The sequence below is a fragment of the Lycorma delicatula genome, chromosome 3, assembly GCF_047948215.1.
Source record: "Lycorma delicatula isolate Av1 chromosome 3, ASM4794821v1, whole genome shotgun sequence".
NCBI classification, from domain to species: Eukaryota; Metazoa; Arthropoda; class Insecta; order Hemiptera; family Fulgoridae; genus Lycorma; species Lycorma delicatula.
This window is the reverse complement of record NC_134457.1, coordinates 170,309,724-170,379,153: the sequence shown is the minus strand read 5'-3', so window position 1 is coordinate 170,379,153 and position 69,430 is coordinate 170,309,724. Positions and strand designations below refer to the sequence as shown.

Here is a 69,430-nt window from a genome sequence, read left to right as displayed (position 1 = left end):
AATTTGTAAAAGTTGCTGATACATTTTGACGTAAATATAAGCAGAGAGCAAAATTATATATGTCATTCCAGACAATTGTATAAACTAAGCTGTCATCATTTATTGTGCAAGTAGAAATTACAATAAATTTATAAATAAGAGAAATCGCTCTTCTGTTTTTTTTTTTCAAATTCTGTACTAATAGTATACTTTATACTTGCAGCAAAGCTGTGAATGCGATTGAAAACTGTGATAGCTGTTCAACTAACATGATCACATGATAGTCACGATTATCTGTATGAATTTTAAATTCTGATCATCACCTTTTTATTTGTAGACTAAACAATACTAATTGTATTGTTTTCCTAAATTCGTATAATGTGTGTATACTCGTATTTATCATGAAAAGTTCTTAACATGTGAATAAATTGTATTAATCTAGTAACAGTGTTTATCAAACACATACACTTAAGTTAATCGGTTATTATGATTAATGTAAAATATCAATAATAATGATGAGCTTTTAAATACAAATCTTATCCGAAAAGTACCTTTTTTTTATTAAAAAAAGTACACATAACTTTCAACCACATACTTTTATTATTACATTGAAGAGCATACCTAATAAACAAACTACTCTTTTACATAATTTCCACCATTATTAAGCCAGTTTTCATATCTTGTTTTCAGTTTTTCATTCTTTTTTCAAAGAACGGCGCCACCAGTGAATATAATCAGTTATTCAACATTTTAGCGTCGGCCCCGTCGCAGTGTTGACCAGATCGCTTGAGATGGGGGAACAACTGGTAGTCTGTCGGCACCATGTCAAGTCTACAAGGTTGATGCTTCAATTACTCTGGTCGAAACAGATTTTGAGTTTCACCGGCAAAATGCGAATGAGCATTTTTGTGAAACAACAAAGTCTCACTCACGACTGAGCTTGTTTTGGATTACAGGGTACAGTTCTCTAAGAGTAGTACCACGATAAAAAGGAAGCAATTATAAATTTTTTTCATCTACTCGCATAATGAAATCGTTATTCATGACGGAAAGGCGCCCACTCCTTTGCTCATTATGCACATTACTGCATTCCTCACTGAACTGCCTCACCGACTTTTTCACCATTAAGTTCTTTTATTTGCCGATGAAAACCAGCTGGTTTGTCATGTCTCGCTTTTAAATATCAGAAATAATTTCATAATCCTTAATTTCATAATCGGTGGGATTCTCGTTTGACTTGGAACATTTTAAATGATGTTTAATCAGCTGTAAACGAACATTACTGCAGTCGTCATGGCGCGTATCAAAAACCAACGAATGAGAGAATGTAGCGCGCATGCTCAGAGTTCCGATCGTAACTATTTACGCTCTTATCTATATTTCTTCTCCACATTCATATTTTTTATTCCTCCACCGATCTTAGTTCCTTTTCTTTTAAACATTTACCAGCAAAACACTCATAAAAAAGAAAAAGGATTCACATATATTGAGATTTCTGGAGAACTTGATGGTCAATTATGTTTCCATTCCAAGAGGTTACGTTTCCATTAAGGAATTTGTTATTAAAAATGCAGTTATTCTCGGAGTTGTGATGGAGCATCATTTTAATGACTTTTTTTTTTGTTAAGTGTCGTATTCAATGTTTAAACAATTTTTAGTAGATTAACTGAAAAAATCTCTTGAGTTACATCTGTTAGTTTCATTGCTGAGTTCGAAGTAATCAAAAACAATCTTCAAACATTGTGACTTCATAAATGTTTACAATGAAGTGTAAAGTGATTGATCAGTATCTACAGTTTTATTTGATAATATTAAAATGATAATATTATAGTCTCCGTAAAAAATGATAATATTCTCTTAAAATGGGGGAAAAACGTCATATGGTATAATTAAATTATATAACTTTCGAGGGTTTCGTCTAACACTACAAAGATTTACCTACAAAAGTCAAGGGTGTTTGACAGGAATCGGGAATTCGGTACCTAAAATGGCAGTGAATACCATTCTTACTGAGATTCGAAGGGTCTTTTAGAAGGGCTTGTCTTACCAGTTCAGCATTTTCAGACGTCTGAAAATTCAGATACATATCGGTCGTTAGAAATATTTTGTGCAGCTTAAAATAATACATTGGCACCAAATTCATACTAAGTCACATTAAATGGTGTACAAAATCTTAGTTGAAGATGTAGGATTGATCTGCACTCTATGAACGCTGCAGTATCGAATACACGAGATTGCAAAGGCAGTTTTCCATAGCCAGTCACAAGTAAACTGCAAGCAATGTAGATGACAGCGTGCTGTATCATATTTTCTCTATATAAACTAATTTAAAAATTGACATATTCTTGTAAGGGGGCTATTTGAAAAAACTATCATTCGGCTATAAATTAAAATGTGAAAAACTGTAAATATGAATTCCACAACAAACGGTCCATATTACATAAATTAAAAAAATCACACACCAGAATATTTAATTTAATTGACGGAAAATACTAATTTAACAATGATTAAAAAAATTATAGCAAAGATGAAGCGGTTACCTAGTAAAATTTATTCCTAAAGTCATTCTCGAATTTCATTAAATGTGCAAAGTGGGAAATGAATCGTTATAACGAATAAAATCGACATTCAGATATTCTAAATCTTGTAAAAATGAGACAATGATATCATCTTGACGAAGTTTTGAATCAATTTTGAACTCTGTTAAAGAATTGCTTCTGGGAACGGACATCGATGGATTCTTGTAGTAATCCTCGTTCTCATTGTAGTGACAATCCTAAATTTAGAAATAAAATAATATTTTTTTTTTAACATATCTTGGTGTGATCGTAATGTCTTATTTTTCTGTTTTTATTTTTAGCTGGAGTGTTATTTTAATTTCAATTACTCCTAACTCCAAAAAAAAACTATTTTTTTTTCTTAATTTTAGGCATATGTGGATCAGTTTAGTTACTCTGATCATTAAACAGGTAATTCCTATTCATCTTTATATTTGACCTCTTAATTCATTTCCATTTACTTTATATTTACTTCGATGGTTTCTTAATTTAGATAGAATAGAATTTAAATAGATAGTTCAACCATCATATATAAAATAACATTATTATTTAGTACTATATATCGAAATAAAGGATGCACAAAAAAGAATAGGGGTTTTCAAGCTATTTAATTGGTTAACTATTAACTTCTTAGTTTTCCCTACAAGTATTCAAGCGAACATCCTGACTCTCATAGGGAAAGACAATCGCCTTGTGACAATCCTGGTTATCAGCTCTATTCGTAGCATTGATGGGCTTTACCGGAAGGAGTCTTTTAGATAGTGTAAAACTGATACACCACATTCATCGGTATCACCTTGTCAGGATGTCACTGATTTAAATAACTCAGCAGACATTTCCAGTGTATTTACACAACCTACTCATACCAACAAAAGAAGTGTTGATCACAACGACAGTGTTGATCAAGAAACATACCGTATCTCTCTGGTCTGCTTTCAGGAGCAAAGTCAATGCCTATACCCTCCCACACCACACTCCATCACAGAGTTTTCCACACAGTCTACACATATATAACAGCATCAGACTTCCTTGGCCATCCTCTGCAAAGCTAAAAAACTGAGGAAGCCAACAGCTATGTTCCATTCCCTTTGGATTTTCCAATTAACTTGCTGATTAAAACCAGAATTGATCTTCACAAGCTCTCCAGCTACTTTGGTACTTTTAGCTTTATACCTGGGACAGACATATAAGACATGGTGCACATCTCAATGGCTCTACACTCCGGATACAAGTGTGAATTTAATCAAATCTGGGCAACCTATCTCAAAAAGCACCATGTCCAGAAAGAAACTGTAATATTCCTATTTCAGGAAATTCACCTAACTATCTGCATAATTCTCACATTGGGAAAAATACCATACATGTAATGGATATAGGACAATTTAGTCCACCTGACCTGCAATAAATGGAAACCTTGGTCATTTATTTCTTTTATGTGCTTAGAGGTAAGTGACATCATATTGTAATTGGTCCTCAGTCGCAAGGACATGAATGGGCTTAATACCAGAAATAACAAGGACCACCTCACAACAAGGACCAAAGGTTCTCATGCAGAACACATCCAATCGTGAGGATGCTTTGTCCCATATTTTACCCAGTATATATGGAGTAATAAAAGCAATAGCTGCTTCAATCCTGTGCCTCAAATTGGATAGATCAGTAAGTAGTGAAGGCTCATACACATGATTCTTATCCCAAGAAAAAGATTTCTAGCATCAGATCAGCTGACCTTGAAGACCACCATAAACAAGCTCTGTCATTGGGTCCATGCTGACCAATCCATGGTTGGGAAAACATCATTTAACCAATCCCATACAGAAATGACAATGAGGAGGCACCACTATCTTGTTGCCAAATTGAATTCTCTGGTTAATCTTATACTTGAGGAAAGAGATATGTATGCAACATATACAAATATGGAACTCTTATTACGCTTGCTTCTCCAAAAAAAGGAATGGCTCAAATTCTTCCGTTTACACAGATATCTGGTCGTTTTAAAGTGATTATGCCATCATTAAATGTTATTGTCACTTGAAACATCTAAATTAAACTTTCTTTGGAATGCTTGTTGAACTGTAACTACAGATTCACATTTAACAAAGTGAAAAACAGAAAGTTTTTGTTCTAAGTGATTTTTTTTCTGTAACTGATAAATAAAACTGGGTGTATGTATGTGTAAATATCTGTGGTGAGAAATAGGTTGGCAACTTCACCAACTTAATTCTTGATTGGCAGATTAAAAGTAATTAAATATATTAACAAAAAAATTGCACAAGATGAATTAACTTAAAATATGCATATATAATTAAGTGAAGAAACATGTGTCTACTTATAGTTAGAAAAACGATTTGGGTAACTAGAATGAAAAATTTCATTCCACACTATTTATTTTTGTTTGCTGTCATATTTGTGAAATATAAGACTGTAATGAAATGAAATGATTGGATATATTTTTAGAGTGTCACTAACTAAGGCTATTGCATCACAGTAAGCTTGTTTAAGTACTGATAATTCTAAAATCATCATAACTGCAAAGGCAAAGGAGATGACAATTTCCTGCAAAGACAATTTCCTAATTGGGCATTATGTATTCAGCGGAATCAAAAATCTAAGAGTCTTTTTCATTAAAACCCAGCGAGTAGATTACAACAACAATCCAATGAGACTGTAGGCATTTCCTTCCAAAAAAAAAAGACTGGATTATGCAAACTAAAGAGGAACAATCTAACTATTAATATATTAATAATAATTAATAATTAATAATTAATAATTAATATTAATATATTAATAATATTAATATATTTTATATTATCTATCAAAACCAGATAAGTGCTGCCTACATACCGCCTTAGTATGTTTACTGCAAGCCTCTACTTCAAAATGAGCTCTCTATTTTCTTTTCTTTTTTTTTTTGTCTTCAGTCATTTGACTGGTTTGATGCAGCTCTCCAATATTCCCTATCTAGTGCTAGTCGTTTCATTTCAGTATACCCTCTACATCCTACATCCCTAACAATTTGTTTTACATATTCCAAACATGGCCTGCCTACACAATTTTTCCCTTCTACCTGTCCTTCCAATATTAAAGCGACTATTCCAGGATGCCTTAGTATGTGGCCTATAAGTCTGTCTCTTCTTTTAACTATATTTTTCCAAATGCGTCTTTCTTCATCTATTTGCCACAATACCTCTTCATTTGTCACTTTATCCACCCATCTGATTTTTAACATTCTCCTATAGCACCAAATTTCAAAAGCTTCTAATCTTTTCTTCTCAGATACTACGATTGTCCAAGTTTCACTTCCATATAAAGCGACACTCCAAACATACACTTTCAAAAATCTTTTCCTGACATTTAAATTAATTTTTGATGTAAACAAATTATATTTCTTACTGAAGGCTCGTTTAGCTTGTGCTATTCAGCATTTTATATCGCTCCTGCTTCGTCCATCTTTAGTAATTCTACTTCCCAAATAACAAAATTCTTCTACCTCCATAATCTTTTCTCCTCCTATTTTCACATTCAGTGGTCCATCTTTGTTATTTCTACTACATTTCATTACTTTTGTTTTGTTCTTGTTTATTTTCATTCGATAGTTCTTGCGTAGGACTTCATCTATGCCATTCATTGTTTCTTCTAAATCCTTTTTACTCTCGGCTAGAATTACTATATCATCAGCAAATCGTAGCATCTTTATCTTTTCACCTTGTACTGTTACTCCGAATCTAAATTGTTCTTTAACATCATTAACTGCTAGTTCCATGAAAAGATTAAAAAGTAACGGAGATAGGGAACATCCTTGTCGAACTCCCTTTCTTATTACAGCTTCTTTCTTATGTTCTTCAATTGTTACTGTTGCTGTTTGGTTCCTGTACATGTTAGCAATTGTTCTTCTATCTCTGTATTTGAACCCTAATTTTTTTTAAATGCTGAACATTTTATTCCTCTACGTTATCGAATGCCTTTTCTAGGTCTATAAACGCCAAGTATGTTGGTTTGTTTTTCTTTAATCTTCCTTCTACTATTAATCTGAGGCCTAAAATTGCTTCCCTTGTCCCTATACTTTTCCTGAAACCAAATTGGTCTTCTCCTAACACTTCCTCCACTCTCCTCTCAATTCTTCTGTAAAGAATTCTATTTTCTTCATTCATTACAAATTCCTTAAGTTCATCAACTTGATTTAATTCTGTGTAATAGTTAAGCCAAATGTAGTGTGGTCTGCAGTAGTCAACATCCTTTTTATAAAATGGCTGGAAAAATATCAGTTAAACCTTCTGTTTATATTTTTTTTAAATATTTATTAAAAATAGATATTTTATGTATACAATAAGATTATCTCATTGTAAAAAATTGTGTTTTCCCATATATTTAGCGCACGAAATACTTCATTCCTTTTTGTATTGTTATTGAGGTAGTCATGTACAAAGACAAATCTTTTGTTAAATAAAAAACTGGCGTAATTATCATTTATGCATCAGCCCAAGGCGAAGGTTCAAGAATTTTCCGAGAGATGAATGTATCCGAGGTGCAGTAAAATTAGAGACATTTTAAAAAAAAGCACATTTACCAGTAGTGCGTATTCCATATGGAAAATTGTAAGATAATTAGGGTTCTGCTTTCATAAGTGTAATGACCGCAGAAAAGTTTTGATGGAGAGGTCTGACAATGTTATTGCTCGAGTAAACTTTTTGTCGAGTTGGACAAAATAATTCTCTTGGTCGAGAATTATTAAACCAGACCATGGTTAACCCTGAACCATTCCAGGAAATACATCTGGCAGAATTCGTCAAGTAGTGGTAGCCTTAAGATTCTGGTTTGGGAAAGGATCCCGTTTAATTATGTGCCAGGCTGGTTGCCATGAACTTGGTTTTATAAAAGACCGTACTCTCGTTTATCAGTCCAAGCATACGAGGGACTTTCACCAATAAATGAACAGTGCTCTATTCCATGAATGGTTCATGAATTTGTTGTGATCTTTGGAAGAAGGCTGTGTTATCGTGATGTATAACTCCAGCTATCAGCCCTTAAAGAGAAAGTGCCACAGACAAAAAAGTGCCTACACAAAAAAGGCGGTAATTGTTTCATGGTTACAAGAGAAGAAAATACCATACAGACTATATGAGCTTGACGACATTGCAAGCAGAAATGGGACATGAAGTCGTTGGACTACAGCCGTATCATTTCCAATATAACCCAATCGAGGTAAATTGGGGGCAGATAAAAGATGAGATGGCAGACAAAAATAGTATATTTTAAATAAATGATGTAAAACCAATTTTAAATTGGAAGATGTCATAAACCGCGTAACAATAGGTGACTGGAAAAAATGCGTTAGACACGCAGTAAACCTTCAAGTTGTAGAATTTCATAAGTGGGGTATGTACTATATAATCGAAAGCATAACTCACTTGTGCGATTTTTCTTTTATCTACTAAATAATTTGAAACAAAAAACAAAGCCAAGAGCATGTTATAATTCTACTACAATTAAAGTATTAGAGAAACGGCAAGTAGTCTTTACTAAATGTATTATTCCTTAATAAACACATATCAGCTGCGTAGGATCTAAATCAATAAAATATATTTCATCTAATCTGAAGCTACATATTTCATTAGCGAGAGGTAATAAAAATTGGATTCATGACTCGTTTTATCTCTTGTTTTTTTCTTAATCAATATATGATGTCATATCAGTAATAAAAACTATCAGGCTCCTTTCCATCTATTCTTTATTAAACTCGATTTTTATTAGTTTTGATATCACGTATTCATATTACGACGAAAAAATGTTACTTCAAATGGGTATTCATGCATAAATTTTAGTGGGTTAGCAAAGTTATAGCCCTACGTATAAGAAGTTCAAAATTTCTTTAAATTTTTAAAAACTTTGTTATCTTTAGTTAATGAATATTTTCGTTCACTAGACACATAAGAAATGATTCGACACTGCTATCGTTATATTAATAAGAAAATAAAGTTAAGCTTTTTAAAGTGAAGGTTGCTTTTTTAACAATTTCTGTTTTCAGGATTTGTAATTTGAGCTTATAAAGTAGTCCATAATCTTTTGCTATTGCATAAGTCTAGTCCAAACTACTCATTTGAACTAATTATATTCATTGCTTGAACTGCTTATGCATGAAGTATGTATAGGTCTTATAACCAATTACCTGGAAACAGAAAATAATATTACTAAATCTGAAAAACCTATATTTAAATTAAAATTTAAAGTTGAAGCTTTGTATGTAACGCATTTTTTCACAAAAGAAAAGGATGTGTCAGTTTTTTCTTATTTTGTCCGTTTCAGCTTTTCATATGACTCAACAACAATTAGGGCTCAAGAATATAAAATGCAACTATATCTATTTGAGATAAACTCTCCAACGGAGAGTCTTACTCTTTAAGACTTTGGAGGTTGGTATCCCCACGGCCCTAGCCTCTGCAGCTTTTCTTCCCATTACACACCAAGCTGCTTGTTTAAATCACACATATACACCACACCACAAACACTATACACAACATATACCGTTTTATTTTCGTGAGGAAGTGGAATACCAGTGACGTACGCCCCATAAGGCGCAGTGTTGGACTCGCCACTGGTTCCGCAAGGTGATAATTAAAGTGCGTATGTGTTCCTGCCTTTCTACGCCCTACCTAAACCTAAACCCCCTCACCAACTCCCCCACCAGCATTGAAGCATTACCATGGCCCCGGCGGGAGCCTTCGGACTCAAGGGATTCAGCGTCATCACCGTCGCCGATCCAGGCAAACGCGGAACTTTTCCCAGAAACTATCATTCTGTTGGCGGCACTGTAGAAATCCTACCAAGTACCCAGCTCAGTCAGCTAGCATTCCAGTTCACTTTTCTATTTCCGTTGTACTGAGAATATTTGCTATCATACTTGATACCAGTTCCGATTGTCTAGTTTCTTTCAACATAAATTCTATCACATTTTCCAGTGTCAAGCTGACTAGTTCAGGTGAGACCCTAAAAGCATTCCATCTGTCACAAACAAAGAACACATGTTCCGGAGTATCTTCCGCTCCACAATATATACAGTCAGATGTGGATCTTCTTTTAAACCTGTTTAAGTATGTCCCAAATCCCCGGTGGCCCGAGAGGAACTGCATGAGGAAGTATGATACTCCCCCAAAAATATATGCCCTTACACAACATCTACCCAGTTTCTTCTTACACTTAAACTTGGTGATGTTGCGGCACCTTATGATATACAACCGTAACCGAAGGTGGAAAATATCGTGCCGATGAGTGGATGGTTGTACATAGCGAATCTCAAACAACGTCCTCTGGGTACTAGGATGAACCCAGTTGTACGCAGCTCTAGCTCCAATACAAACGCACTCTGCTGGAGTGGTCCATTACATGGCCAGTACTCAAGTGAACCAGATGTCAGTACCACCTTAATTCTTCGATGGTTGTTGATCCACCTGAAAAAACCAACAAACCGGGGAGTTTGAAAAGACTTCAACAAACGTTGTCAGCTGAAGATATGTCAGAAGTTACTAAATGTAACAGAGAGTGCAAAATTTCTTAGTGTATGCTTTCTTATAGTGAATATAACGAAGAAGGTAGATACTTCTCTAAAGTTTCTCCATTCCTAATAAGTAAGTGCATTGTAATGATTTACAGCTACCTGAAATTTATTAAAAAACTATGAAAGCCCCCTGCTGATTGAGGTAATTGATGATGAATAGAGAAAGAAGTTTCTAGACTTACGTATCTAAGGAAGGACGAGGTGGCAGTGGAGCTGCACTGTACACTAAATTTCAGCAATGGAATTTTTTTTTTGGCGTGGTTGGTATTAAATTATCAGAAATCAATCACTTCTGTGCAGAGGAATAAGAAAGGAGAATGGTGTTAATGTGCCAGCATTCTAATATTTCTACTCTGATTGTCCCTGAGCAAATAAAAATTGGCTACCTCTGTATGTGATCATATATACCAAACCCAAGACGCTGCTTCCAGTGTCAGGGTTTTGGTCACAACAAAATTGGTTGCACAAAGGAACAAGTTTGTGTGAGTTGCAGTCGTATGGGACATGATGATAGCACATGCGCTAGAGTAGAAAAATGTATAAATTGTAACGGTTAACACTCAGCAGGGTCTCGGGAATGCTCCTTTTATAAGGAAGAAAAGGCTATATTGAAGATCCATACTGACCAGAAAGTGTCCTTCCCTGTGGCACGTCGGAAATACAGAAAATCCTTCATGATGTGGAATCCTATAACTTGGTGTTAGTTCTGCCCAGACTTTCTCAAAAAATATAAAAAAAGAGAACGAATTCGCATTGTGCAAAGATCTTATCAAAGTGGTAAAAGCTTTATCAGACCAAGTAAATCCTTCACATTTGCTATTGCAGCATATATAACTGGCAATAGCTTCTTCTAGAAAGACCAATGGTGAGTTACCTAAAACCACATTAGTCAATACATCTACATAAAAGTTACCGCTGCACCGATTACTCAACTACCAAGATCCCCGTGAAAGGATCTTTTAAAATAACATCGCCTGATACAGCATCTCCGATTTCCCAGGTTTTCAAGTCTCCACCAACATCTCGAGGTCTCTACAAGGATATGGTGGCGGATGAAGTGCCCAAAGACGCAAAGCACTTCCTAAAATTTAAAAAAAAAGAAGAAAAACCGGATAGTATTTGATAAATAAACTGCACGCAGAGTTTTATATATTTCACAAAATATACTTTATGGACACAGATATTATTTAGTGGAATGTTTGCGGTCTCTGTTCTAGCAGTCAGGATGTCGAAGTTTTGCTAAAGGAGGAAAATCCATTGATGTTGTGTTTTCGGGAAACTCATCTCCGTCCCCTTGAGTATAGAGGACTTGAAGGTGTGGCTGTTTTCCTGAAGGAAATCACTCTGATTCCGCTAGCTAAAAACATCCTGCAATAGCAGTGAAGGTATTTTTGCACCATTTAAAATGAATATCTGCAACTTGTACCTTCCCCGAAAACCATCACTAATCGTAGAGCTCATTATCATGTTCTTCTCAAGGTACTGTGGTTCGTACATGTTTATGTCATCATCATGAAGTACATTTTTGTGCATCGATCTGTCCTAGTGTTCAGCATCCCTACTTCCATTTTCTTACCTGGCGCGTCTCCAAAAACTTCTTTGGAAGCTATCACAGACCAATTATTATATCAGTCAATAATAGTGTTTTGCCTCAGATTCGCCCACGCAGATGAGTGGTGGAACGGATTGGATCGGATACAAATTCCTTTGGCCAGTACAACGGGAGTGGTAGCATGATTCATCAATTAGCCATGTTTACAAACCTGATACTCGATATGCAAGTGAATTTATCCTTCTCCAGGAATGCCAAGGCGGCCTGTTGTCCCTTGGTGAGACAAAGACTACAGGCGTGCACTAAGGGATCGTCGTAGAGTTTTACGTTATTTAAATCGAAGACCTACGACAGAATTTCTCTGCGCCTTGCGTAATACGAGAACTGTATGCCGTCGAGTATTTCATTGTGCTAAACGGAAATTGTCGCTGAATTGTATCGATACCATTTCTCCGATAACTCCAGCATCGGTTGCATAGAGAAAATTTCGGGTCATGTGTGGATCAGGACAGTCTTGTCTATCGATTGAACTGGAAAACAACGGCATCCTCGTCATATTGTCATGAGTTTTAAGTTGCAGGTAGAAAATATCTTGTTTATTATTGGAAACTTGCAAAATGAATTAAACGTTCGTTTTTCTTTGGATGAGCTGTGGTACGCCTTGAACATTTCTCATGACACTTCCCCTAGAAATATCAGACTTAAAATGTAAGCTCACCTCCCGGATACTGCCTTACGACATCTTTTTTCTATTTACAATAAAATATTTTCTGACCAGATTTTTCAAGTTTCTTGGTCAGAATCATTGGTGTTTCCCATACCGAAACCTGGTAAGGATAAATCGTGACCTTCAAGTTATTGTCCAGTACAAGTTGATGGAACGAATGGTAAAATATCCAAAAATGCTATAAATGCTGAGAGTTCTATCTAACTCTTTGGGGAGCTGATCGAGTATGCATGTTGCGCTTCTACCGAACTCTGGTCCGTTCCCACTTGGATTAGGCTCTTGGATTAGGCTGTGTGGATTTTTTGTTCGCATGGGCCACCGTTCTTAGAATGCTCAATGTAGTCCATTATTTATTTGTCCATCTTGCGCAGGTGCATTTTGTTCAAGCCCGAACGAAACAGGAATTCGTACGAATTGTAACAAGTATACTTTAGTATAGACAAAAGCAAATGATCTGCTCCTACGTATCTCGCATTAAAGAGCAACTAAATCATCCAACCTTTGATGCAGAGTTCTACAAACATCTTACTCGATATCAGGGAAGTTCAAAGATCTTCTGTCCCGCTAGGCATCAGAGCTATTTGCCTTATCTTAAATCTAAATGTACAATTAACAGTTTCTACTGTTACTCCAACGTTATTACCCCCCTTGGCAGCCTTCTCTCGTAAATTACTGCTTTACTTTTTGTTGATAACAAAAAATACACGAATCCTGTTATCTTAAAAGAAAAATTTTATAATATTGTAAATAGCGTTCCTGATGCTAGAGTTTACGCAGACTGCTCTAAACATGATAATTCTGTTGATTATGCTTTTGTGGTTGGCAATAGTACACACGTATTTTTCTCCTTCCCAGCATTGTCACTGTTTTTGTTGCGCAAATAATATTATTAAAAAGGTCTTAAATACAGTTAGCCTTGCATTTTGACATGTACTTGTCTACTCAGATTCCATGAATTCCTTGCAGGTGATTAGTGACATGTACTCCAGAAGTGGAGTACATGTTAAATAATAATAAACTGTGATATACAGTTTATTATTTCTGAAATGACTCAGCATAACGTAACTGCGAGCTTCTGCTGGATCCACAGATATATTGGAATTTCAGGCAATGAGCATACTGGTAGTGTGGCAAAAGCGGCTTGTTTGCAGCCTCCTTTCACTAATCACATTGTTTTGAACAATTTTGTCGGTTTTCTGAAGAGAATGGTTCATGATGAGTTGCAAAGTGAATGGAATGCTACCATCAACAATAAACTTATTTATAAACTTAATTAAAAACACTACCATCATGGAGCTCTTTATGCAGGAATAACCATCTACAGAAGGTTATTACTTGCATTTTGTGAATAGTGAACAGTAGGCTCACTCATGGGCATCTCATGACTCAGATCAATGCACCAGTTTGTGTTCACTGTGACTATTAACGATACACTATATCCTTTTGGAATGTGTTATATGGCGTTGCTTCAGAAATTTAAATTTTGTTATTCAGGCTAACATCCAAAATATTTTAGGGAGCAGTATGACTGTTACCAAATGTTTTGTTATTTCTAAAGGCCATGCAACTTGTATTCTGATATTTTGATTATTGCTATAAAGTGTTTCATATATTTATGCCATTTTGCATATTCCAGATAGTAATTTTGTTGTTTTAATCTAAATTTTTAATATTCTATTTCACTGTGTTTTCTTTGCCTTGCATAGAGCACTGACACTGTACATCTGTCTTGTAGATGCTATTACGTGGCAGCTTATTTTGAATATTTCTTAAATCACTTATCTCATTAATGTTAAAAAATAATTCAGTATTTGGTGAACAAAAGTTGGTGTTCTAAATGGTCTTCAGTGTATTTTCCTATGACTGGCAAAAAGATTTGGTTTTGTGACCAGTTGGGATATAGGTAAGCACATTTCAGCATAGCAATTGGTAACAGTTATCTACTGTATTGGATTAGTATTGGTTGATTCTTTTGGTCCAATATATTCTTCTTATGAAATTAGATATGAAATTAGGTTATATATTATAGCTCACGGCTCTTGATAACTGTACAATGCTTGTACACAGGTGTCCATGGCTATAATGTTATCCTCACTAATGTGAAGATAGTTAATTTATCTGTCAAAGTGTTCGATCTATATAGCAGATCTGTAACAACCTGTAACAACAAAAGTATCATTCAGTTTCCAATAAGTTGGCTGACAATGTTTCTGTTAAAAAATTGGCAAATTGGCACATATTGTTAAATTAATGCTTTTCACTACACCTAGTTTTGTTTATTAGCAGATCTTAAAAAGAGTGCATCATTTATAATATCGTATTATTTTAAAGGCACTGGCATTTTAAAAAATAATGGTATCAACTTCGCATGGTGTTGGTGTGAATGGTATACCAGATTTCAATGAAACAAACGTAATTTAATAATAAATATGAGCCCAGTGGCTCTACTGGAAATGATAGAACTACTACTATTTTTTTTATTTTTAAGTTATAGAACCTTTCATACTATATACATATTATGTATATTAGTAGATATACTACATATATCAGTATAAATCAAATAAATTGATTATGTTTTTACAATCAAGTACAAATGATTCATATGTTTATTTTGGTGTTGATTTTTTATATGCTCTCTTATTTTATGTTCTTTTTTTTTTACTTTATAACAATTGAAATGTTAACTAGCATGAAGTAATAAAATTTTCAGGATTTAAAAATTAAAAATGAAGCTGTTACTAGCAAATCAGATCAGATGCTTCAACGTCAGTTAGAAGTTGAAAAAATTGTACTCTTATCCACATAGTAAATCTGTGTTAATAAAACAGGATTATCATTCCTGTGTATTAATAATATATATTATTCTGTGTATAGTAATGTATAACAAGATTGAACAAGATAGAAGTAGTATCTTACAAAGTGTAGAAACGTTTTCAGTTTTGTTACACATGAATAAAGGATTTATATTTAGAAATTTACTATTGCACTTTTATCTTCCTGCGATGTGTTTGTTAAGACTAGCTGTGATAGGATTCTGTTTTTTCAGAAACCAATCAAAGAATATTGTGATGTACTCGTTTTACTTCAGTTACAACAAAACTTAAAACCCACTTTTACAGATTAATATTAATTTACAGAATCATTTTCATATGTTCCAAAATCAATCAGGGCTTAAGAAAGCTTAAACCCTAAACTTTAACTATCTAAGCCTTTAATAAAGCTTAAACTGAAATCATATGGTTTTTACATTGTTATTATATGTGTAAGAGTATTTTACTGTTAAAAAGGATAAAACTATCATTAAAAATGTCTACTTACTTAATAATTTACTAAGTAAATTATATTAATATCTAGTGCATTATCACAATAAAAAGTCAAGTCAGTTGCTATTACAGTACGTGGCTATAATGTTATCCTCACTAATGTGAAGATAGTTAATTTATCTGTCAAATGTGTGTTCGATCTTTATAGCAGATCTCAGCCCTGTAACAACAAAAGTATCATTCAGTTTCCAATAAGTTGGCTGACAATGTTTCTGTTAAAAAATTGGCAAGCCATTTGTTTAATTCAATTTATTTTAACTATGTTATGTATATTTTCAGAATGAAACATATTTAATTTATAATAAATAATTTTAATTGAGAATTTATAATGCTCATTCATATCATATTGGCACTTATAAATTATAATATAATTTTTTCCCCAAAAACCTTTTCACCATATTTTCGTAATTTTTACTATAGGTTTGATTGATATAAAATATCTGAAATAGTTATTTAGAATTAATATTGAAGTTAAGACCCAGTTGATAAATTTTAATTACTGTGCAATGAAATTTATTTGAAATTACGTTGAATGTTTAAAAACAAATTAACAGATCTTTCCACTGCTGCTAATACACACTTATTTCACATTATTTCTGCCAAGATAAAACATCAGCAGCTCACGAACTATCCAAGAACCTAGATAGTTCCAGATTCTGGCTGTTCTGTGTCTCTAACTTTCAAAATAGTCATGAATTGTAGATAAAAACCCTCATAAACAGGGTTTTCATTATCTCTCCTAGGGATGATTATATTCTTCCACTTTGATAGTAATATGGAGTACATAACTATTAAATCATTATTCATTAAAATTATTTAATTGTAATACCTACATACAAAAATATATATGTGCATAAGCTCATGCACATGTGTGTATGTTTGTACAAACAAAGAAGACCCATAACTTGTAGGAAATATTAAGGGTACATCAAGTTTAAACAATTTGGAAAACAGTATTATAAGATGTACACTAATGATGGATTATTTGATAAAATAAATACAGATAAAAATTGTGTGTGTGAGTGTGTATGCATGTGCACATATACATCAAAATTAATTCTGTTTCTAAAAGCAAAATTATTTAGATATTACCCCACATTTCATATTATGCCATGAGATGCCAATTTCTTCATCAACATAGCCTATAATGATATTCAATCCTACTGCTGAAGACATAAACTGGTGATCAGTGATGTGTAGCCTACAAAAACAGTATAACAAGTTTTTTGTTCAAATTTATTTTTATAAAAGATAATTATTTCTACATTTTCTTTTCTTTTTGAGTGATTAATGAGATGAGATTATTTATTATTCATAAAAATTGTTGTCAAATTCAGGGTAGGAATAAAACTTGGGTCAATTGATATCAGTTCTACTGAATTCCTGGACTATGTTAACATTTTGTGTTTATTTAGTTCATTGTACAGTTAGAGTTCTGAAAGATGTAAAATATTTAGTGAAAATCTCATCACTAGACAAATTTTGATTAATGATACAAAGTATTAACTTTAAAAAGTAATAAGTCACAAAACTTTTTAGGCCTCATTTATTAAAAATTTCATATAAGCTTTTTTTTTCATAGGATACAAAAAAGAAAATTTTAGAAGAGGGTAAAACAATAATCAAAAATATAATTTCATAAATAAGATTTAATATACTGATAATTTTTTGTTGTTCATTTTTACATTTCTCTTTTTATATTTAAAATAATTGTATTACCAAAGAAGCCAAAATATTACTGTTGTTCTCTTTCTTTTTCTTCATTAAAAATATCATCTCATATATCATGTAATAGCTTTATAATAACATGCCATTTCCTAGAGATAAAAATTCATTGAATAGTTCCAATAATACAAGACATCTGACAAACATTATGATTTAAAATTGTTATACTTAAGTCTAAGTGTAGTCTCAAAAGTGAATTTCAGTTGAGATATTTACTTTATGAAACTGTTTAAAAAGTAGAGTTTGGTTTACATGTTCTTGAAAAGACTTTCAAGATATATTTTCAAGGACAGGTTGATAACTGTTTATCATGTTATGGGAATTCAGTTATTTAAAATAGGATTTTTATTTTGGAATCTTCCTGCCGCTAAACTAAGGTTAGCCTTCAGAAACATTTAATAAAAATTACATAAGTGGAAATCATCTTGGACATTTTTGGAAAAAGTTATTTGATTAGCATTAAACTCTGATAGTTCCACGCTTTAAATGAATGTAAGTATGTTACTAAAAAGAACAACAATTTAACAAATAAATAATACTCATATTAAGACTGCTCTAAGATGCTGCACATTTTCGTGGCATTTTCTTAAACTGTGGCTGATTGTTGGCGAATTCTTCAGAGTTGCTTTTGTTAAAATATGGCTTGGCTTTTAACTTAATACTTTATTTATTTATATATTTAAAGTATACAAAGTGATTCAATCCAGAAGCTCCAAAGAGCCTACATAGAGATTGGAAAGAGGAGTAATAGAACAAGCTTTCCTGGTAATAATAATAATAAAATAGAAGAAATATAAAATATTTTCATTAAAATAACTAGGATAATGCAGAGAAATAGAAGGATTTATTGAAATTAATAAATTTAGTACGAAGTATTGAGAGTAAAGATTCATCAGAGATACATGAACCTGAAGTACGTGGGAATGAAATGGTAAAAGTCGAATGGAGAATATATTTTTAATGACTTAAAAAATAGATTTCAATTGAGCGCATGTAATTGTTTACATATACTTAATCCTTAATTGAGTTGACTGACTTCGATTGTACATTTATCATACATTGTTTTTATTTTGTAATGGGTTTTACAACGGTAATGGTTGTAAAGTAAAAGATGATTTTATCAAATATTTAAATTGTCTGCTAATACACTCTGAAGACATATTTTATTTTAATCCTGTAATTCAAAGTATTTTTTCATGAAATTAAAGAAAATCAACTGAAAAACTTTATTTTCATCTGATTGCTTAAACCTTCTCATAAAAATATACGTGCTCTTTCCTATTTAAAGTTTATTTAAAAGTGAACATAAAACTGGGATGTTATGCGCGTGCTATCTGTATCTATCCACTAAACTGAATACCATTTCTAATTTATCTCGTAAATTTAACTGTACTTAAATATTAATTTGCATTTTCAGTGTCCTTATTAAAATCATCAACATTTATTATAAGTATGTATAATTCTTCTCTTGAAATAGATCTTAACAAAAGCTTTTATAAAGTAACAATACATCTAACACCAAAAAATTCAGTAAGTACTTACTTCCTGCAAACTCAAATAAACTATTTTGTTACAAGTTAGCTTCTTCAAACATTTTAGTTATTAGGGAATATTTGCAGAATGTATCGCTGCATGAGAGCCTACATATCATGTGTCATCTACAAAATTGACACTGTTTAGAAATATTTGACGACTAAAGAAAAAAAAATTCCTGATATTCAATATTATCCAATAGATTTTGGGAAAAGACTTGATATGCTGGAGACACATCAATATTTTGTTTGCATTGTGGTTCCAAGATCATTTTCTTTAATTCACTAGTGGCAGGTCTATGGATGGACGAAGAGAGGCTGATTTTCCCCACTCAACTGTATTTTAATATTTTTTATGTTTAATTAAAATCAGTTGTAATAATATTAACACTTCTATTTTTGTAAGAAAATTGAATTACATGAATAAAAATAATATATAAATATATACATAAATTATTTAGCTTTTAATAAAATTTCTGCAACACTCTTATATTATAATCTCTTTAAATCAGATATTTGCTGTAGAATTACTGTTTAGAAAGCAGGATGTTAAATTAACCAAGTAAGCTTGTGGATGGAAATATAAAATACTAGTGGCTTATGAAAAATGTCAAGCTTGATCTGGATTCGAACCCAGAACCTTCTGGATGAAAGACGAAAACACTATTTCTTCTTTCAAGGACATGGAGGTTGACTATATAAGTATTTATGGACCCAGTTTCAAACAGTTAATAATTTTATTCAAATTTATGATGGAAGAAAGATTATATTTCGAAGGAATCTGAGCCTTTAGTTAACTAAAACCAAAGTTAAGAGATTCTATCTTGGCCATTTAAACCTGTGATCTACATATTTTGTCGGAGTTGGTGACTAGACAATTTTAATTATTAAATGAAGGATATTAGAGAAAATGGGAATTGCCAAAAAGACTAATCTCTATTTTTCCCCATTCTGCAGTGTGTAACTTAAAAGAGGCCCCCATCACTCAGTTTAGTTTATAAATAATAGTTTATTGCCAAACCTTTACATAATAATTTACAGAAGATGTTGAAAATGATATCCATCCACTTCGATGCACTTGTCAACACATTCAACCATGTTCGTGGCTACTCTTATTAGCTGTGCCCTGCCTATTTCCTGGATGGGGTGTAAATTGCTTGTATAAACAATTTTTTTTAATTAACCCCACAAAAAGGAGTCTGGACTAGTCAGATAAGGGATCTTAGTGGCCACAATCCTTTAGAAATTATTCTTTCACAAAAATATCCTGTAGCATCTCCATAGTAGAGCGAGCTGTATGGCAAGTGGCGCTGTCCTATTGCAACCAGTCACGCCCATCCTCTTGCAGTAAGGCTATGAACTATTGGATAATTTCTTCATAGATGGCAAAATACACAGTTTTTCAAAAAATAAGGGTCCTGTATTCATCACCTTGAAACCATACATGATGTGCCTATTTTTTGTGAGTGTAGGGCTCGATTCAAAGAAAATATGCTAGTTTTCATTATCCCAAGTCCAATAGTTCTGACTATTAACATACCCACCAAGGTAAAACCACGCTTCATCGGTGAAAAACACAATCTAAAATGCAAATGTTGCCTCTAATGACGACATTCTTGAACTGATGACAGAAGTGAATCCTTTTAGCATAATCAGCATTAATTAGCTTATGGAAAATGTACATTTGATACATATAAGATTTCAACATTCTCCTCACTGCAGTGCAAGCAAAACCTAGAGAAATGTTCTTTTCTCCATTTAGATTCCACAAAAATTTATTAAGAGATCTTGTAACTGCCGCTTTTAATACGACCTGCATCGTTAAAACTGACCTGTGTCAGGTGCATTTCTGGTCTAACATCGAACCTGTTTGATGAAATGTTTTAATTAGCTTCTGAATATCCTTCCTGAACCTTTGCCGACACACAACATGAGATATTGTGTGTAAATAAGTTTCCATCATGAATATATGTTCTTCAGCAGTTAACAGCATTTTAACAAACAACAACACACAGTTGCAAAACCTTGTTCAAAAGCCAATGCTCAACACAAACTGACAATAATCAAATGTGCAGGTAATAAACAGTCCTCTCCACTCCAGCTCCAGTCGTACGAACATCCTTTCACTTTATTTTACCCATCTCACATTAATATATGCATTTTAACAAAAATGTGTGTTTAGTTTAAACTATTGAGTGATTGGGCATTTTTAAGTTGAGTACCCTGAATATATGGCTGCAATTTATTTGATTGAGAATATTACAGCAACAAGCAGATGATGAAAAGCTTTAGAAATGTATAGAATAAAAGTAGTAGAGAGATGAAATTTCTAATATATTTATAAAATATCAAACAGATTTTCAATCAAACATTTACTATACAAAGTAACAAAATAGTAAAGATTTTGTATAATCTTTATACAGAAATTGTATAACGTTTTTATTTTATTTGCTTAATTAAATTATTAATGAAGGGCTGTATTTCAACATTCTGCCCACCAAAAATCATCTGTATATATATATTTGTGAGTGTAGGGCCTGATTCAAAGAAAATATGCTAGTTTTCATTACCCCAGATCCAATAGTTCTGACTATTAACATACTCACCAAGAGTAAAACCACCCTTCATCGGTGAAAAACACAATCTGTTATAATATATATATATTACTAATATATATTATAACTTAATTATATAATGTATATATATATATATATATATATGTATATGAGTGATGACGAAATGTTGTCCTGCGACCCTAAAAACCCAGCATAGCCGTTTTGCAATATTTTACACCCGCACGGGTGTAAAATATTGCACCAATTTATAAAAATAATCACCAATTTACCTCCGTACGGGGGGAATATTTGCAAAAGTAATGGTGAAATATTCTACTCTCACCCGGCCTTACTAATTGTGCAAAGTTTCATCAATAGATAATGTCAGAAAGTATGTTAAATTACTACACATGCATCCTTAATTTACCCCCGAACGGGGAGGACGTTTGCAAAAGTAATGGTGGAATATTGCATTGTCATCCGACCTTAGTAACTGTGCAAAATTTCATCAGTCGGCAATATCAGGAAGTATGTTAAATTAAGGATGCAAGATTTGAGAGCAAACATGAAAACATTGTGAGTTAAAGAAAAGCAAGTAAAAAAATAAAACCGTCGGACAGAAAGAACCATGTTTTCCGTAACAAAATAAGAGTATAAAAATAAATTTAAATAAATATGTTATATATGATTTCACTATATAAATATAAAAAATTTAGTTTTTTGTTTGAATTATATTTATTTTGGTATTTACTGGATAACAATTGCAAATATAGATTAAAAAAAATTTAATATATGCATTTATTTTAGTTTATTGGATAAGAATTACAAATATCGATTAAAAAACTTTAAGATAGGCCAAATTTAAAATGATATATATATATTTGGCCTACAGTAAACAAAAATATATATCGATAACCTCCTACTAACAAAACAGGTAGTAAAGGTTATCTTTCTTCGTTTTTTTAGATATTCGATAAAAAGGATGACGCATTTGCTGTGCTCATGAGATAATATGTCGACCGACTGGTTGATTGATCACGCGTTGTATTTGTGGTGTTTTTAGTTAGTGGTATTTCACAGACCTAATATTATAGTATCATGTTACTAGTAGTAGGAAAATTATAAGACTAACGTTGTACAGCATTCGATTAACTGTATAGAACTTAAAATTTCTAATATTTATCGGAGAAGGTATCTTCTCTATAAATTGTATATAATATGTAGCAAAATCCCATGATGTCTGAACGAGGTTTTCTTTTGAAACAAAATAGATATTTAATATTTATCATATACGAGTATTACAAAATCAAAATTTGTCTCTTGAAAAAATTAGATTCTAATTTACCAACTTTCTTATTGCTTTACAGACCCTCGAGTTAATTTTTTTTTTCTAAATAGCTTTAAATCTGTTTTTATTCGCAAGATTCGCCTCCTTAGATATATGATTGGTAACAAGCGTGTCCAACACACTGACACTCTCCAGCCGACATTGGCGACACAAGACACCAGTTCAAGTTCAAAAATGGTGTAGTAATTCTCTAACAATAACAAGTAACTCATGCAAGGCTTACTTGGCAAAGTAAGAAATGGTTTCTTGTTGCCTTCTTTACTGACCTGAATACATAAAATTTCAAGCAAAAGAGACACGTTAACTCTGTTTATCAAAGGAACTGATTGTGAAGTGAACATTATTTTCAAAGAAATGAAAAATTCTGATTAGTGTCACTTGTATCTTCAATTCTTTACATGTGTCATATTCATAATACTAGAATTGATAATTGAAAGCAGTGAATTTTACATACCCCTTGGAATCTTCTGAAGTCTAATCAAAGATTGACTTTGTTTATATTTATATGGACTATTTTTATGGGAACTATTTATATTTCCCATTATATCGTATCAGATAGATTTTATGGCCCAGACTCAAATTTTTAATTTTGGTCTCGATCTAGAAATAAATGTTACCTAGTTTGGTCTAAAAATGTAACAAAGAACGCCAGTTTTTCTTTAAAAGAGTTTCAACAAGTGTTTATTTAATTTTAATTCTATTAAGTATAATTTTTGTACGAAAATATATTCTATCTGTATTATGTATATATACATAATACATATATATACAGAATGATTCAAAACTATACGGCAATCTCTCGCGAGCTGATTCTATAGCTATAAATAGGAAAAAAGTTCACATAAATATAGGCCCGAAAACGCTTCGTTAGCGAGTTACGGCTAGCGAAAGATTTCGCCCGTATTTCGGTTCCTCCGGGGAAATGAAGACTTCCTGAAATTCTGGGAAGGTAATTAAGGGACGAATTTAGTTGTTATTAAAAAAAAGGGTCCTAGAACTGTATCTCCATTAATTTTAGGTATCTGACGTAAAACACAAAAATTGGAGGCAAAAAATAACACACGCGTGCGCGCGCGCACACACACTTTATTTATATATATAATGTCTCCCATCAGTGTAAATGAAGCTTATTTCATTAATAAAAGATGTACGCATGTCCTATAAATTAAGTAGATTTCATAAGAAAGCTAGCTACCTATTGTAATGGGTACCATGATTCGACTTCCGAAAAATTTCGACATACTTCGGTTTCACATCTCCCACACCCCAAAACCACCGTCAGTTCAAAAGTTTATATTTCACTTTCTTATGGACACGATAATTGCCGTAATTTTGCGTCAGTCACTTTCAAACTGATATAAAATATAATAACCCAAAATCTCGGTCGAGATCGTTAATGGGCAAAATCAGACCATTGGGGTGGAAAGGTGGAGTTTTCGAAAAAGCAAAATATTGCTATAACGTTTTTATTAAGAAAAATATCGAATTCGTTTAAAGTTCCTATTATTCTTTGGATAAGGGCCTAAAAGTTATCTAAGTAAAGTTTTTTGATATCACCAACCATTGGTCCAAGGGGTGGAAAAAATGGGATTTCAAAGGCAAATAAAATCATACTCTTTTAATAGGCACAGTATCAAATCGGTTTAAAGTGGTTGTTAATCCTCTAAACATTACCTAAAACCTTTGCCGGAAAAATGTTTAAATATGACCAACCCTTACAGCAAGGGATAACCAAAATGTTGCTGGAATTATAAGAAGATGGGGCTTGTCGTATGCTAAACATGTGAAACTTTTTTCACATGCAACCATTGTTGTATTGAATAAATTTGAAGTTTCTCTTAACTTTAAGGTGGAAATCTTTTTATCCCCTACTTAGCACCGGTGAAATCCACCTCCGCCTTCCGGTGTGCCGAAAGGGATTTTTTTTTATTAAGTTGAATGGCTGATCAACTAAAACATTAAATAAAGGCTTTCTTTTCAAACTCACTAAAGATGGCTGATTTAATTGACGTAGGAAATTTATTGTACAACCTAATAAGGAGTGCAATGGGTAAGTAATATGCTATATTATTTCTTGTTAAGTACGCTTTATTAAATATGTTACTAAAACTTATAGAAAATCGATTTTATGAAAAGTAACGTTTTCAACATACATAAGGAAGAGGCAGAATATAGTATATTTTAAACATAGATCTACAATACCCAGTGAAGGCGATACGAAGCATGAGTATTGTAATTCTTTACCATTGATGGAATACACTTATGGAATTCATATAACACCATAAATGTTTGTATATATATATATATATATATATATACCATTTCTATAGCCTCAAAATAGCAACTTTTTATATTCCTAGTAATTGTGGATTGTAATCAGGCTTCCATCCTAGTTAGACTGTTAGCAAACATTAAAAAAAATTTCCACAAACAAAAATTTAGAATATTTCGAAATTGTACAGCAAAGGTTTGGAAATTATCATCAGCTATATTAATTTAGTCATTACGTATTTTGTTTTCATGAATATTATTTTACGTAATAATTTAAGATTGGGTAACAAACTAATAAACAGTTTCAGTTTTATTTATGTAGATAGGCCTAATAGAATTCAATAAAAATAATACCAAGGAAAGAGGAGATAACGATGAATTAATCGGGGGAAATCGGTAACTTTCGTTTTGTTTCGGTGATTTAACGTTAGATGCTCTTCCAATACGTTTAAAATGTATAGACTCCTCATAATTTATTAACAGTGTTAAGTGGACGTACAAACAACTGCTTATTTATTTTTATTGTCTGAATATATCGCTGAAATATTACACTTATAAATACAAGACGATGAAGAGATCTTTATTTACTACAAATACTTGGTCTAATATTCAATGGATGTTACAAAAACGATTAAGGAGGTAATAAAATTTTACTTGTTCTTTTTTCTAATCAACCCTTTAATTTTTGTTAAGCTGCAATGAAATTTTAAACTTCATCTAATCGTTAATGAGTAGTTTAATCGAATTAAATATGACTTAGACCATTCCGAATATACAAAACCCCGAATATTTCGATAGTACACAAAATATAATAAAAAAATTCAGTTAAAATCAATCATTAGTTAACATTACAAGCATTACCATTCATTATCGTTTAAAGGTATCTACAATTATTTTTAATTGCGTTTTTTATAATGTTTATTTTCTTTACCTTGTTGTTAATAATTATTTGCCTACACGTAAAATAACACATTATTTTGAAATAATAATTAGGACATAAATAATAAGACTCCCAAGTATTTATGGCTATTAAAAAAATACAATAAAATATAATTTTTGTTTTATAAAAAAACATAACGAGCAGAACGTATGTTTATAATAAAACATAAACCATACATCTGTGTACACATACACACCGCGTGAGTATGTACACAGATTGTACTGTTCTTGAACCATATGACCATGTGCTCATTTATCCATATCCAAACATATTTAAATACATTATAGAATTATCCTACTAAATTAATTAAAAGGTTCATTAATCTGTTACATTTTTGTATCAAAATATTTATAATTAAAGTACAATGACATTTTGTTGTAATTAACTATCAGAAAGAAGTGTAATTTAGTCTTTTTAAATATTAATTTACGCGTGACAATAATGTACTACTCTGGTGCTGACCGGAAACTCAGTATGTTAATTAGATTAATTTCATTAACAAATTAAAAAAAGATTATTTCATCTAATGATGAAATAAGTTGTATAGAATATTATCTCAATAAAAATTACCAACTTTTCTTGTTTTTTTTTCTTATTAAAATTTTCGTTTAATTAAAAATTTGTTTAGACAACAGTTGAAGTTTTTTTTTGTTCCATTAAGTTTACTAATATTGATTTTAAATAATTACAGAGATATGATCATAAATAAAAAAATAAAAATAAAAAAAAATATATATATATAGACAGAATAATTATGCATATATATATATATGGCCGTTGGCAAAGCCAAAGCTAATTATGTTTTTCTAATTTTGATTTCTAACGAAAATCTATGTTTATATTTTATTTTTCAAAATTTTTCTTAAATAAATTCACGTGATAATTATATTATGATATAACTTCCATGGTGGAGTGATATCATTTCTGGCCATTGGGGGGTAGATCCTGGGTTGAAATCCCAGTCTTGGAATTTTTCATGCTAAAAATATTCAATACTTATCAGTTTACAATAATTAAGTTGTAATCGTTAAATTCACTTCTTTTACTACATCAAAGTAATCCTTTAATAAGATGTCGTACTTTTTTTAGAATTTTAATGATTTTTTTTTTATTAATTTTTTTGTTGCGTAAAGTAAAGTACTTTATAATCTTATTTCATAATTTTTTGCAATTTTTTGATCATTTTTTTATTCTTAGTTTAACCAAAAACTTACACTTTAGTTTTAATAAGATATTTATATTATATTAGTTACTCTCTCTGCAAGCACGCACGCACGTGTGTGTGTGTGTGTGTGTGTGTGTGTGTGTGTGTGTGTGTGTGTGTGTGTGTATCTAGGTCTATGACTAATGTATGTATATGTCGACCACCACAGTGGTGGTAGTTGGTGGTATATATATATATATATATATATATATATATATATATATATACATATATACAGACAGGTGATTCAACATCCAGGACATGTTCTACTGAAATAAAGAAGAAGTTCATACATACAGAAGTACAAAAATGCTTCATAAGCTATTTTCGGCTTGCGAAAGGTTTTGCCAAATTAAGGAGTCGATTTTAGCGGTTTTATATGAAATCTGACCAAAAAATCGACAAAAAAAAAATTAGGTTCCAGAATTGTATTTTAGTAGTTTTCAATCTGAGGTAAGTCACTGACAAATTTTATCAATGATATTTCATTGATGAAGGGTTGTTCCTTCAGTTATTATATTTACTAAAATAAACTATTAGTGGAAGGTAAGCAGTAGTAAATATGAGCTTACTTCAAATTATCAGCAATTTTATCAGTATAGTGGACATATATACTTAGTTTGGGGGGAAATTGGGCCTTTCCGTTATATTAAAAAAAAATCCCTCTTAGAAAGAACTTTGTGCACAAAATAGACCAATTTTTGAACGATTTAATTCATACGTTGTGTGTTTTTATAAACTAAATTCTGGAACTATTTTAATGAATAAAATTAGTCTTTCCTTGTTAACCAGATACTTTTTTATCCCTTTTTCTAGTATTATTTTCTATTTCTCATAGATTTTCTATCATACATTACTGTTTTAATTTGTGTAACATTCAGTGCTAATGATCCAGATCCGTGTTGAAAATATCTCGTTTTCCGGGGAAAATAAAATTCTTTTTATATTTGCTGCAGACTGTCAACTATTATAACAAGTCATATTGTATTTCTAGAGAATGTCTGTAAGAAAACTAATATAGATAAGATTGACAAATTGCCCCTGAAGTTGTAAAAATCATGTACAACACATTTTAAAGAACTGTCTATAATTGAAATTAAAATTTTTATTGGTATATTTGAATAGTGGAACAATAATATTGTTCCACTACCCCCTATAGCATCCTTCTTCAAGACTATTAGAAGACATGTCTAATAGTTCTGGCAATGTTTCACTTTAACAATAATATATCAGAGATTTACTGTTTTACAAGAGAACTTTCTACTGAAGAGGCGATGTTTTATGGTGGTTACGATTGGCGGTACACCAGTATATAAAATACAAAAAAAAAGTTCACGAAAGTATTCCTTCGTGGAACCTGAGGTCCTAAATTAATGATTAAATATTTAGAGTTGAAAATGTGATATTTTGTCGGGAAAGGATCATACAGCTGGGGACTAGATTCTGAACAACACGTTCAGGAGACGAGTTTTCGACATCCCATGGAGCTGTTGATTCTGCAACACGGTAAAGCTTGGTTAGTCGCATCGCATGCAACCAACGAGGCTATAGTAAGGTTGAAATTTAAATCTATTTCATATCCTCCGTACTCATCAGATATGGCACGCCGCAATCTTCACTTATTTTTGGAGTTAAATAGGAGGTATTAATGGTATTCATTTTACCATGCATGATGAATTGAAGGATGAGTGAGGTTGTGGATTAAAGAAAAAATTGCCAGAATTCTTTTCTGACAGAATGAGAAAGAAAACTAGTTTTCTATTAGATGAAATATGTTATTGTAAATGGTGTCTTTTAGCAGTTGTACATTTTATGCCATAATTGATTCATTTGACTATTTTCATTTGCGATTTATGAGTGACCTTGTGTTACATCCCTCATATTAGATAATTCCAGTTATTTAATAGAACTACTATTAAAAATAAGTGAACATTTTTGCAATAAAAAGCTATAGAAAAAATTTACTTATTGCAACCTAACAATTTAACTATTATTACTACTTTTTTTTATTTGACATAAATTTAATTCTATTATTTTTGTAATATTATTCATTCGATTGATTTGAATCAATCAGTTCAAACCCAACTAACACAGTGATAGAGGCTTACAGTTCACAGTTCATTAATTGAACTCATTAAAATGTGTGCTTCAAACGGCAAATCTCTACTACTTTTATATATATATATATATATATATATATATATATATATATATATATATATACATTCATATTTATATGCCCTATGACACTCCCGGTATAACGTAAGGATTCCAATGCAGTCACAAATCTAAGTCGGTTCTGTCGTTGAGCTGCTATGGTGGAATAAACAAACAAACATAAGTATACATTACATTTCTTTTTGGGCAGTCATGTAATAAAGACTCTGGAGTTTCTCTCCTTTTTCATTGTTTTGTACATGCTCTTTATCGTACCGCGTTATTTTAATAATACTATAAAATTCACCATTTATCTCCTACTTCTGATATCGATGCCGTATTAAGGTTTTAGGCCATTTGAATCAGATTCATATATAAGAGTCGAAGTTAAAAAATGGTTTAATAATATTATTTTTATATATCCTGCTCACTTTTTTAAATGGATTTTATTTATTTGTTTATCATTTGAAAATTTATTTTTTTACGCATTAGAACTGAAATAAGTATACTGAAAATTGTGCCTTTTGTAACAAAATCGATTTAATGGCCGATCAAATTTAGATAATCTCCTTGAACCGTGTAAAATTTTTATAAATTCTCTTAATATGCGTCTGCAAACTAATTGGAGGGCACTAATCTTCCCGTTTGATTATTTGGGAATATATTAACGCTGACTGAAAATTAAACGAAAAATTACTTAAACTTGAGAATTTTTTTCTTCCTATATTATTATTAAAATATTAAATTCGAAGGTACTGAATTGTACTCTACTAGTTCAAAATTATTAATGTAATATTTCCTTGTGGTTTTGTTTCGTTTTTAGCAAACATCACAGGCATTTTCCCTTCACGCTGCATTTTTATGTGGCTGCGTTTTGGTTTTTAATTCATTTTTAATTGTACATTTTTAACATTTATTTATTTGCAATATAAATATCGTATCCGATCGCTGATGATAACATTTCGTTGTGCACCCAGGAAAAAATTCAAGATTAAAACTAAATTTTATTCAGTTGTGTTTAATTTTCGATTTATGTAAATTTCGTTAAGTCCTGATTACGACCTTTAATTGCATTCCTTGATATATGTTAGTCGGTTATAGGCTAAAGGCTATATACCATATTGAGTCATATCTTAAAGTTTTATGGCACAAATATGTTATTTATAACTTTTATTATAAAAAATATATATCTTACAGTAATCTAAATCATTATTAATACATTATTATTAGTATATAATTGTAATGCGTATATAATTAAATTTTATATAATTAATTGCTTAGTTTTTTAATTTATTTGTTTTTTTATAAAACTAATTTGAATTTTTCGTAATTAGTTCATAATTAAGGTTAGAGAGAAAAGCCATTATGCAATAAACTACTTTTAATTAATTCTACTAATATTTTATTTTTATTTTTATTTAATTAATTAACTACTAATTAAATTTTATTTTAACCAACCCACCGGGTCGGTCTTGAGGTAAAACACGTCGTCGTAAATCTACTAATTTCGATGTCGAGAGTTCTAGATTCAAATCCTAATAAAGGTATTTGATTTTATTCGAGTATGAATACTGGACCGTGAATACCGGTGTTATTTAGTGGTTGGGTCTCAATCAAGCACACGTTTCAGGAATGGTCGGTTTTAATCTGCTGAAGACAACACGTTTACGATATATTCACATAGGATAAGTCGCTAATGAATTTAATTGTTGATAGGACTATAAATAAAAATAATAAAAGAAAAAACTATATTGTGACATGTAGATTAAAAAAATGTGAACGCAAAATCACGTAATTCTTCATTATAATGATTGTATAAGTTTCGGCTTCACACAGTCGAGATATAATAATTGCGTAGCGAAAATATTAAATGCAAAGAAAATAAATTTCGAAATCCCAAGGTTTCATTATATCTGTCCTCCTCCCGCGGAAAGAAAAAAAATTGAATAATAAAAAATTAAATATAATTGAGCGTGATTACTAAATAAAAATAGCGCGTTATTTTTAGTTATTATATAATTATAACATAGTGAAACATAATTTCATAATATTACTGTTAACATTAAATAATTGGTGTAAGTATATTTTTAGCGTATCTGACCATTTATTCTTTAAAATTAACTAAAATATTAGTTTAAGATGAAGAACTGTGGTGATGGGAACGCAGACGTTTTTTGATACTAGTTTTTTAATGGTTTTGTTTTTTCCCAGTCTACAGGAAATTCAGAAATAAATAAAGTCGAATGTAATTGACTGATAAAATACTATTGACAGTAGTAGATAAATAGCAAGCTCTATTTTGCTTCCGACAATAACTTCTATGATATCCGTTTCATCAAAATATATATTTAGAAATGGTAGAAATAAAATCTGATGTTTCATAGATACAGTTTTTATTTAACGGTCATTATTTCCGTCGATAATGAAGTATATATTCCACCTTTTCTTTTTTAGGAGGCCTTCCTGTTCTACAACGTTTCATAGGCTGCAAGTTAAAAACTAGTTTTGGAATTCGGTGTTATTGCATTCAACTTTAATTTCCTCTTATATTTATATATATTTTTTATAGATTTTATACCGTAACTATAAACACATTTTGCAACTATAAACACTGAGAATAAAAATTATAATATGAAGAAATTATAATATGAGAAAAAAAAATTATAATATGATAGTGAAAAGTAAAACAATTTAGCTACTGTCTTTGTTTAGGCGTTTCAAAGCAATTTATTTTATGTTTCGTGCATTCTGCAAGGTATTAATCACTTTTCTTTTTAATAAAATATTCAACACTGTACAAAATTAAAAGTACAACTTTTAAATAGCTTGAGCTGATTTATAAGGGTGAATTTTTAGAATGTTATGAACGTTAGTAAATATGTATAGCTGGGAAAAGAAACAAAACTTTTTAATCTATTTTTTTTTTTTTTTTTTTTGGAAAATAAACGTTTCCTCTCGCGTGCACAGGCATGTTTACACACAATAATTAAATTTTTCAAGAATTTATAAAGTGCGTAGATTTATAGCAATAAGGTCTGATTTTAAAAGTTTTGAATTGTATTTCCTTTCCGAGCTATACATTTTTACTAACGATCATAACATTCTAGAAATTCACCCTTATAAACCTTCTTTGAATAAACAATGATGTCATTGAAATCCTTGTGTCGCTTTGTTTCCAGAGCCGTTTTCAAACTACGAAAAAAGAAATCAGCTGATGCGATTTTTATTTCGTTGTTGCTCCAGAAACATTAAATAACGACGTACAAAAAAATTGATCTTGATGGATCGATGACCAGGAATATTTTTTAAACAAGTTGGTTTTAGATCTTGTAAGAATACTTTTACAACTACGGATATTCCAACTATTTCTTCCTGTATGTCCTTTTATCAGTTCAAAGTTTTTATCAGTTTTTTCTCTTTGTATTCGTTATTTATCGCGACAGACGCCCACTATGAACATTTTCATTTGCAGTATAACCCTCATATAAATTCTTGGGCTCCCCATAAACTTGCACTTTTTCATTCGTCATTTCAACATATGCTTTTTAAGCAAAATTAACTTCTCTGACGTCGTTTTTTTTTTTTTAGAAAAACGTAAAATGTATGCTGTTCTAAGATACATTTTTAACTGTGACGAATTTATATTAAATATATTACACAAATAATTAGCTGTTGCAATTTACTTTCGTTACACAAACAATAGTTGTTTTGATTGTTAGAGAGAAAACAAAAATGAAATGCCGGCCATATTGAAACGTCACGAGCGCTGCCGTCTTATTTTATAAGACGAGCGCGACTTATAATAATTTTATTATTAAAATGAACACTTCTAATAGAAGGCACCGACTCCAGGAAGTATTTTGAATCTACCAGATATAAAATAAACATTTTATATCTGGTAGATTCAAAATAAACATACGTATAAATACACACAAATATAAGTTACATATTCTGCAGCCCATCCGTTCTTGAACCAATTGAAATGGAGTTTCGGTTACCGTATTAAATAATGATAGAATAAACATAACCGACTTGTACAAGAATGTAAAACAGTATTCCTAGAAGAGCAGTAAGCATCTTATAAATTTCTCCATCTATTCGTAGAAAGATAATTTGTTTTCAGAAAAAGGTATACAAAGAAGATATAAAGAACAAATTTTATCCAAATTGCAGTTTAATTATAAAATTAAAACTGGTTTAGAAAGCTACAGAGGGATGATTAAATAAAAGAAATTGTTGCAGGTCTACTTCCTTCTGTTATCTCCTTTCTGTAGAAACTAATTTAAAATTAGTTAAGTAAAAATTTTTTGCGTCCTCTGTACTCTCAAATAAAATTTTAGCTTGCCTTTTGCTTCGCAGCCACTGCTACATTTAATTTCCAAATATTATAATAACAATTCTGTTTTTAGTGAATGAATAGAAGAATATACAAAAAAGAATTTAAAACCATCATCGTTATTTTTTCGTATTAAATTAAGATTTAATAAACTTTGTACGGCAAAATTTTTATTTGATTAAAAATACTTGAGATGTATCATTGAACTCTTTCCCTCTTCATTTCATAAATATAAATATTAAAAAAATAAATGAATTAAAAAAAAAAAAATAGGTTTATAAATAGCCGCGTACATTGTATTTATCACTTAGGGAAGACCTTACTGATAACATTATTTACACAGCTCGCTAAAGCCTTAAACAGCTTATTACATGGATTTTATATCTTAATGCTCTCTAAAATAAAAAAACCAAAATTTTTCAAGGCGGTGATACCTAATCACTTTTCGAATACAAATCACTTATTTTCTAACACAGCAAAATACATACGTACAACTTGTCCTAGTTAATGTACATTTGTTACAACGCACCATTTACAAGATCCACCGATTATTCATTTTCCGTAGTAATTATTTGAAATACAAGTACTAAAACTTAACATGTATCAGAAAAACAGCATTTAAAAATAAAAATTACTTTTATTCTGTACTAATATAGATGATAAACTTAAATTTTACATTTTTTAAGTTAAACTTTTAAGGTTATCAAAAATAAAGACACCCATTTAAGAATAAAATGAGTTCGGAAAGTGTTTCCGTAGGGAGCGGTAAGTACTGTGTTCTGTTCTGTGAGGTATTGTTTATTGATATTACCATTAACATAGTTTAATTTAACACCAATTATTTTCCGAATATTTTGGTTATCATTTAAAAAGAGTAGAAGAAAGTCACTTATACGATCGACGGAGGGGGTAATTTTTGAAACCTTATTCTTTTAAAGAAACATACAAAAATATATTGGTTAATTTTTTGTATTATTTTAATTTTTAGGGTTGCTTATTTAGTAGCAATCCTAGGAAAGTCTATATTTAATTATATCTTAACGGATAGCGCTGAAAGGATTAAAAGATCCAAGATTAAATAGTGGAATAGGAATAAAAACTCTACTCATCACGAGTTGGGGTTAGATTTTATTTTGCTAAGTCGTAATCCAATGGTGGCCATTGAAGGTCGAATGAGAAAGGCCAAATTCCTACCAAATTTCTACTTTTTTGGGGGGAGGGATTGAGTGTTCATGTCAGCAGTTCTACTTAAAAAAAATACAGCAGATTATCTCTTCTACAAAAAAAAATCTGATATGGACACCATATGGCTTCCTTATACACCTATTAAATTACGTATACACATTTGTTTTTAATGAACGTACATAAAATTTTATTTCATTAATAACTTCTGATTTTCTTCATATTTGTTTATATATATATATATATATATATATACAAATTAATAATTTTCAATAATAACAATAATATATATATATTTTATTGTTATTATTGAAAAATCATTTTTTATAAATTTTATTTACAATCAGAGGTTAATAATTATTAATAAATCAATATATATATAAATTAAAAAAAAATTTAAAAAAAAGAGATGAAGTCTGGTTCGAACGGATGTGCCTTCCCCTTGCAAGATCCAAATATTTCATTAATTAAAATTTTATTTGTCTATAACTGTGGAACCAATGAAAATAAGTATCACTTGTGATATATCTTTGAAAACCTTTCAATGAGGGCTTATTACTGCAGTTAAGAAAAAGTTTAAAATCAAAGTACACCGGTATCCTAGCATTAAAATCTAGTATTAAAATCCGTATAAAAGAAACTAATTTTTACTAGGATTTTACTGGTGTTTCTTTGGTGGTTGAGTTTCAGTTAACCACATAGCTCAAGAACAGTCGACCTGAGACTGTACAAGACTACACTTCATTTACACATTCATACATATCTCCTCTTTCATCCTCTGAAGTAATACCTTACGGTGGTCGGGGGCTAAACAGAGAAAAAGAAAGACGGATTTTAATATCAGAACCTTCGACTTCGAAAATCAGCTGTTAAACAGCTGAATACATTTTTTTATAGGCGTGTTTTATAAAACTAAACCTTAGTAGGGAAACGCATATAATTACTCAGAGTGGTCAATACGTAATGCTACCGTTCCACTTTCTTCTTATTTATTTATTTATTTTTTGTGAAAATTATTTTTAAAGAATTAACCTCCCAATTTTTTTTTTTTAATTTAATATAATTAAATTATATATTATAATTATGATATCTTAATATTTGTTGCAGTAATAACATTAAAGTTTTGAATATTATAAAAATGTTATTGTGACTTTTCCATTTTTAGCTCCTGAAGAGAGAATAACATGATTTTTAATCGTGTTATTTTCGTGTTAATCGTGTTGTACAATATAACACGATTAACTAAATATGCGATACTCGTACAAAGGTTAGTCAAGGAATAAAAATGATTCCTTAAACATTAAATAAATATATTAGTTTACATGTAAGCAGTTTCTATCAGTCTCTAGAACCTAACTTTATTTAAATTATCAATCAGTAGAGTTAAATCTATTAACATGTATTTAATCATTTAATTAATTACTTTCATTTCATTAAATTACTTTCTGGAGTAACAGGCATCGTTAGGAGACAATATAATTTTTGGGATAAACAGTAGTATTCGAGTAAATATGTAATTGATTTCAAATTTTTTTTCTCCTATTCCGTTTATTTTACGTTAAATTTTACTTTAATAATCTTTTTTAAGAAATAAAAGAAAATAAAGAAAAGAATTAAAAATAAAAATAAAAATTTTCTTTGAAATAAAGAAAATAGTCAGTGAAACTTCATTTCACATTCGTTTCATATTAACACAGTTCGTTGGCAACTACTATTTAATGTAGTCTGATAATTGACGTAAAATATTTGTAATTATTTAAATCAGGTGATTGCTTTGTAACAAAAAGCGGTAGCCAAAAACCGGTTATAGAAAACAAGTTTATTATTCTGAACGGGACAAGGTCACGGGTAAATTTTATTAATAACCATACCTGAGTAATACATCGGATGTATTTTTTTATTTACACACCCGATGTATTGATCTCTTTAACATACTGAATAGTATTACTTCTTCAATAATAATAATAAATGCAGCTTGCCTTATTCTTCTTTCGTTCTATCTAAAGAATATGTTCCATTATTCTAAACGTATAAGTACATATGACGCGGATTTTCAAAAATGTGATAACTTTGTTCAGTTTTTCGGGTGATAATAGTTACTAGCTAAACTATAAAAAGTAAAATCATTAAAGTATGATTGTATTACTTCAAAATGAATTAATCATTAAGAATGAATGTTGATAACGGCGCAGTTGAAATTTGCCGGCATTTGTAAAGAGTTTAAAATTTAACCTTTTATCTAATGATAAAATAGAAAATTATTTTCCCCTTCCAACCTAGTTGTTTATTTATTTACTTATTTTCTTATCTAACGTCAATAGTAAGAATGTTTAAACATAATTTGTTTGACCAGAAGGAAACTGCAGCAAGTGATACTAATTTAACCCTATTCTAAAATATATCCTTGCAAAAAGAAATATTTTTTTTTAGAATAATTAAAATATATATTCCTCTTTCAATGGTAAATATTGGAATTATTCCTGTTCTTACATCTCATTAGAAAAAATTCATGAATATTTAATGTAGCTAATAGTTGAACGTTTGAATAGAAAACTCATTTTTAGAAGATGATTTTATGAAATTTTTAATTATAATTACTTCCAGTGGTGATTCGAAGTATTGTTTTTGCACTGCTGCCCAAAAAGGAGTGTAATGTATTTAGGGCATATGTATTTAAGTTACGGTATATGTATTTAGGGTATATTTATGTTAGAGTATGCTATTTAATAGATAATGAAAATAATCATCATTAAAATGATCATTTAATGATCATTAAAATAATGAAATGTGTTCTTATTAATCACCTATTTCTAAATAACCATTGTTTCTAAGAATTATTGTTGTATTAGAGCCTTTGTCTGAATGTAATATTTTTTAGTTAGTCTATTTACAGAACTCACCAAGTTAATATGTACGTTTAAATAACCATTATCAGTTACACTAAATGTTTTAAAATATTTAAAGGAAAAATAGTAATAACTAAAAGCATGAAATATAATAATTGTAAATAAAAAAAAGAAAGTTTTTTAAAAACGTAATTCCTTAAGAAAGAAATTTAACGTATATGTATGCATGTTTGTTCCACCGTAGCAGTTCAACGGCTGAACCGATTTAAATGTATCACCCCGCGTTGGAATCCTTACGTCACCGGGAGTATCACAGCCAATATAAATATATATATTTTTTGAAGCGTAAAGGCCTTCTTTGGACCACGATGAACCTTGGCTTAATGAGTTTCATCTTCCTTGCTTTCCAGATTTTCTTCATTCGCTCACTACTAGCCTTCATCTGTTCGTCAAGCCACTTTAAACCCGTCCCACATACTTTTTTTGTACTTTAAATTGCTTCCGATTATCTATATTTTTCCTGAAAACATCAGTATCAGCTATTTCTTCTTCCAAAATGCTCATTTCTACCAGATCACTTCTGATTTCCTTAACCCAGTTTGTTGTGTTTCCGAGTTTCGTAAGATGATCAAAGATCAATTTCGTCAGCCTGTTTGTGTCCATCCTCTTTAGGTGTCCATAAAATTTAGCTCTTCGTTTTCTTGCCATCGTTGTGAAAGTTTCCGTTTTCTTTTCAAATTCCTCGTTGCTCCACCTAGAGTTCCGTAATCGTCATTCTCCTTCTCTGTTTTTCCGTGGTCCTAAAATTTGTGTGTGCGTGTGTGTTTTGTGACAATAAATTATAATTAAACAACTCTCGATGTAGGTTAGTGTACTGGATAATGTTGAACATGAATCTTCCTATTCACCCTTCGTTCTGAAAACACACAAATATATTATTAAACGAGACTTGACTGAGAAAGCAGCATAATTTTATCTATGTTTTTAACTTAATTTTATTTATTTTTTTTTAATAAAAAATCATATGTATTTATTAGTCGCTGAAGAAGTAGAAATGTATATTGCAAAAGTGCTTTGACAAAATGGTCACCCACAAAAGGTAAATTTTTAATTTATATATCTATGTACTCTCGCCCACGAATTTACAGCCTGAATCTGTAAAACTAAGTTAACAGTTTTTTTGTAAAATAAAAAGATAACTGTAAAAATAAGCTTTATTTTACTCCTTACAGCGACAATCTACAGAATTAAACAATCAGATTTGATTGTTCATCAAAAATCTTGATTTTAATAAAAAATAACATCCTTTTCTTCAAAATAAAAACAAGTGATGTTATATTTCTACCGATGAGTTTTAAGGTTACAACGGTAAAAATCATTCGTTTTCCTGTTGACCCATTTATTTCCTAAAATTTGTCTTCAAAAATCTAGGGAAAAATGAAAGGAAAAAGTACCCCACCCTTTTTGGATTACTTTTTAGTTTTACTTCTGTGAAACGTATTATTTTTAATTTGATTTTACGCTCATGTGAAACACGCAAAAAACGATCCTACAATTTTTTTCTTATTACATTCACCATATTTAGATGGCTCTTGAAACGGTTTTTCAGATAAAACTGATCGTTTTGTGTTCGATATAATGTTTCATAAAAGATTGATCACCTTTTATGAATTTTTTACACTTAAAAAATAACCACTCCTGATTTAAAGAGTTTTTACTTGAAAAATTACCAATAATTATTTTCTTTTGGTTAATTTCTTATAAGAAGTTATGAATATGTACGTATAAATAGAAAGAAGTTATACTTTTTACTTCCAAGTACGAAAAAAAAGAAGTAATGCGATCGAGAAAAATTTCAGTTTTCAAATTTCAACGGAAATATCCATTTTGACCATCCCTGAATCCATTTTGACTAGTTTCGGCATGACTTCTGGACGTACTTACGTATGTATCTCGCATAACTCAAGAACGATTAGCCGTAGGATGTTGAAATTTTTGGATTTAGGACTGTTATAATATCTAGTTGTGCACTTCCATTTTTGATTGCAATCGACTGAATTAAAAAAGTCCAAAATCCCCCAAAAAATGGATTTTGAACTTTTTCTTAACTGCAGTAATAAGCCCTCATTGAAAGCTTTTCAACGATAATCATAAGTGATACTTATTTTCATTGGTTCCACAGTTATAGGTAAATAAAAGTTTAATTAATGAAATATTTTGATCTTACCAAGAGAAGGCTTGAATCAGACTTCATCTTCTTTTTTTTAACTTTTTATTATTTTAATTTAAATGTATTGATCTATTAATAATTATTAGCCTCTGATTGTAAAAAAAACTTTTACGATAAATAATAAATCAATAATAAAAATAAAAAAAAGAAAATATGAAAAATATCAGAGTTATTAATGAAATAAAATGTTATGTACTTTCATTTAAAAAAAAAGTGTGTATATAATTTAATAGGCGTACAAGGAAGTTATGCGGTGTTCACATCACATTTTTGTCAATTAATTTTCTATTTTGTGATACTATTCTGAGAAATTTTATTCACGTTTTCCCTTGATTTTTCAAAAAAAAATTGGAGCACTGTTTTGTCTGTTGAATACGACTACAAATCCTGACTTGGGTATAATGTATGTTTTGATCTCAAATTATTTATTTTTTAATATAATCGTCAGTTATTTATTCAACATTATGAAACGGGTTTTTATCACTTAAACCGACTGTATAACTGCCTACGTTACTCTCACCACGTTCGCATCGATCACGAGATGTATAAATTTAACACGTCCCTCACACGCATTCTCACTAAATATATATTTATACTAATCACGTTATAAATTCTCCTTTAAATTTAATAACTCTTTTTAATATAACAATAAAGATTAGTTGATGGTTTTTATTAAATTTTTTGAAAGCTCGTGAAATTTAATTTCATAACAGAAATTTGTCTCAAAAGAAACTGGAAGAAAACTTCAAAGCATCCCTTAATCTAATTAAAATTTACGCCCTTACGTAACACGCCAAAAAAAATCTTTCTTATTGCGAGTATTTTGGCCCGATTTGAACATTCTTAGATCAATGGTTTTCTGGTTGATGGTCATTTTCAAAGCAACAGCACTCTTTCAGTTATAAATAATTAAAAAGATTAAGAATATGCTGATGTGTTCGTTTTGAAAAGCCAAATAAGAAAATCGTCATTACTAAATTTTATATAATTATGAAGACAACAGTTTTTACGTTATGAAAAAATATAGACTTAATTTGAAATTATAACATTAACGTACACTCATGTTTGTCGTAATGTATTGTCTAATGTGTCTAGATATTTCCTGGTGTAACTTATTTTAATTTATTCCTCTTTTTTTAAAATAAATATTCTACTAAATACTGGAAATTTTTTTTAATAATGAGTTAATACTGAATAATTTAATTAAAAACCAAGTACAAAGTACAAAACTATAAATATAAATAAAACTTGAGTATCAGCTTCCCGACTGTAATGCATTGTGTGAAAGAAAAATATTTAAACATATACACTGTAATGTATAGGCCTTATATGTAGGCTTGTTTTTAAAGCGTTAACTATTTGTTAAAATTTAAAAAACTAATCATATAATGTTTTTTTTTCAATGTAAAAATTAAAAATATAACATTTACTTTGTATTTTCCTGATTGTTCTTTTTATGACACTTGATTATATTTATATATATCATAAAAGAATTTTGCAACAGTAAGTATAACAATCATGACCGTTTCTTTCTCATATTGCTGCAGGAGACGTAGTGCTTTTACTTCCTTGTACGAAGTAAAGGAAGTATTGTGACCGCGAAAAATTTCGTTTTTCAGATTTCAACAGAAATATCCATTTTGACCATCCTGAATCCATTTGACTAGTTTCGGTGTGACGTCTGTACGTACGTATGTAATCTCGCATAACTCAAAAACGGTTAGCCTTGGTATGTTGAAATTTTGGATTTAAGACTGTTGTGCACCTCCCCTTTAGATTACAATGACTGAACGAAAAAAGTGTCCAAAAACGTTTGGATTTTGGACATTTTCTTAACTACAGTAATAAGCTCTCATTGAGATCTTTTCAACGATGTATCATAAGTGGTATTTATTTTCATTGGTTTCAGAGTTATAACCAAATAAACTTTTAATTAATGAAATATTTGGATCTTACAAGGGAAGGCACATCGGTTCGAATCTGACTTCATCTTCTTTTCTTTTTTTTTTTAACTAATTTCTTAATTTAAATATATTGACTGATCTATTAATAATTATTAACCTCTGATTGTTAAAAAGTTTTACAATAAATAATAATTTAACAATAACAATAAAGTAAAATATGAAAAAAAATCAGAAATTATTAGTGAAATAGCATTTTTGTACTTTTAAAAATGTGTATATGTAATTTAATAGGCGTACAAGGAAGTCATGTCGTGTCCACATCAGATTTTTTTATGGTGTCATAATAATTTTTGCTGATCGGTATTAAAAAATACTATAAATGCACCCAGAGTTACGTACATTTCTCGGTGTTCGTGAACTGGACATAATTTTATCTTATATTTTTAAGACTTTTTTATTTACTTATTATTTTTTTTTTACATTATTATTTCTGACAGAAATACTAATACTTGAAAAAAAAAATAGCTGATAACCAGTTTCAAAATCGCCGAAATTTGATTTGAGAACATTATTAGAATAGGATTAGTTTAAAGAACACTTTTTTCGTTTTGAATGAGTGTATATTCGAGTAAAGTAGTCAAAAACAGTTCACTTTTCTTTGTTTTTCTTCATTTTTTTTAAAAAACCTTTCAATAATGAAATTAATTGCATAGGATAGAACTAAATTTCATAAGTGATTCGGGAGTAAAACTACATTACCCACAATTTGTTGTCGTTATAAAGGGTCAAAAGATATATTACGATATATTAACTGTTTTATTATTATTATTGTTATTATTATTATTATTATCTTTATTATTGTTTTAAGAAAAACGTGTAATATTAGTAGGACATTGCTTGTTTAGTTCGCTATTTCATTTGTCATAAAGATGAGTATTTTTCTTATTCTACACTACTTCCATAGAAGAAAGATCACGCTCCTAAAAGTTAATTGATCGTTAGAAATATATTAAACTAACCATTCTACATTAATTTCTTTTTATTAGAATAAATGTTATTCTACGCCTACATTTTATTTATATTATTTTATTTATAAAAGTATGTATTAAGATATTACAGCCAAGATAAACTACACAATTTTCAGTGGGTGTTTAAGTGTGTAAGATAATATGTAAACGATATCGATAAAATTAAAGCTATTCAGTTTGCTAAAATGTAAATGGATTTCTATAATTAAGCTAAATGACCGATTAACAACTGACATAATAGCATGGCATTCAAGGTCAGTGTCATACTGTTTATTACTCTCTATCTTAATAAACGTAGATCATGTTTATTTTAAATCTCAAAAATTATTATAAAATTTCCATAAATGATTGTAATATTGACAGAACATCATCAGTTAATTAAGATTATTTTAAATTTGATTTTACTATAACTGATTGTTTTGAAGGTCAACAAACCGGAGGGTAAATGTTCCGATCGTAGCAGGAGCGTATCTTGCGATAACATTTGGCAAAGAATAATCTTACACCGCATTACATTCAAATTAAAATAATAAAAGAGGACGTTACAATTACGGTTCATAAAAACACGCATACGCCTGCTGTAGTGCCGGGCTGAGCACGTGATCCCACGTGCAAAAATATGTACATATTCCTTATCTTTTGGACGATAAATGAATTAATTTCAGAAGGAATCTTTAGTACACCTCTTGAGAAATTAAACTGACTGTCATAACCCTTGCTAATAAGTAAAAATTTAACGTAATTTAACATAACAACCTACTTCATTAAAAAAAAAAAAACGAACTTAGATTAAAATTATATTTATAAAATTAACATAATTATACAAATATATTTTTTATGTAGAACTGGTAATTTATTTGAAAGCTTGTAAAGAATTTCATAATGTCGCACTGCGTAAGGTCATCTGTTTATTGTTTATTGTTCGTTCGCTCTTAGTCATCACGTCTAATCCTTCTTTTTATCATCATTTACTAACATTTTACGTAAAGCAAAATTCATCAGCCGGTCTACAATTAATGATGTAATTTATTTAAGATAGGTTACTGTATATGAAAGTATGTTTTCTGAGAGATTAGGAGTTAGGCTTTGACAAAAAGCATCTCAAACCCGATTTGGGCTTTTTGTACGTCTTTCGGATTGGAGAAAAAGTTCCAGATAGTTCAATAGGCCATATATCTCGTATGACCGATTAACTAGAGAATAACATCAGGGAGAAAAATAAGAATTTTAAATTAACGGGATTGATTATTGAAAATGTATGTTCAAGATTTGTATAAAAGAAATCACTTTACAGTACCACCTTGAGGGCAATCTATACTCAGAGTATGAAAACGAGGCAAGTAATTTACTAAAACAGTGATTTTAGACTTTTTCCACTCTGTGAGCATTCACTCAAAATTCCTTGGGAAATTAGAATATATTTATCCAGAATGAAAGCAGCATGTTATGATCAACCGTTCTGCTCCGACCATAATACTCTGCAGCAGATTTATTTTCAAATATTAAAGTGCCTTCTGCATTAGGGTCACCTTCCTTAACAAAAATCCTATGACCTATGACATCGATAACATCTGACTGAAAACAAATCCGTCATGCAGTATTGCAAGTAATACTTACAGAAATCTACTACCTTATTGCTTAATAATACATTTACTTAGCTTGTTATTTTCTTTAAGATAGTTCCATTTACAGAAATGTATCAATATTTTTTCTTACTTCCTTCATACAACATGTCCATTTTTCATAATGCTAATGGAACCTAATGTATTTTTAAAGTTTAATAACCAAGTATAAAATTATGATGACACTAACCTAAAAACGAATAATAATTATAATTAATTATATGCATTTTATAATAAAGGAGCGATACATTGCTAACACAATCACTTCTTACTACTATTGATGATAGAGATCTTTTTATTTTTTTTCCCCGTAGGAGGGAAAAAAGCTCTGCCAGCCGCCGCCAGGCACGCTCTGATGGCAAATTCGGGGCTCTACCCGCTAAAAACCTCCCCCTCTAGTCACGCCGGGGACAGACCTAATCCACATGGTATGTACACAACCCCTGTGCAACCACCTGGGCGCTCTTGTCAGCGAATTAAAATAGCCAGAGCGTCGTCCCCAGGGGATCATCGGCGAACGACGACTCCGAGGAGCCCCCGCCGCCCACCCCGTAAGGCTGGCCGTCCGGCATCGGCCTCTCCGCCTCAGGTCAACTGCAGTCTTCCAGTCTGCCTGCCTCTCTTCTCCGCTTCCTTGTTTCTAATTATGGCTGACACCGCAGTCGTCACTCTCGTCCAAGCATCTCTGTCACCCAACATCACACTTATTACATTATCCACGTTTACTGCGTCGTGGCTCATCATCGCAGCCCTCAAGTCTCTCCACTTTGTGCATGAAAACAGTACGTTTTCTGCCGTATGCTGCTCACAATCATAGCAGCATCTCGTGGTACTGCTACTCATACGGTACAAGTAACCTTTAAAGCACCCGTGCCCTGATAGAAACTGGGTGAGCTTGTGATTGGTATCACGTGCTTCCGCTCTACTCAGCTCTTGACGTCACTGACGAGCCGGTGTGTCCACCGTCCAGTCTCCGCCGCATTCCACCTGTTGTTCCAAGCTCTGAACATCTCTACACAGCCACTTTCCTCTCACTCCCCAAAGCAATAGAATGTTTCATCCTGGCCTGCAGATCAATCGGTCAATCATAGCACACCAGCTACGACTGACGCCGCTTCTGTACCTATCGTGCGGTACCCTGCGATAACCCGCAGATTGAGCCGTCGTTGTTGACTCAATAGCCTTCTTCTGTTGCGTGCCCTATCAATAGCACCAACCCAAACAGACGCCCCATAGAACACTACTGAAGAGTATACACTGGACAGTGTATACTCTAGCCTCCTCTTCGCTGTCCTGGGGCCACCCGTATTGCTCATCAACCTTGTCAGGGCTTGGACAACCCGCTCGCCCTTTCTGACAGCTTCCTCAACATGTATGGAGAAAGACCTGTGCCTATCCATCCAAATCCCCAGATACTTCGCCGAGGGGCTGGGGTACAGAAACGTTTCACCCACCCGGAATCGAAGAGGACTCAATCTTCGGCGTCCAGTCATGACAAACACTTTCACTTTATCATCTGCCATCCTCAGTCCATTAGTGGTCAGCCATCCCCTCACCAAGTCCACCGCCTCCTCCACCACATCCATCAGCTCGTCTTCAGTTTTACTGACTAACACCAACGCCAGGTCATCTGAAAACGCCTCTGGTGTGACCCCTCCGGATACTCTTGTCGTAATACTCCAGCGAATGCTATGTTCCACAAAGCTAGACCCAAGACTGACCCCTGAGGGACACCTCTTTCAACAGAGAAGTTTTCTTCTCCCTTCTCAGAATTTCCGATCACGTACCTGTCTCTGAAATATTCCTGTATGACTGTCCTTAGGTACGGCGAGATTTGCCTGTCCCGTAATTCGCGAAACATCACTTACCACGGAACTTCGTTAAAGGCATTTGGAATATCCAGGAACATAACTGCCCCAATTCTCCTGGTCCGTCATGTCCCTGCAACCGCTGGCTTCATAATGCTCAGAACTCTCACAACGGCGTCCAACGCTGAGCATCCAACTCCGAAGCCATACTGATCTGCATGCAGCCCTCCAGAGGCCTCCACTCCTTCATTCGATCTCCGCAGGAGTATTCTCTCCAATAATTTGGCGAAGCAGTCCATTAGGTATAACGGTCTATAAGCCGACGGAGCTGCCAGACGTCGTCCTACCTGCTTCCGCAGCATAACTAACCTCCCACCCTTCCACCTTTCAGGCATCCACTCGTTAATAACTGTGTTCATGGCCTTAAGACCTTGTCCAGCACACTATCTGCTGTGATCTTCACAATCTCAGGAGGGATCCCGTCCAGTCCCGGACTCTTGCCGCCCTTAATAGTTTTGGCAGCAGCAGTCAAATCATTGCGGGTGAATGGGACGACTTCCTCCGCCACCACCTCCTCGCTATAGGTGTCCCCGCCTCGTGAAAACAACTCTCTTGCACTCTTCACCAAATCATCTTTAGACAAGACCGGTAACCTCCTCCGAATCTCTTCGTCACGATACGCATCGCCCCAGGCATCGTCGACAACCGAGTCACACAATTGTAACCAGTTTCTTTTCTTGACCACCGTTCTTGTACTCCCTCCTGAGCGTCCGAAGTCGATGCAGCTCATCATCCAGATCCACACCCCGACGCTGCGCACGTTGAAGACGTCGCCGACTAGCCATACACCTTCTTCTTAGAACTGCCAGGTCAGGAGTCCACCAGTAAACTCCTCGGTGACCAGGGACTGTGTCCTTAATGACTCCAGTTTCTCTGCCCGCTCTATAAACCACATCTCTATCATCCGCAAGATGATAGACATCTTGCACAGGTAAAAACGTACAAATTTTTGATGACATATTTAACAAATAACTTACATGGTTTTATGAAGTTGGCTGTTTTATACGTAAATTAGTTACCAATATTTTTGTTTTATCGAGCCATACACAACATTACCGCAGGCTTTCCATGCATGAATGTATAATTTTATTTATTTATTTTTTATTCCCACATGTCACATATTTTTTTCTCTTTGGGATGGTTTTTTATTTCTCTTTGGTGTCACTGTGGAGTTCTTCATACAGGAATAACCATCGAGGGGAGATTTATTATTTCCATTTTGCGAATAGGGCACACTTAACATACTCATGGACACCTTATGAATCAGACTGGTGCATCGTTTGTTTTCGCTGCGACTGCCAGCTAAGGGTACACCACATCCTTGTGGACTGCATCTGTTATATGGCATTGCGTCGGAAATTTAAATTAGATGCTAACATTCAAACTACTTTAGGGAACAATATGACAATTTTGTCAAATGTCTTATTATTTCTTAAGGCTGTGCGTTTTGAATGTTTAATAATTATTGCAATGTGTTTTTTGATATTTTATAATTTTACTATTTTACCTGTGATATTTACATTTTAAATGTTAATTTTATGTTTTTCGCTTATTTATGCCATATGGCATACACTAAATGGTAATTTTGTTCTTTCAATTAGTTTTTACTATTGTTATTTCATTGAGGTTTTATTTCGCCTTTAGAAAATGCTTAGGCAATATCTATGCTGTACTTTGTAAGGAATATTTTTCATTGTGATGTTGGACGTTTTAACTGTTTACTATTAACATTTTATATGTTTACAGCTACTTAATTTTTAATTTTGGTATTGTTCACTTAAATTTATTATAGTAATATATGCCCAGTTACTGATAATGACGCTTCATTGTGCACCCAATAAATAAAAATAAAAAAATGGGATGTTAGATTTTTCAGTGCAGTTAAAGAGAATTTTTAAACTACAAATGAAGGTAATTAGGCTAATGAATCTTGAATGCAAATTTTTATGGATAACAGAAATCTTAGCTCCTGCTAGTCTTTAAATAGATGAACTAGCTTGCTTAATGAAAATTAAAGGAAAATATTGGATTGAAAAAACCAAAAATACAACATAACTCTAGGAAAGTATTTGTACCACCTCATAACAGTTTCTAAAGAAAAAATTAGCTTTCATGGATTCAAATGTAATTACGGATTTGGCAGAATATCTAACAGATGATTTGCTACATCTTCTACTTAAATTTCAATTGAGAAAATTTCTAGGTCAAGAAATGTTACTGGTCAAATGTTCTAGGTCAAGAAATTAAGTGGAAGAATTCTTCTAACAATAAATTGTTGTACTCCTCTTCTAGTTCTCCTCTTGGTCTGTTTTTTTAAAAATTGATTCTTTGCTAACATGAAATTTTAGTTTTATTTTGTATTGACAGCAATTCACGTGTTAAATTGTGTATTTAATTAAATGCTACAAATTTTTATTCTACATAATTTCACATATTTTTTAAATCTTTTAACGGTTTACACACTGTAATATAAGTTTTAAACAGCTCTGTGTACATAAAATAAACATTTTTTTTCCAGTGATTGCACAGCATCAGTTATGTTGAAAGATGTGCCGCATGCAGCAGTTCCACCAAAATGGAACCAAAGTGAATTATTAGAATTTAATAGATTACTGCCAGATATTGTAAGAGATCTCACCGACACTGATAATAGATACTATGACTGTGATATAGCTAATAAATGGTTTGCTAAGGTAAGTTGTAATTTATTATTGAACATAGTATGATACAATAGGGATTATAATTTAATTCAAGACTGCCCTATTTATTTACTGTGATTCAAACCAGCCAGTCAGGTTATTTTACTGATTTTTATATTTTCAGGCAGTAATTGATATTACATAAGTTCATATCTATCAATGTTGAACTTCTAAATGTTTTGAGTTAACTAACAACATTAATATGCAGAGAAAGTAAAAAGTCGTAGATTGATTTTTTCCTGTTAAATTATTAGATAAAATACAGTATCAGTTTATACTTGTACTAAGTCTAAATCATAGAACAGCATAAATTTTAAAAGCAGGTATCAATTACTGATTTCTCTAATTTAACCAAAAAAATCATAAAAGTTGAAATTTAAATAGGGCATATTCAAATATATCAAATTTTATTTAGTTATAACATGTCTATGTATGTCTTTATGGTTTTTTTTCTGAAATTCTGGAAACATAAGAAAAATAAAGAAATGAAACACTTAATTCAAAACTGAAAAATCTACTCTCTAAAGAATTTGAATTAACAAAATTTAGCATACAGATTTTATGTAAATGCTCATAAATTAATCATTTTCAAAAAATGTATTTCATTTAAAGGTTACACATATTTTACTTGAAACAATTAGTTGTTATAATTACATTTAACTCTTTTAACATTTATTTTGAAATTGCAATTAGATAATAAAGAAATACAAATGACTTTTTTCAAAAAATGAAGTTTAATTACATTTTAAATACAGTTATATTATGCTGTAAACAATACATAACCAGTGATATATTTCAATTATGTATTATATAAATATATACAATATCTTCACTGGTGTACATATCTGATAGCAAGGAAAAGTTTTTTTTTCTTATTTAGATGATATCTTATTTTCTGCACACTTTCTCCTTAGATCCGGTGGAAAATATTAGCTTAAGTTATTTTCTTCTTAAATTGCATCTTTTTTGCAATTGAAATTTTGCCATTATTATGATTATTAGTGGCATGATGTTTCTGAGTTAGTAAAACCACCATTCAGGGTTGTTTTTTTCTGATAGTTATGGTGTTCATTAAAAACCAGTGACTTTGATGAACAGAATAAAGTTGTCATTTGTAGGGCTGAATATTATATACATTTCAGTGGGCTTGGCAAGTTGATATCCAACTATATTTGAATATAAACCAAATGTATGTGTTTGGCTCTGTGAAAAAAGAACAGGAAAATCACTTCTTTTATTCTACAGAATGGGATGGCATTTTAACAGTGACTTCTGAGTCAAATCACATTTTCAACATGTTATTTTAAATGAAATTTTCTAACTAATGTACTTAATCAATTTTTTTCTACTTATTTACTTAAAAAAAATAATAACTTCAAAATATTAATTTTGAGTCAAACTGCTGATTAGATCAAATTAGACTTGACCAGACATAGATCAGATGCTGACTTCCATGGCAGAGTGGTAGTATCTCTTAACTTTCATTCAGAAAATTCTTGGTTTGAATCCCAGTTAGACTTGGCATTTTTAATACTGTGAATTTCATCTGTCATCCTCATCAAAAATCTGGTAATTACTGCTATAATTTGATATCAACCATCAGTTCCAAATGCAAATAGATTTAAATTGTTAGATAATATATAACTTTTGAGGTGTGATGTCAAGATGTTATTTCATGGTAACTGGAAAAATTAACTCCTTTTTTAACAATGAATTAATAACAATTAATATGTACTGACAAAATATCTACTATAAGAGTGGTGTGCATGCATCTTTCAATATAAAATGTGATCCAATAAGAGACTACGATATAAAAAAAAATAAATAATCGGTGTGTCCCTAAGTACTATTAATCAGAGTTCTCAGGGAATTACAATTCCAAGGACTAAGCTAGTTGGAACCTCTCTTCTAATTACTTACAGACTGAATACTACACCTGTATTGGTACTACATACAGAAATGTAGAATGCTATTGAACATTTGTATTATTCACTCATGAACAATTGAACTCATCAAACATTATAATCATCAGAAGAATGTTTGTTTATAAATATCAAATGGTAGTAAACATTCTAACATCAAAGAATTAAGAACTCTTAAATGATGCATTCTTTTTACCTAACAGTCTTGTCAGTGGTCTAATCTCACATATAGAGTGCTAAATTATTCACGGTTGAAATACTTCCTTTAATATAAATGGACTAAACTTATATTGTAACAGTTGGAAAAAAAAAGCCAAAGATAGAAAAATATATATATGTATATATCTTGTATTTTTTATAATCAAAAACCAACTTGAACAGCCCAAGTACAGAATTACAGAGTAAATGACACTTACCTTATTTTTATTTTCTTTATTCCAATAGCATTTTTTATTTAGAAAAAATTCAAAAATTAAAATTTCTATCATATATAGAAAACATGAAGTCAATTAAATAAAATAATTACATATATTTAAATATAACGTCAATTAAAAATTAAAATTAACTTTAAAAATAAAATAATTAAAAGATTTATACCATGTAACCTGGCCAGCCTATGTTACATTGCTGAGTATCACAATGTAATAATAATTTCAAATCCACTCAGTAACGTAACATTGGATGGTCAGGTTGCATGGTATAAATCTTCTAATTATTTTATTTTTAAAGTTAATTTTAATTTTTAATTCTTAATTGACATCATATTTAAATATATGTAATTATTTTATTTAATTGGCTTCATGGTTTTTTCTGTATACGAGAGTAATTTTAATTTTAATCTTTTAATTTTTTTCTAAAAAAAAAATATCATAATATTTTGATATGTAATTTTATATGCAACTGATGATGTGGGATCGCACAAAAGTGCTATTGGAATAAAGAAAAGAAAATTAAAGTACATTTCATTTCATTTACTTTGTAATTCTGTACTTCAGTTGTTCAAGTTGGTTTTTGACAAAATAATGCAATATATTGGTATAAAGAAATATGGGTCTTACAAGTATTAACTTTAGAAAAATCATTATGTATATATCTGTACACATCTCATCTCGCCTAATTACTAGAACTCCTGGTTTGAATCATATGAGTCTTCAAATTTCTGTACATGCTTAAATAGCTGGTAGATAAAAGTTTGATCCACTGACACTCTTGACATTTGACAATGAATATTCATTTCCCTTCTTCAATAATAGGCTATCAAATATAATTTTGTGAGAATATATCTCAACCCAGCATCTACATGTGCCAAATAAATAATCACCAAACCACTTAAATCCTTGATTTACAGAATAATTAAATAGTTTTTAAAATCAACCAGAGTATATTTTATTTCAAGGAACAGATAAAAAAAATTGTGTGCCTGAGCTACCTTATTACCTTTATATTTTATGTTTGTATTATATTTATATTTTAGATTGTAAAATTCTTTGTTAGAAACATGTGTGAATTGTAATGCATTAAAAAATTAAATGATTTTATTCAACTTGCCACAGATGACCTTATCAACATATACATTCATTTTTCTAGCATGAGACTCCTCCATGTACCTGACATGTGTAGACCAAAAACATTTATAAAAACAGAATGGTTTATCTTTACATTTATTATGCATCAGTGATAGGCAATATTAATTAGTAATAAACAACAATTGGGTTCATTGTTAACATACAATTAGTTATTATTATCACTAAATATTTGAATTTTTTTGCAGCTTCTGCAATACAATATGACAGGAGGAAATAAGATGAGAGGTTTATCTGTGCTTCACTCATATAGGATACTAGCACCACTTGCTGATCAAACACCAGAAAATATAAAGCTTGCACAGATAATGGGTTGGTGCTTGGAAATAGTAAGTGCTAATTTCCCTCATTTTTTTTAAACCTTTATTTCATTAATTTTGCACACTATCATCTTTAGATGATTCAATTATGTAAATAAATATTTTTCTGTTGATTTACTAGGATGTAGGTAACTAAACCGCTAGCATTACGAGGTCTGTTCAAAAAATACGTAGACTGTTTGAATTGCTCGGGAACAGTTGGTTTTAGTCAAATCGCCACTTTTGTTTTAGCGTCGCCTCTTTTGTACAGATCAGCTGACTACAACGCAGTTTTTTGATTGTAAGTATTGGTTGTTTAGCTACGTGATTATTTGTGAAGTATGTTTTATCGTTTGGCAGATTTTAGAATGAGTGACTTGAACAAGCAAAGAGTTGCTGTGAAATTTTGTGCTAAACTTGGAAAATCTGCGAGTGAAAATTTTGATATGCTCAAGATGGCTTACGGTGACGTTGCTATAAAGCGTGCAACATGTTTTAAGTGGCGTGGACGTTTTAAAGATGGTCGTCAGTCGATTGAGGACGATGAGCATCCTGGACATCCTTCAACGTCAACTGACGACTCACACATAGACAAAATCAACAACCTGGTTCGGGCCAATCGACGTCTGACCACCAGAGAGCTTGCTGAAGTGTGGGATGTCAGTTGGATCATGTTACGAGATTTTGACCGAAAAATTGAAGATGCACTGCATTGCTGCGAAATCTGTTCCACGCTTGATGACGGATGACCAAAAAGCCCATCGTGTCCACGTTCTTGAAGAAGAAGAAGAAGATAAAAGTTCTTGTCGAGAATCATAACAGGTGATGAATCTTGAGTGATCGAAACAAAGGTTCAATCGTCCCAGTGGGTGTGAAACATCTCCCAGACCAAAAAAAGCTCGCCAAGTTCATTTCAATGTGAAGGTGATGTTGACAGTTTTTTTTTATGCTCAGGGCGTAGTCCACCACGAGTACCTCCCCCAAGGCTGCACAGTAAACCAGACTTACTACAGTGAAGTACTCAAACGTCTGCAGGACTCTATCTGGCGGAAAAGGCCAGAAATGTGGAAGAGTGGTGACTGGTTATTTCATCACTACAACGCTCCAGCCCATTCAGCCCTCAGAACTCATGAGTTTTTGGCCAAACACTTGATCACTGTTCTTCCCCACCAACCCTACTCACCTGACCTCGCTCCTTGTGACTTCTTGTTCCCCAAACTCAAAAGACCTTTGAAAGGAAGAAGATTTGAGACGATTCCCGAAATTGAGGCAAATGTGACGAAGGAACTGAAGAACATCACAAAAGAAGCATTCCAGGACCGCTTCCAAAAGTGGAAACACCATTGGGATAAGTGTGTGCGTCAGGGAGGAGAGTACTTTGAAGGGGACCCAGACAAGTAACTTCTAAATAAAGTACATTTTATTTTATGACGTTAATCTACGTATTTTTTGAACATAATACTCATATAATATCTCATATAATCTTTATCTGCCATCAGCCATTGTTAAACAACTATTAATTTAATGAGAAAATAGTATAAAGGCTTTTAAAAAATGCATTATATTACCTATTTTCAATTAAGTTTTATTAAACATTTTAATTTTAATTTTGTAAAACGTACCTAGGTACTTTATTTGTTAGATTAAATATGATAAATTCCATTTAAAAAATTAAATATCAGAATAATCTTCAAAATCGTTGCATTTTTTAGTATTAAAATTTATTATAAATTACTATAATTATGAAAAAATGAATCATAGAACAGGACTGTTTTGAAACTGTTTTGATTTTGTATGAGTGCCTAAATCCTAGCAAATAAATTATTAAGAAAAAGTATAACATTGACATATATAGTATACTTTGATATGACATGAATGTACATATTATATTGCAAATTAATAGAACCAAGTCTTATCTATTTCTTTGTAATTTTTTTCCAGTTACACACATCTTTAGGATTAACTCAAGATATTTTGGATCAATCCCAGTATAGGAATGGTAAACCGTGTTGGTATCTACAGTCACCACGGCAACAACCTGACGAAGCTCCTCGTTTGTTACAGAATGCTATTTTTATTCTATTAAAAAAACATTTCAATAATTCACCCTATTATTTAGATGCTATGGAACTTTTTCATGATGTAAGTTAACTTAGCTTTTAAATTAGTTATAATTGGTCACAGTTTAAATTAAAAGAAATTTGAAACCTCTTAAAAAGAAACTAAAAGATCCAATTATTTAAGTCAAAATCCAATACTATGATTATTTACTAAATTTCAGATGTGTGGTCATCTGAGGTGATAACAGTTTGTATGTAAGTAAATTATTTATGTAGAGTAGGAGGATAATCAGACACTGAATTAAAATTTTTCCTTTTAAATTTTGTCCTTCTTATGTAAACTCTTCATTACCTCTCCTCACTCCAAGAACTAATGTGACTCCTGTTTTTTTTATTGTTGCTTGATAGTGTTGTCCAAAGGTTCACTGACCTAATTCAGCAAGCTGTTCTTCAATATTTGTTTTACAATAACTTTTTTAAGTTCAGTTTCAGTTTCAATCTGTTAACACTTACTTTCATCATTCTATTGTTTTATGTTTTACGTTTATAGCCTTGAAGATATTTGTGAACACATTTTAATGAAGAATATGTGATGGTGAAAATAAAAGTAAAAAATATCTCATCCTTGCAACTGAACTCAGAATAACCAATTTAATTCAGCTCACTTTCGGTTACATTTAAGAATTCTGTTTCGTTAGTTTATTGTTTGGCAGTTTTTAATAGCCGTTACGGTCATTTCCCACAACCTACTCTCCAAGCCTTCCTATCCTGGGTTGCTTTGTCCAACAAACCATGATCTTCCATACTCTTTACCCTATCATGACCCCCACATCCTCTGTGGCCTTTCTCTCTTTCTTCTGTTTGATGGCTGCCCTTTCCCTTTATAATCTTATTCATAATATCTGTAGTATCTCTTCCATCAGATGTTAATGTTATCCCAAGATATTTAAATTTATCAGAATGCTCCACACGTTCTAACAATATTTCTAAATCCTCTCCTTTTCCTCCAATCACCATGTACCATGTCTTTTCTACATTAATTTTCAGTCCACATTCATTATTTAAGCTCTCCATCATATACAAAATATCATCCTTATTCTCTGCCAAAATAACCTGATCATGTGCAAACAATAAATTATAAATTTATTGAACTCCAATTTGACCACATTTAATAGTCCAATATTTCAGAGCCTTCTGCAAATAAATTTTAAATAACATTGGGAAAATACAATACCCTTGCCATAAAACCTTAGTGACAGCGAAGTCATCAGACAAATATGCACCAACCTTTACACTGCTTTTAGAACCCTGATAAAAATTTTTAACTGCATTTATATAAATTTCTTTAACTCCACAGTCTTTCATAACTTTTTTTTTCGATTCGAGTGGATGAACTCGCACAGTGTGGATGCATATTTCATTCACTTCGCGATTTTATCATCGCCGGCCCTGAGCTACCTTATGATTTACAGATTACGATGCGACCCTGTTACAGAGAGACGAAGATTGCAATTTGCAGACTGCCGGCCTCCTTGGTTGTGCACAAAGTACAGAAGAGTCACATAAGGATCAGCATGGTATCATACAGGGTTGACACCTTGGAGCAGCACCTGCAGTGTTTCAAATGCTTCGAGGCGGGCCATAGCTAGAGGATGCCGAGCGGAAGACAGGACGGGCTCTTAGTTCAATTGCGGAACCGAGGGTCGTAGAGCCATAGATTGTAACGCGGCAGCAAGGTGCTTGACATGTGAAACGAGGGGCACAGAACGGGCGCTTCCTCATGCCCGGAAAAGAGACAGTTGAGGAAAGTCAGGGGAGGACCGGCTGCATAGCCGCACGAAAATTAATCTGAATCACGCTAGGCTGGCAAATGACCTGCTCGCCGGATACTCATCAGAGATGGGCGCGGATGTTGTGCTCATCTTCTACCCATATAACACCCGCCCTCGACCTGGATGGCTGCTATCCAGGGACAAGGTATCGACTGTGTGGTTTAGTGGTAGCGTACCCGCACGTGATGTGCACCTCGGTAGAAGCTTCGTTCGGGTGAGAGTCGGCGGCATCTTTTTATATTCGTGTTATATATCGCTGAATATTACGATTGAAAGATCGTAATATTCAGTCAGTGCCTCCTCAAAAATTTGAGGAGGCACTGACTGAATATTCAGGAGTCAGTGCCTCCTCAAATGAGGAGTCAGTGCCTCCTCAAATTTTTGAGGAGGCACTGACTGTTTTGGCCAGAGACATACTTACCCACTGTTCTGCTTTTGTGGCGGGAGACTTCAACTCCTGGTCTACGGATTGGGGCTCTGCCAGGACGGACATCAGGGGAAGTATCCTTGCGGATACAGCTACTACTTTGGATTTAGTTTGCTGGAACGTGGGCGGTACCCATACCTTGAAAAGGGCACGAATGGATCTGCGGTCGATCTTATGTTTTTAAGTTCTGAACTGGCCCTGTGTGTCTGTAAGTGAAGGTGTTGGAGTGCCTGTCTGGAAGTGACCACCAGCCTATCGTCCCTCTCATCTCGCAGGAGGGAAACGGCGGAGATGGCCTTCCCATTTTTGCTGAGTGGAGTACTCGGGACCTAGACCCGGCTGCCTTCGTAGAGGAGCTTTACTTAAGTGAAGTCTACACCCCTGGCTCAGCAGAAGAGAAGGTCACCGGACTAGTAGCCTCGTTATAGATGGCCTGCGGCGGACTCCCTAGAAGACATATTAGAAAGGGGCGACCTCCGTCTATTGGTGGTTGTAGGAGATTGCCAACAAGAGACGGGTGTGTTTAGCGGCCAGAAGGAAAATGACTAGGGCTCGTTTCCCTGTTCTGAGGGGTATATGTAAGCCCAGTACAAGAAGGCCAAGAAGGACCTTGCATCGTGCATTCGAGAGGCGAAACGGGAAGCATGGAATGAGCTAATTTCGGAGGTCCCGGACCAGTTGCCGAATTTGCTGATAAGGGTCGCTACCCTTAGGGTCGCTATCCGAAGTGGTCTGGACCGCTGTCCAGACCACTTCGGATGTATTTCTTAAGGTATGTAATGCTTACCTTACAGGGGGTATTCCTCCACAGGTAGAGATGCCAGTGGCTGGTGTTAGTCCTCAAACTGGGGAGGGACCCGGCGTACCCTGCTCGTACCAGACGTTGGCCTTGATAGACGCCCTAGCGAAAGTGTTGGAACGTATACTCCAATGCAGAATATCCAAGGTGGTGGAGTGGGAAGGCGGACTCTCTGCCATCCAATACGGCTTCTGGAAAGGGAGTTCTGCCATTGATGTGGTGATCGCTGTGTGCCAGGTTGTGGAGAGAGCTGCAAGGAGAAGCCAAAGGGCGATGTGCATGCTCGTCACTCTTGATGTGAAAAATACATTCAACTGCGTTTCTCACATCGCAATAATGAGGTCGCTAGTGGAGTGCAGAATTCTGCTGTACCTCTGACAGATGATCAAGTCATATCTAACTGGGCATAGGCTTTTTTGCTTCCTGGAAGATGGAAAAACAATTGAGCATAATTTATATAAAGGAGTACCGCAGGGGTCGGTCCTCAGACCGACTCTGTGGGTGTTGTCTTATAATGGGGCTGGACAGGCCTGCAGCTGAGCGCTTAGAGGGCCCCCTTACCATGTGGGGGGTCATCTTTGTGCAATGAAATCGTGGCATACCAACAACTGATGGCTGTATACTTCCCCTATCAGAGGTAATGCTCCAAGAGCGGTTCCAGAAAGGGTAAAAAAAATAAAAGTCTTTCATAGCTGTCCAAAGATAATTAATAGGAACACTATCACAACTTTTTTCAAGCCAATAAATACTAGATGCAGCTCTCTATTATGGCTAATGACTTTCAATAAACGTTTTTATACAGAAAACATTATTTATACAAGAACAGCCATTATATCTATACAATAACCTGGCCGTTTCTTTAGTTTAATTATTATAATTAGTTAATCTCTTTTGGAAGAAGGTAAAGAGTAGTACTGAAAAGAAATTATTTTTAGCTAAAATGATAGAAAGTGACTCAGTCATTAGGTGCTACGATTTTTGCTACTGAGTAAAGGGAAATTGAAGAGAGAAAGACAGTAATTGAAGATTAAAAGTCTTTTGGATGATGCTAGTAGAAATGAAGTTAAAAGAAACAGACACTGAAGATGTCAAGGAGCACTTCATTTGTGGTTTCTTCTATTTATAATAAAAGAACAAAAGAAAAAATATATGCAACAGACTTCATGAAAAATTAAGAAACTCTTATTATTCGTGCACACAGTAACAAATCAGTGGATCTTTAATTTGCAGTTATTATGCATTAGAAAATCCAATATTTTTTTCAGAGTGTTCAAGGATATAAATATTGATACTGTCCAGTGCAATTTTGAGGATTTACATTCTTTTCCAAGGTGATATCAATCTTGATAACTTCAGATAATCAAGACTTAACATATAATAATTTTGTTTACAACAAATATGTATTACAGCAATATATATACCTACATCTATATAATATATTATTTTAAGAATATGATATGAAAATTTGTTAGGATAAAATAAGTCATCGTAATCAAGAAAAACAATATATTTACCTGTAGCCTTTTGTATTCCTAGATTATTGCAGGTCATCTGTTTTTTTACAAAAATGTTTTATCCTGAAAGTCCTATATATTCTGTATTGTCCTGTTTGGACCAATACTTAAATAAAATACAAGAATAGAGGAATCTTAATGCCAATCTATGCCACTTTAGTCAATTTTTAAAGATATTAGTAAATTGGTTTAGTTATGAATTTTATTGACATATTTTTAACTTATACTAAGTTGACTTATCCATAAGAAATTCATTATACTAAGAGTTAAAATACCCTAATTAAGTAATTAGTTTACTTCTTATTTAAAGAATATAAAAAATTTGTTATTTATTTAACAAATGAGGGCTGGCAATACGTACTATAATTATTCTACATTACTCTATTAACTTATTTTTTACATACATTCATTTCTTTAAAAGGTAATTAGAAGTAGTGAAACAGTTGTAGAATTGTTATTCACTTTATCTTTTATTAAAAATTACAATTTATAGTAATATATAAATATTGCTTATTGGTTACTAGCAATGCCAGTCGACTTCTTTATGATGGTTCTAGACTTTAGAGAAATTTTGATTCTTAGCTGAACTTGAATGCCTGCATTATCAGTTGGCCACACTGGTCAATGGACTGTTCTTCATTGTTAAGTATTCTACGTGCAGTAATTTTACTGTTTAGGTAATTTATTTATTTTGATTTTCTTTTAATTATTACAGATAGGACATAAAGCACTTGTTGGAACAGTGTTGCAACTAGAGACTCAAAAAGATAAATCACTAAATCAATTTACTATGGACCGATACTTATCTATTGCAAAATATAAGACAGCTTATCACTCATTCAAATTACCAGTGTCACTGGCATTGTACATGGTATGTTATTTCTTACATTACTACTTAACAATATATTTCATAGCTCAGTAAGAAATTAGCCATCTAGACATTGGTACTACTGTTATAGATTACTTTATGTTTTCATAATTTTCTGAATAACAGAATATTTGTTGATCATAAAATTTTGGTAATTATATAAAGTGTTTTTAAATTTCATATTAATGAAATGTTTTTTAAACCATGCTGATGAAAGAAATCACTTTCATTTTCATTTTTTTTATTTAATAATTATTATCCAAATAAACATTTTCTACCATAGATTTTCTCAAGAAAATGTAAACATATTTTCGACATAGAAATGGAGTACACAAAACTGTACATCTGTTTTACTTCTTTCATTTCTGAAAAATCTTCACTTCTGCTGTGAGATGTCTCACTTTAGATTCTATTGATGAGTGATTGTAATATTGCCTTGTTCACAAGAATACTGTATCTTATCCAGCATGTGCTTATTTAATTCATTACATTTCAGTCACATATTACAACTCTCACAAAATAAAATGCATAAGGCACAATCACTTTTCTGAAAATTGCAATCTGAGCATGAGTAGTTGTAACATAATACTCCTTGCCCTCAGCCATATTATTAGTAAACAGTTCAATTAAAGCTGAGTCATATTGTCAATAATAAACCCAACAGCAGTATTAAATTAATAGAGTGTAGAGTTTTTTGACATTCTTCAAAAATCTCATTAATTATTACAATAAGATTAAAAGATAATTGATGAATGAAGTCATTACTTGATGAAAATCCATCATAACAAAAGAAAATAAACAAATTATGTTGTTTGATTTTCATAAAATTTATTTAAAAGTCATTACAGCTGTTTTAGTATGCAGTACTTTCCTCAGAAACAAAACTCTAAAGCTAAAGTATATTACAAAGAAAAAGGTAGATACAAAAACCAAAAAAGATTTTTAAAAAACAAGATAAAGAGTAACAGTCAGGAGTACTTACAAAATATTCTCTGTCTTTTTCATATCATTCAATAATAAATTGTGATTTATATCTTAATATTTTGATTATTGTTATGTACTTCATTGTTGTTCATTTTTAATGAATCTCTTTTTGTATCATCTTCTGTCAATTCTTCAACAATAACTTTATAATTTAACTTTCTAAATGGTTTTTGTTGTACAGGTAATTCAATCGATTCTTCAACAGTTACATCATCAATAATAAATTTTAATGGTAGTGTATAGTGTACTAGTACTTTGTTTTCTTTTAACTGTTGGCCTTTTAACAGATTTTTGTAAACCATCTTGTTTAACATTGTGATCTTCATTTTTCATTTGTTACATCTGACTTCAAAGTTGTCACCAGTTCATCTATTTTAATATTACCAAATTGTTCCATCATTTCTGATCCTTTCTGTCCTTAGACATGAAATTGACCTCTCATATCTTTTATAATACTTCAAGATTATGGAAGGAAAAGTTGTCAAATGAAAGATTTCCCACCTTCAAAGATTTTATCAAATTCCTTAATTTGAGACATCAACTTCTTGAAAATATTAATGCATTCACGTCAAACATGCAAGTGAAAACAGAAAACGAAACCAAAGGACAGCGTTGTAACAATCTGACCAAATCTTTTAACGAACACTTTACTTTAAATCCTAATAAGTAATATAAAGGAAATAATGTTAGTTATTATTCAAAATTTAATTCTAATCAATGTTTGTTGTGTAATTCAAATCATCATTTACCATATTGTACAGAATTTTTAAATTTGTCCATTGAGGATTGTAAAGCCTTTTTGGGGGATAATAATTGTTGTTTTAATTGTTTATTCAAAGATCATTCTATTAATGAATGTCATTCAAAATGTCAATGTCAGATTTGTAATAAAAAACATAATACTCTCATTATATGGAGAAAATTAATAATTCCAATTTAGATAGCAATAAGCCTGAAAATATAATACCTATTGTTCATTTCAGTCAAAAGAAAATATACTTTTATCAACAGCCATATGTAACACCAATGACATATATGATAATCATCATTTGTGTAGAATCTAGTTAGATTCTGGTAGCCAGGCAAAGTTTTGCACATATAAATTTGCTTGAAAATTAGGCATTTTTTTTTTAACCTCAAGACCACCGTCAGATATTGCTTCAGAGTATGAGATGAATGACAATTTTTGTAGTGTGTGAAAATGCCATGCCTGACCAGGGTTTGAACCCAGGACCTCTGGACAAAAAAAATTAGGACTTAAACTGATTTAAAATGATATTCCCATTTCAAGAATAAATAACTCATTATCTCAGTCCAAATACAGTGTCACACTTACATTACACTCTCGATATAAACACTTGTATCAGTAATAAATAAATAAATTTAACAGTAAATATTATTGGTCAATTCAGAAATAGGGGTACTTACAATAAAACATGAAACCCATCTCACCTTCATAAGTTCAAAAATGGTGAACTATTCAAATTTAATTGATCATTTAAAAGAAAATAAGAATTTTTAAGTTTATTAATTTCCAATGATTAAAACGAACTTCAGTTTCAAACCTTTGTTCTCAACATGACATAGTTTGAAATTATCATGAAAACATGATTTTTATCAATTAAATGAGAGGCATAATTAGAAACGCTCTTATTATTGGAAAAAAAGATGTGTTATCCCTTATATGTTTTTCAAAAGATCTAACAGTCTTTCAAATACAAACTTTATCACAAGAACCACACTTAAGCTTGTAAACTCCTGATTTTTTAAGTTTAGCAGTTTTACTTTTGTTATTGTTAATAAATTTGCCCAGAGAATTATCAGTTATGAAAGCAGTATCAAGAGTTCCATAACTGAAAAAATTACTAATTTTCTCTGTGGGTTTACCTACAACAATGAAGGGAAAACATTTTTGTATAATTTATTCTGAAGCAGTGGATCAATTAGTCTCGTTTTGTGGCCATATTCACTGTTGTTTGTCTCTCCATGTTAATAAGCAAAAAGTTGTAAACATTTTATTCTATTAAGATTATCAGTATCTTTTTACACATCTTTAGGTTTATTTTGATACACATCTCAACATCTTGCAGTATTAATAATAATAATAATTTACAAAAACCACTTACCAAAAACTCACCAAAACCATTTCGTAAATGGTTTTTATAAATTATTATTATTGTATAATCATTCCAACAGGCCATATTTGATAAAATTATTATAAATCTCACAGTATACACCCAATATGTACTAATTTAATACATAGAAACACAAATGTCAAACTTTAAAGTATGTACCTCAAAGTACATTATTTACCTTGTCAAACATGTGCCTTTTATCTTGATGCTGCAGTGCCTAGTTTTACATCTAGGAAAAATATTATTATGAGTAAGTGGATTTAACTGTTCAAGTATAACTATACTAGTACAATCTAGTTTTGGAGTTCTGCCACCATTGCAACAGAATTGGTTGGCCTACATCTGGATAATATTATAACTGGATTACAGTGTCATATCATTCTAACTACCATTTCAATACATTTCAGTGCATAATACAATTATGCATTGAATATTTGTGGGCTCACCTCATATATATCGGTGGTTAAAAAATGTTATACAACAATGAGGAAATATATCATTCTTCTTTTTCTCATCTTTTTTTCATTATATTCAAGATATATGTAAAAAATGTCTATTTCTGTTTTAGGCTAGAATAAGAGATATGGAAATGCATAGACAAGCAAGGACAATACTTTTGGAAATGGGACATTTTTATCAGGTTCAGGTAAATACTCTTTGATAGATAAATACAAACCATTTGAATAACCCTAACAACATTAATGAATCATAAATCTGGCACTCTTTGACATTATCACAAAAGTAAGTCAACATCAAAAATATAAGCATAATTAATGTTCATACTGGTCCAGATATTTATTTTACTTTTGTTTGCTTTTGATACCTTTCTTACTTAGATATTTCCTTTTAAGTTTACTTTCTGAATGAAAAATTATTGTTCTTCTAGTACATACATTCTATTAATAAGTGCCATTCCTTTTTTCTGCCTAGTTTCTCAGCTTTTGTTTTATCTCCAACTTGTATTTCTCTCCAGGCAATGAATCCATATCATGAAATATTTTTTTTTAAATCATTCTCAGGTTCTCTGAAGTATATCTTTAATACCCTAATTCTGTATCCATTATTTGGTAACTCATTCATAAAATTTCCTTTTATGAAAATTTGCTTCTTTTATATGCAAAAGTTATAAAGCAATAAGAACTGACTTCACCTATGACTGCTAATTTGAAAAATTAAAACTGTGTTCTGGCTTTATCAAAGCTACTAAATTCTTGCATTATTTTAAATTATTTTCTTTTTCTATCTTTAAGAATTTTAAAAATTTTATTTTATTCAAGATTATTAACATCTTTTTTAATATCTACAAAGGGCGATGAAGAAAGTTATTTTTATATAGTCTTCCTTATAAGATTAATCTGACAATTAAGATTAGTTCCCTTGTCCTCACAATGTTTTGAAAACAAACTGTTCTTGTTATATACCAGTACCAGCCCAAAAGAGGCAGAATATTTTTTTTTTTAAATTTAATAATTTCAGGTATTAAGACAAATATATAGAAATAAACCAAGCATATAAATGCACTGTTAATTTTATAATATAATTTAAGCATTAAAGATTATTTTTTAAATGTATCTATAATAAATCTTTTTAAGGTACATTTAAAAACAATAAATAAGTAAAAGGTAGTTGTACTAAAACTAGTAATTATAAAGTTCTTAGAATTTAAATTTTTTTAAGACTATGAAAACAGGTATGAATAGTATTCCTATTATATTATAATTTTATAAATAAGTAAATTATAAATTATATTTATTTACAGTTATAAATATCTCTCTCTCTGTGTGTCACACAAAATAAGAAAAAAAAAATTTATATATATATATATATATATATATATATAAAGAGAGAGAGAGAGAATTATATATATATAATTCTTTTAATTTATTCCATTTTCTAAGAAAATAACAATTGTGTGTGTGTGTTAAGTAAGTAAGAAATGATTACACATTTGTAGTGTTAGGTTACTATATAAAATGATTATATTATTTTATGAGGAAAAGATATTTAGAAAAGATTAGGTTGAGAAATTATGTACTGTAATAATTTGTCAAGTTAAGTAAAAGTGGAATAAACGTTTCTGGTTTAAAATAACAATCAAAATTTGATAATGTTCTGTTTTCTTTCAGATTCCCTTAGTTTCATCCAAAAACAAATTTATTGATTTTTGGATGAAATTAAGGGAATTTTATAAACATACTTACATAAATAAGACTAGGTAGGTGTGCAGGAAAAGTCAGTCTTATTACGTAGTATCTAGAATACTCAAGATAACAGGAATATCTTGAATAATTTTTTTAAATTTATTCCATTTTCTCAGAAAATAAATTTATTAATTTTCATTGATCACATACTCAATTTAATAAAAATAATATACATTTATTTATTAATAAATATTGTGATGCAATTAATGTGCTTTTATTTAACAGAAAGATTTCTATAACTGTTTTGGTGAAGAAACAGGCACTGATATTGAGGATGGAAAGTGCTCATGGCTAGTAGTAGTTGCATTACAAAGAGCTTCGCCACAACAAAAACAGTTACTTTTGGTAAGTAACTAAGTAAATTTATTATGTCTTTTTCATAAAGTAACTTACAAAGTACCAAAACACACTTTTTTTTGGTCATTTTGCAATGGAAAAATTAAAATAACACTTTAGGAAGCACATAGTACTGTATTTATATTGATGATTATACAGATGATATCAAAGTGTAACAAATCACTTAATATTTCAAAACTGAGGTAGGAAGTAGAAACAAGTGCAGATCTACATAGTTACAAAATTACTACTCTATGGAGTGTTCAAAATGTTTATCTGCTGCATTGAATCAAACTTTTTTTTAAAGTAGGTAGGTGACATGTGATACATGATTTTAATGTAAGATTTTACAATAAAAAAGTTGGCAAAGATTGTTTCTTGATAAATGCCTTTGTTTTTGAGTTATAAGGAATCAAATTTGCAAAGATAAAAAAATTGCACTAGTAATAAAACAGGATAAAACACCCCATAGTAACTTTTATATTTTGTATTATCTTCAGAATTACATCCAGTAAAAAACTTCATAAAAAAACATACAAAAACTCAAATACTAATAATGGCCCAAATATTAATAATAAATAATACTTATAATAATAATAAACAATAATTAATAATTGTAACACTAGTTCAAATTAAGTAACTTTGTCAGTTGATATTATACTTTAATTATCACAATATTTAATTTTAAAATTTACTTAACTGTTTTTGATCCCAAATTACTTAATACAATAAATTTTGAAGGCATACCATTCTAAAAGAAGTGTTAAAAATTCTTTCCCTCTACAGCTTGGCATGCGCCAAGTAATATCCATTTATAATTTCTTTTATTTAATTGTTCTCCAAAATTTTCCTGGATATTTGGTAAAATTCTGTTGGCTAACAAGTTGCAACAAGAATCTTCTGTAAGATTTCCATCTAATATAAAAGGCCCTACAATATAATATGATTGCCAACAATTTCTTCCCAAACGTTTACCTTCTCATGGTAGACTGTGTATGACCCTCTTAACACCCACCTGGGAATACTGTTACCTATTTAAAAAAAAAAGTTTGATTCAATAGAGTGGATAAAAATTTCAAACGTACCAAAAAGTAGTTAGTAATTTTTTAACTACATAGATTTGGATTTGTTTCTACCTCCTAGTATCACTCAGTTTTGAAGTAAGAAACAGTTTACATACTTTGACATCACTATGTATATTGTATTATATTTTGATGGGAAGTTATAGATTTAAGATTTGCAGTGGGAGAAATTTTGTCTTGAATAAGATGACCATCTTATCCAACGAAAAAATGGATTCTTCAGATTGAAGAGCCCATACAATTGGTTTATCTCAGGATTATGCGATGAATTTAATCATAAATAAATTTTTTTTTTAAAAATCAACCTATTTAAAAAAATAAACCTAAACCAAACCTGAAACCTGGAAATTGACAAGTAAATATAAAATGACAGCAACCAAGCAATTATTAATAAACTGATTTTCATAAATCTGCAAAGTTAACAACACTGGATGTAATTTTACACCAAGCTGTTGAAATTTTAAAAAAGTAATAAGTTTTCATAGCAGTTGATGTTGCTTAAATCTCATTAAAGTAAATCAAATACTTTTAAAAAAGCGCTGCATAAATTTAAACCAACAAAAGTTTAAATTACCACATATGTTTCCTTGACACAGCCAAATGCTGTTGCAAAATTAAAATGATCTTTATAAATCTTTAATGAAAATCATATTGTAGCTGTTTTCATTATTTATTAACTTGATTGATTTTTTCAAATTCGTCAAAGTTTAGAAATCACAAACTCAAACGTACAGCAATTTTATCTTGTGTATCTGAAGTAGTATTAGCATTGATAATAGTACAATGGAGGGGATAATGTATTGTGACAGGACATTATATAGTACAATAAGCCAGTAACTGAGTTTTGATAAATTATAATTTCTGAGTTGCAGGAAAGCCTTTGTAAGAATTTTCAATTATCTCAGTGTAGACATAATTATAGTTGAATTAACAAGGGTCATAACTAATTTTTAAGTGCTGTTAAATCAAAATTAAGGGAGAAGATTTGTATCTTTTTTGTTATCATCACTAATTGTGTTGTGTTTATAGGATTCATATGGTTCTAAAGATCCAGAAAAAGTGGAAGCAGTAAAACAGCTGTACGTGGATTTAGGCTTACCTTCAACATTTAAATTGTTTGAGGAACATACACATGATCTTATTTGTACTCAGATACAGCAGATATCAAGAGGATTACCACACAAATTATTTTATATGTTTTTAAAACGATTAACTCTACCACTATCACAAGAAAATACCACCCTTTAGATTTTAACATAAAATAATTTTATTATAAAAAAATTATGAATTTAATATAATTAAGAACTCCACTCTTAATATGTACTTTTAAATAATTTTACACATTTCTTTTCATAAACATATTCACTTATCCAGAACATTAAGTTAAAGGTGAAATCTTTATTTGATGGCTTCTTTTAATAGATGAATGAATAAATCCAAATTTTTGTATTGTATGTTATTATATATATGCAAATTTACTGTTTTTATAAAATAATTTTTAAAGAAAATGTTGTAGATATTTTTTTTCAACTAAGAACCAATTTATCCATTTCTGTTAAGATAATGTGTATAAACAGATTTTTTTAATCAACAAAACAAAATCCATCAGTGTGAGTAAAACCAAAAAATCATTGGCACACTCTTTGTAATTCATATCTACTTAATCTGTATAAATGGAAGAAGGTTATTAAAACCAAATGATTTCTTATGTTGGAAAGTAGCTGAAGTGCCTTCACAAATAATATTTTTATTTTTCCAAATTCTACGCATTGTACATAAAAGATAGGATTAAGAATCTGATACCACATTTATGAAAATTCAGTTAATATTTAAGAAAATAATTGAAAAATGATCATCAATCATGTTAAGGGATTAAACAAATGTGCAGCTGTTTTCAATATTTAATTTTTTAAATTGAGAAGCACAAATTCAGTAATATATAAAATTATTATTGGGTAGTACCAAACATTATCAAGTTTCATGTAAGAAACTTGACTATGTTTTGAATTCAGTAATATTACTGATTTCTAGTATATTCTCTCTAGAAAACAATTCTATTTTTTGGGATATTTTTCCAATTGCACAAACACTTACAAATTTATTATATCTATAATTTGTAGAAACAAATTATTGATAAAATCTCATTCCAAAACTCTTTTAATTTCAATAGCCAGATTTTGAAAGTAGTATGTTAAAAGTAGTTATATGTTTACCCTAGGTATGTTATGAAGGAAGTGTATCTCAAAAACC

The 69,430-nt window shown here is 31.2% G+C and overlaps 1 protein-coding gene across 1 annotated transcript; it reads left to right on the top strand.

Annotated features, from left to right (window-relative positions):
- Positions 1 to 25,562: 25,562 nt before the first annotated feature.
- LOC142322201 (farnesyl pyrophosphate synthase-like) lies at positions 25,563 to 68,688 on the top strand. The gene is made up of 8 exons (XM_075361000.1): positions 25,563 to 25,761; positions 48,958 to 49,132; positions 52,832 to 52,972; positions 54,884 to 55,084; positions 60,290 to 60,445; positions 64,130 to 64,207; positions 65,988 to 66,107; positions 68,210 to 68,688. The coding sequence occupies exons 1-8, from the start codon at positions 25,691 to 25,693 to the stop codon at positions 68,426 to 68,428; spliced, it is 1,161 nt and encodes a 386-aa protein (XP_075217115.1). The 5' UTR covers positions 25,563 to 25,690; the 3' UTR covers positions 68,429 to 68,688.
- The last annotated feature ends 742 nt before the right edge of the window (positions 68,689 to 69,430 follow it).

Excerpts from the sequence above, each read along its gene's own strand:
- LOC142322201 (XM_075361000.1), top strand. The coding sequence starts at position 25,691 with ATGAAGAGATCTTTATTTACTACAAATACTTGGTCTAATATTCAATGG. Across the intron at positions 25,762-48,957 it reads TTACAAAAACGATTAAGGAG|TGATTGCACAGCATCAGTTA; the intron begins GTAATAAAATTT and ends TTTTTTTTCCAG. Across the intron at positions 64,208-65,987 it reads GACATTTTTATCAGGTTCAG|AAAGATTTCTATAACTGTTT; the intron begins GTAAATACTCTT and ends TTTATTTAACAG.